At 43.9% G+C, this 53,173-nt stretch overlaps 3 protein-coding genes across 3 annotated transcripts in view; 1 reads left to right on the top strand and 2 right to left on the bottom strand.

Moving 5' to 3' along the window:
* Nucleotides 1,062-7,909, bottom strand: LOC110390411 (scavenger receptor cysteine-rich domain-containing group B protein-like). Its single transcript, XM_021381723.1, has 3 exons — nt 4,852-7,909; nt 3,622-3,648; nt 1,062-1,700 (listed from the first exon to the last, which is right to left on the bottom strand). Exons 1-3 carry the CDS (start codon nt 4,994-4,996, stop codon nt 1,348-1,350), a joined length of 525 nt encoding a protein of 174 aa, XP_021237398.1. The 5' UTR covers nt 4,997-7,909; the 3' UTR covers nt 1,062-1,347.
* Nucleotides 19,270-36,858, bottom strand: LOC110390410 (deleted in malignant brain tumors 1 protein-like). Its single transcript, XM_021381722.1, has 11 exons — nt 36,630-36,858; nt 34,385-34,708; nt 32,438-32,761; nt 30,985-31,308; nt 29,382-29,705; nt 28,414-28,737; nt 26,494-26,817; nt 23,120-23,443; nt 21,249-21,572; nt 20,638-20,961; nt 19,270-19,732 (listed from the first exon to the last, which is right to left on the bottom strand). Exons 1-11 carry the CDS (start codon nt 36,739-36,741, stop codon nt 19,722-19,724), a joined length of 3,039 nt encoding a protein of 1,012 aa, XP_021237397.1. The 5' UTR covers nt 36,742-36,858; the 3' UTR covers nt 19,270-19,721.
* Nucleotides 49,031-53,173, top strand: part of LOC110390395 (butyrophilin subfamily 1 member A1-like) — a 10,073-nt gene continuing 5,930 nt past the window's right edge. Inside the window, exons 1-4 of the mRNA XM_021381670.1 lie at nt 49,031-49,091; nt 49,868-50,161; nt 51,255-51,353; nt 51,990-52,016. Of these exons, the coding sequence (XP_021237345.1) occupies nt 49,031-49,091; nt 49,868-50,161; nt 51,255-51,353; nt 51,990-52,016 (481 nt within the window). The remainder of the gene's footprint in view (nt 49,092-49,867; nt 50,162-51,254; nt 51,354-51,989; nt 52,017-53,173) is intronic.

Below are 53,173 nucleotides of genomic sequence, written 5' to 3'. Positions count from 1 at the left end.
TGTTAAATCCCAGCTGTCATCGCAGACGGTCCCCCACTGCTGCTCGTGAAACACCTCGACTCTCCCAGAGCAGTTACTTGAACCATTCACCAGCTGGACTGGAAGAAGCTCACCAAGTCCTGTAATTGAGATAGAGTGAAGACATGCGTTTTTCTGTGCTTTCCTTTGTATATCCTCTGGGCATTGAGCACACTCGCAGTAAGTTTGCAAATGACTCCATCTTTGGGGGGATTGACAATCTGCCAGGGGTAGGTAGGTCCTACAGAGCGATATGGACTGTCTGGATAGCTTAGCTGAGGCCAGTGGGATGAAGTTCTACGAGAACAAGCGCTGGGTCCTGCACCTGGGCCACCACAACCCCAGGCAACCCTACAGCCTTATGGCGGAATGGCTGCAATTTCCTCTGTGGATTTTCCCCTGTAGAGGAAATGGACCTCTGAGTGTTGGACAGCACTTGGCTGAAAATGAGCCAGCAGTGTGCCCAAGTGGCCAAGAAGGCTTGTGGCATCCTACCTTGTATCAGAAGCAGTGTTGCCAGCAGGAGCAAGAGGTGTTTGTCCCTCTGTGCTCAGCACTGGTGAGGCTGCACCTCAAGTACTGTGTTCAGTGTTGGGCCCCTTACTACAGAAAAGACAGTGAGGCCCCAGAGTGTGTCCAGAGAAGGGCTATGGAGCTGTGAGGGGTCTGGAGGATAGGTCTTACGGGGAGCAGTTGAGAGAGCTGGGATTGTTCAGTCTGGAGAAGAGGAGGCTCAGGGGAGACCTTATCACTCTCTACAAATCCCTGAAAGGTTGTGGTGAGTAGGGGATCAGCCTCTTCTCCCATGTAACTAGTGATAAGAAAAGAGGGAATGGTCTTAAGTTGTGCCTGGAGGGGTTCAGGTTGAATGTTAGGAAAAATTTCTTCTCTGAAAGACTGGTTAGATGCTAGAACAGGCTGCCCGGGGAGGTGGTAGGATCACCATCCCTGGAGGTGTTCCAGAAACGTTTAGATGTTGTACTGAGGGGCATGGTTTAGTGGGAAATATTGGTGGTAGGCGTATAGTTGGACTGGATGATGCTGGAGGTCTTCTCCAACCTCTGTGATTCTATGATTCTATGACTTTATAAATCATGTAGGGAGAACACTGGGCTTATGGTTGTCTTCGAGGACCTGGGAGTCTATAAATAATTCCTGCAACAGCACTGCTCTACCAGTGGCTCATGCAGTAGAAAATTTTTAGTTTAGAGAATGTACAAGACTGTGGCAGTACAAACTACATTCACTTGTGGTTTTCTTGAGTGTTGGTGTTTTCCTTGCTCCAAAGGGAACAGAGCTCGCTACAGCATCTCCAGCATTACCCTAAACTCACTTGCGACATGCAGGGTGAGAGTTACCTGAGCATACAACACCGGCATCTTCTCCATGCCCACAGTCATGTTTCCCCCAAGGTTTTGCAGTACATTCAGACAACGCAGCTTCAGTTCCTTTACATGTAACATCATCAAGCCAAATGGGGTCAGATCCTCTTCCAAAATAAGCTGAGGAAGGAGCAGATAGGGCTGTCCCACAGCCCAGCTGACGGCACACAACTTCAGCATCAATTAGGTCCCAGTTATCATCACAGACTGTTCCCCATTGCTGTCCATAAAGCACCTCCACTCTCCCAGAGCAGTGATTTGTACCATTCACTAATCGCAGTTGAACTATTTTATTATTTCCTGCATTAAAAAAATTAACAAACAACAGGAAAAAAAAATCAGTCAACCACCACCAACAAAAAAACAGGGTCACGGTTTGCACAAGGAAAGAGCCTGTAGGGAATGAAGGAAAAAATAATTCTCCATTTATACTGTCCAGAACTTGAAAAAGCTGGTGAAGAACACATTCTGAATTTTTCTCTGTGGCTTCTGTCTTCCCAGTCAGAGAGATTAATAGAATAGATTTGGAATCCTTTATGAAGCAAGACAGCAATCCACACTGTGATGTTACACTAAGGGTGGCAACTGACAGCAGAGCCACCTATATGTCTTACACACTTGCTGGTGAGTGCTGAAATTCTATGACGTCTGCTCTGAAAGTAATACCTCCTATTTTCTTATGTTGACCCACAACATCAGAGACTCATGGTGGTGGTATGGAACTAGAGGTTGAACCTTCCCCCCAATATTGCATTATATTTTGTTGCTTTATGAGTGCAGAGGGTCAGTATGACAAAATGGCATCAGTCATTGAAGTGTGTACGAAGGGGAGCATTTAAATTCTTCCATGCAGAAAAAAAATTGCACCCATTGACATTCGTCATTGCTGAAAGTATATGAAGAACAGTGGATGTTGGCACAGTGAGGCAGTGGGTGGTGCATTTCAGCCATGATGTCCTTGTAGCAGCTGTGAAACAGTGGGTCATCTCCACTGGTGCAGGTTTTAACATGAGCCAGCAGTGTGCCCTTGCAGCCCGGGAGGCCAATGGTATCGTGGGTTCCATCTGAAGAGGGGTGGCCAGCAGGGTAAGGGAGGTGATCGTCCCCCTCTATTCTGCCCTCATGAGGCCCAAGCTGGAGTACTGCGTCCAGATCTAGGGCCCCCCGTACAGGAAAGATGTAGAGCTTTTGGAGAGGGTCCAGAGGAGGGCCACAAAGGTCCAAGGGCTGGAGCACCTCTCCCGCAAAGACAGGCTGAAGGAACTGGGCTTGTTCAGCCTGGAAAAGAGGGGAGACCTCATCGCAGCCTTCCAGTACATAAAAGGAGTGTATAAACATGAGGGAAATCAACTTTTTATACAGGTATATAGATAGGACATGCAGGAATGATATTAGACTAAAGGAAGGAAATTTAGATTAATGTCATGGTTTTGGGGTTTTTTGTTGTTGGTATTCCACATCATAACATCATGTAAAGCACTGGCAGTTAAAGAGTTAATGCCCTGGTTTCTGCGGACTGCTGTTTTTTGGGTGCTTGGTTCTTGGAGGAGGAGGGGAGGAGCTGCATTCCCCAGGGGTCTTTGGGTCTGGAGGGGGCTGATGAATTGATTCAATTGCCCACAGAGGTCAGCAGCAGCACAGGCAATTCCACAGGTGTGTCTTGGTATTAACATGGAGCTGAATTCAGTTTTAGATCCAACCAGGAAATGTGCATTTGGAAACCTGTTCACTACTGAATGGAGCAGAATCTTTGGGACATAGTAACATGAAAGAGGGCAATGGGCAGCCCATCCACCTCCAAATCACCTCTCAACCATATGCAACCTGTGGGCTGCTTGTTTGTGCTTTATTTCCCCTTTAATCATGATGTAAGCCATCAAGTGTTCCCCATCCAGTTTCTGTTGCTCAGCATTCATCAACACCATGATGTCACATCTAGGTCAGAACTGGCATGGACACAAATCGCCCAGAACGGAAACGCTCATCTCAGTGTCATTTTGGAGAATAAATGTGTCCACCAAGAGTATTGTGAGAAAATACAAATGGAAAGAGGTCAAAAATGCTCAAATTATTGGCCACAGTAACAGGATTTGGACCAAGGTCTCTTGGTTCTGAGTACCACACTTGAATGTCTTTATTATACACGGCATCATTCTGCATGACATTTTATGACAGAAGTGAATACTCACTCACAATTCCACTGACTGATAAAAATACTGACCTGCCAGCAGGACTCCTGCAAGGGAAGCTGAAATAGAAGAAATATAGGATATTAGTCTGAGTCTAATTGGTTCTCAGAGCATGGGGATTCAAGAAAGCAAGACAGAAGGCAATATCTGAGACAGCTAGAGCTCATCATTGTTCTCAGCCTCCAAAATCAAGTCACCAATGGGTTTCCTTGTCTTGGTGCATATGACTTTTGTGATTGAGAGATCAGATAAGGAAAGAAAAAGTGAATGTATCTGTACATAAATAAATATGTGTGCACAGGGAAAAAAAAAATAATTATTTGGGTAAGTAAAGAGGAAATACCATAAGAAAGCAGTCAGGATTGTCCAATGACAGTGAGTTGTTTTCCAGGCTGATTAAATTATATAGACTTCTGCAATAATCAGTGAAATTATGCATATCCCTCCCATCCAAGAGTTGGTGAAATGCAGCATGGACAGCTCTAGGCCTGATCATGGAGTTGTGCAAAGAAGTGCCTTTGAGATGGAAACCAGTGCAAAGTGGCTACTGCTTCATCTGGGGATTGGTTAGATGCTGAAGCAAACCCTGGAAGGGGAAAGCTTGCCAGGATCTATTTGTCCAGGGAAGTCAGGAGAAGGGAACTTTGGACGCAGTGTGGAAGGTCAGCAGCAAAGAAGGGCTCAGTGCAAACAACAATTTCTGCTCCAAAATGTGGCAGTCTGGCAAGGGACCAAGCAATGACTAAAAACCTCAGGCAAGGGCAGCATTGCTGACACCGCAAGCGACACTGGCATTATTGCTCATTTTTTCCACTTGGCTTTCTTTTTGATATTACCAAGATTTCTAGTTCTGCTCCCGTCCCTGACATGTGGAAACCTACAAAGGCTGTGAATCCATGGATTAGAAACAAGGGCAGGGAACCCCAGCATGTGCAGTTTTCTCCTACAGGTTGGGATTCAGTTTCTGAATGAGGCACTTAAGGTGTCCGGAAGGGGCAGAACCCAGCTGTCCATCTGTGGATGTCCGAGATTCCAGAGAGGGGATCTGAGCATCCACACTGAGCTGTCAGATATGGATGATGAATTGGAGGCATTTAACCTAGAGAAGGAGGATTCAGCTCACTGTAGGCACCACCAGTTGCATTTCACTTCCTTGCAAGGTCACATTTGCTTCGTGCTATAGAAAAAAGCAATAATGGAAGAGGAGGACCGCTGGCAAAGGTATGCCAAGCCAAAAGCAAAGAGAAAAGGATTCCACTTACCCCAAAGACATGGCAGGAGAATGAACCTCATGTTGGTCACAGAAAGCACTGCAGGGAGGAAGCAGGAAATGCACCCAAGGGATGGGGTATTTGAGAAGTCCCTGCGGCCCTGGCTCCTCCCCTCCATCCCCAAACCTCCCTCCATGCCCCCTGGCTCAGCAACTAGCAGAAGCCAAACCTCTGCCAGGAATCTTGTGCCATTGGCATCACGTAGGCTGTAGGATTGTGAAATTGGACTGTTTCAGGAGTCTGATGAGCAAACAAGTCCTCTCAGCTGAGCTGGTTCTGGACCATCAATGGCAGCAGTGGAGGCACAGATGGAATTTTGTGCAACCTTCCAGGCAGGAATAGTGTACTAGTGCCAAGGCAGAGCTGGGAAAGTGAAATTCATGCCTTGCCATTCATTCAGAAACAACATTTTCTGGTGGAAAATGCAAAAACTTTTATGAAGAGGTTTTTTTTCTTTTTATTTCCACTTTTTCTCTCATATTTGTCCCAAGAGGAAGGAAACATTTATGAAATTCTGTGCCGCTGTTTGTCTGTGTTCAGTGTTCAGTTCATTCTCCCGGTCTTGGGGATGCTAGAGTGACAAGCAGCAGGTTCCCACAGAATCAAAGAATCATAGAGGTTGGAAGGGGCCTCTGGAGATCATCTTGTCCAACATCCCTGCTTAGGTGGGCACCCTAGAGGAGTTTACACAAGAGAGGACAGACTCTTCAGCAAGGTGTGCTTTGACAGGACAGGGAGAAATGGTTTCAAACTAAAAGAGAGGAGATTCAGATTGGATATAAAGAAGAAGTCTTTTACAGTAAGGGTGGTGAGGCACTGGAACAGGTTGCACAGAGAAGTGGTGGATGCTCCACCCCTGGCTACAGTCAAAATCAGGCTGGCCCAGGCTCTGAGCAACCTGACTGAACTGTAGACGTCCCTGTTCATTGCAGGGGAGTTGGACGAGATGACCTTTAGGGGTCCCTTCCAACTCAAAAGATTCTATTCCATGATTCTGTGGTAATTCCCAGTTTGCCTTGAACTGAGGAGCACAGAACCAGACTCAACATTTGGGATGGGGCCTCCCCAGGGCAGAGTAGAACGGGAGGATCGTCTCCCTCCCCAGCTGGTCATGCTTTTTGTAATGCACCCCAGAATACCATTGACCTTCTTGGCCACAAGGGCTCACTGCTGGCTCATGGCCTCTGGGATGCCCAGGTCCTTCTCCACAGAGCTCTTTTCCAGCAGGACATCCACTAACCTGTACAGATATGTGCAGTTATTCCTCCCCTGGTGTAGGACTCCATCCTTGCCCATGTTGAAAATCATAAGGATCCTCTACCCAGCCTCATAAGGTTCCTCTCCCAGGTCCTCTATGGGGATGGATCACCCATGGCCAGGAAGAGACACGATGCTGCAGGGATATGCTGATGCTGCTCTTATGTGTGGGATCTTCCTCATGCCAACTTTTGCGATTGGAAAATGCATGTAGATACCTTGCATGCTCAGCAGACATCATCAGTCACTCCCCAGAGCTGGATGATTTCAGTTTTTGGACTCAGACACCTGTACTGGAGATATCTGTTCAGAAAGGAAATACTGTTGCAGAAGTTACACAAGGATGTCTTTTACCTGGAATGTGCATTAGATGGAAATAAGTGCATCTATTAATTAATCTAAAACTAATTCCATTAGATGGAATTAGTGCATCTCTGATGTACTCCTCTGCTTAGAGTGTGCAACCCAGGGTCTATTTGCAACACATCATTCATGTTCACATTACGTTTCATAGCAAGTCTGTATACCATCACATCCAGCTCAGAGCAGCTGAGCTGTCTCAGCATTTGAAGACTGCTCACATCTCTTTGCTTAGCTTTAGGGTTTGTCCTTCCATCAGACTGTTAACCTCTCCATCTCTACCCTGTTTCGTATGTTCTGATAGCTGTCGCTGCCTCCCTCATGGTCGGTCTCAAGCAGGCCAACACCTGGACAACAGCTGGACAACACCCTTCTTGAAGGCTGATGCCTACACCCAGCCACTGATATGCAGGAGAGATCTTAGAGCTGTTGAGAAGATGAGAGTCACTCGTTTTACTCACAAATGAGACTTCTTGTTCCAGACATTTCAGGTGAAGTTTGTTTTTTTCGCAATACCCAGATGTTATTGATTCTGTTGTGCTTTGATACTGATCCTAAGCTTCTGTCTGCCTGTGAGAGTTTGGCCAGTAATTCCCACTTTGTATTTGTAGAACTGATTGCTTGCTTGATAGTTAAATTAAACAAACCGATGTTTGCTGGTAACTGGTAGCATATTACCTTCTGGGTGACTACAAACAGAAGCACTGGATTTCTGCTCAGTATTTTCTGGGAATTGAATTTAGACTGAATCTTCTAAAATCAGCCAGAGTTGCCTGCTTTCTTCCCTCCCTCTTTCCCTTTCTTCCATCTTCTCTCGATCATGTTTACTCTTTCTTTCTTATTCATTCATTCATTTATTCATTCATTCATTTCTAAACACACACACTAGATCAAACCAACCAGAACCTGGTACCTCCCCATCTCACAAGCACTGTTAAAGATGACCGTTGCCATTTCCCCAAATATTTAATAGTGATTTTGGAAAGGATTGTGATTTTAAATTCAGATCAAAATATCTGTCTTTCCTAAGTGTGCATTCAGTATTTCAACTTGTCTTCCATGTTTCTCATTCCTAGAAATCATTTCAGTTGTGTCATAATAAGAATTTTAGCAAAAATGAAAGTGGAAAAGATTCAACACTTCAGCTTAGTTTGCACACACTTTCACTAGCTTCCCTTCCTCACTGCATTACTGATAAACTCTTTCCGTACTCTTTCCCATCTTGTAAATGTGGTTTTGCAATGGATTGTTGTTACCTGCTATACTCTCTGCTCTACCTAACTCATTTTGCACCCTTGCCTCTCTAATTTTGACCCAAAATGCCATTCTGTCATACTCTGTCTTAGAACCTTGGCCTGATTTTGTCCTTCTGAAGGATACTTCTTTTTATTTCCTCCATTTTTAGTACTAATGGGTTCTTGGGTATTAAATAGAAATGACGGTTTCTGAGTTTCAGGACCATGATTAAGGGAGCAGTGATTTTCCTTTTGTGGCCTCTGAAACTGTAAGGGTCCTGTTGCATCAGCTCAATGTACCTAAGCCCATGGAACCTGATGAAATTCATCCCAGAGTTCCAAAGGAGTCAGCAGATGATACAAATGGATTTCTCTCAACAATTCACTAAAGGCAAAGTGCAAATGTGGTATGAGGGAAGATCTGGGGAACTACAGACTGCCCAATTAACCTCAGGAAACTACAGAACTGTCCATCCAACCGCAGTCCTCAGAAAAGTAATGGAGAAGACTGTACTGGCTGCTGTTGAAAGGAGCGTAAAGAAGATTGTTTTTGTCAGTCATAACCAGCATGGATTCATCAAGGGAAAGTCCCATCTTACTAACTTGATCTCCTTGTATGATAAGAATTACTGCTTGGTGGATGAAAGGATGAGCTCAGCAGCAACAAAAACACCAGTGTGAAATCAGCTCTATTTTCATCAAAAATCCAAAACAAAGCTCCATACAGGAGTCTATGGAAAAATAGCTAAATGTCTTGATTTTCCTGCAGCCATACATTTCCCCAGTCCGTTCACACCAGGGAAATCAGTGACTTTGGCTGCTTTAGCATCATCGCTATCAGACTGTTCTCAACATGGGACAACAAAGATCTCTCGTTTCTTTAACCAGGTGATCAATTTCTCCAATGATAATCAGAGTCTATGCTGTCTTCTAAGAACATCATCTCTGTCTTCTGAGGATCCAGCTTCAGTATCATTGGCATTCATACTGTAAAAAAATCAGACATTTGTCCTTTCGCCATCAGAACTGGAGGGGAATTGGAATATACTGGGATATACCGAGAAGGGTGTGGCTTTGTGCAGCCAAGGTGGGAAAGGGCTTATACCCAAACTTCTAAGGGTTAGTATCACACAGAGCACCTAGATAGCTATGCTTATTCTTCCCAGTGCTTGTTTTGGAGATACTCTTCACTCTACATCCTTCCAATAGATTTGCTGTGCTTTTCAGATCAAAATATTTGAGATAATGGGATTTTATGAAGCCTATCAAGGCTATTTTCTATGGGATAAAGATTGGATGTGAGAACTGAAACAAGTTATTAAAGAGAAATCTCATTTGGAACCTGACATCTGTACATTATCACAAGGCAAAATTTATAACTGCAGATGGTGGATCTGAGGAGAGAACATGCAAGGGTATAAAATAAATACAAACAATGATCTCCATGTATCCAAGGAGATACATCCTAACACAAGTGAGTCATGCTCTACTTGCATTCTCCCTCTGGAGGCCGCAAAAGCACCTGAGCACAGATTTTAGTTTCTACGTGTTCATGAAGGCCCTGCATTTAGGAGTGAGTTAAGAGGAGAAAGAGCAATCATGAAGCGAACTCTTTTGCTGGAACATATGTATTTGCTGCATTTTCTTTAGGCTCTTCTCCTGCTGGAAAACGAGTTTCAGAGGCTTAAAACTTTGTTTCCTGAAGCCAACAAAGCCTTTCAGTGGTCTTATATTGAATTGAAGGCCTTTCTATGCACCGCAAAGCATTGCACCTGGCCTCTACCTAATGCTTTGATATCTCTAAAGGCAAAGTGGGTGCCATATGTGCACCGAATGATACTGGAGACATCACACAGCACTTAAGACATCTTAATCAGGATATGAATATGGTATGTTGCACCACATGGTGCTTGCTAATCAGTTTGTACAAAGCCCAGCTAAGGCACTGACCCAAACCCGCCATGTTAGCAGAGTGGTGGGAGAGCAATGTCATGCTAGGTGTAGAATGCATCACACATAGCTCAAATGCAAACACACAAATAAGGCAACTGGCACACAAACAGGGTAATTTGGCTGTAGTTTATGTAAGAGGAAACAATTTTGACCATGGTTTTGGAGGCACCTTCTAATGCTGTGCCACATGTCCTTCCTCTCTATGTTTAAGCTCCCACACTGAGGGTCATTAAGGAGAATGTGTTGGGCATGAATGGGTGCACCATAAACACAAGTCAGTCTGCACTGCCAACAGGGTTAGTAGTCTTTCCTTAAGTCAGGTCATCTTCTGGCTATGAGATTTCACAACACAGACATGCCAATACCACCAATATGGAAAGGCACTGCTCTCTGTCCATGGGATGAGTTTCTGTTGCTGGATAGACCAGGTGGTATCTGGCCAAGGCTGGAGTCATGCCCAAGTGCCTCTGAATGAATGTCCAGGAAGCAAAGCTGTGGGTATTTTACAAGCTGTATTTTGACACTTACACAGAGCTGGGTTTCCCCGTAGGCTCTGTGAGCCTTGGGCAAAGGAGGATCATATCTGTTCCTGACTCAATAATATACACCTTAGGCAAGGGTTGCGGAGCACATAGGCTCCCTAGAGCCACTGGAGATTCCCCAGCACATCCAAAGATGCAGCAGTGAGATGGGGGGTTGCATATTTCCATTTGGAGGGTGTGTAGGATGCCCTACCAAGGTCCTCACCCAAGGTCTCATCATTCCAGCATTTCCCAGATGATGGGCAACAGTCCTCCCAGTCTCCCCTTCAGGTGCTGCATGAATATCCACCCCACGATGGCATATATTAGTTGGACTTGTGTTGGATTCTATGATCCCACCTTGGCAGTGGAATCTGGAGAACTTGGGGAAGATGTGCCTGGGGAGGCGGCAGGTCAGCAGGCGAGGCGAGCAGAGGAGGTGAGCTGAGGGCTGCCTCCAGACCCAGGTGGGTTGAGAACCAACCCATGCACAACCACTGTGCTATAAACATATGTGTATATATATATATATCACCCAAAACATTTCTGTTCTTGTCACTAGAGAATATTCACCTTCTGAACAACAGCTGAACTGCTCCCCAAATCCCACAGACCTTCTGCCATAGATCTCCCCACAAAACCTATGCAGAACAACTCTCCCAGCCTCTCTGTCCTCCCTTGGCCATCCCTATGGTGCCAGATTTAGGGTAGGTGATGTTGAAGATGTCATCGTCCCGCACCAGGAACTTGTTGTGGGCAAAACTCAAGCTGTGCATGGAGTTGTAGGCAGGAGAGAACTTAACGCCTTTGTACATCACATAGTGCACTGGCATTGTGCTTGGATGGGAATTGGGTGCTGCAGCTCTGCAGCCCTATAATGGGGAGGGAGAGGGACAGGGCACTGAACTCAAGATAGTAAATTTCTTCATAGAATCATAGAATCCTAGAATGGCTTGGGTTGGAAGGGACCTCAAGGATCATCAAGCTCCAAACCCCCTGCCACAGGCAGTGCCACAAACCTCCATATCTAATACTAGACCAGGCTTCCCAGGGCCCCATCCAACCTGGCCTTGAACACCTCCAGGGACAGGGCATCCACAACCTCTCTGGGCAGCCTGTTCCAGCACCTCACCATTCTCTCGGTAAAAACTTCCCCCTGATATCCAACCTAAATCTTCCCTCCTTCAACTTAAAACCATTTCCCCTGGTCCTGTCATTATCTGCCCTTGTAAAGAGTTGACTCCCCTCCTGTTTGTAGGCCCCCTTTAGATACTGGAAGGCTGCAAGGAGGTCACCTTGCAGCCTTCTCTTGTCCAGGCTGAAAAAGCCCAGCTCCCTTGGCCTGTCTTTGTAGGGGTGGTGCTCCATCCCTCTGATCATCTTTGTGGCCCTCTCCTGGACCCCCTTCCTGCATAAAAAGTCCCAAAGATGAACAGTACCATCTCCCAAAGAGCCGATGATCTCTGTGTTACACGATAACACACTCAGATACTCTCCAATCGTTCCTTATGGAAATTCACATGAAGGTTTATAGGGCAATTAAGGAGCCCTAAGGCTACATCTCTGCTAAGGGGTCAACCTTTCCTCCCCCTCCCTTGCTGCCCCATGTGTTTACCTGCCCTCACAGCTGGGATGGGTGCGTAGCAGCTATCTTAGCAAGATCCTGGACAACCAGGGAGACACGAGCAGCTGGAAACCCCAAACTCCCTGCTTTCTACACAAAATACAGCTTTGCTCTGCTTCCAGAAGCTGGAGGGAGAATAAAAAGGGGAGGAAAACGGTTTCCTTGTTGCGCCATTCTGGAGCAATGATTAACAAGATCCAAAGTCCAACAGCCACCCCTTTCCTGCAAATCAGTGAGCAAAGCTAGTCCCGTGTGTCCTCTGCCCCGAATCCACTACAAGAACCACACTTTTCTTCTATGTCCTTATGTTTTATCATGGAACTCTCCAGTTTCCTTCAAAAACATATACAAAAAAAAACAGTAAAGGCTTCTTCCTGTAGGGTCCGCATTTCTTACCATTTATATTTCCCACAGCTACTCTGAAAAGCACACAAGCACTTGAGCCTTTCTCTTATGTCAAATGAGAAGCCTTTGGAACAGCATTAAAGGGAGAGGAAGAGGGGAAGTTCTTCCCCCAGTGCGGCATTATATGGCCTCTGTAGATCCAAGAACAGGGCTGTTTAAAGCCATTAATTAGAAGCAAGCAAAACCCAAGCAATACTCCTTGTAACAAGGCAGCCACGTGGTCATATGTTAAATTAAAAATATTTTCTATACTGAAGGAATCCAGTAAGATTTTCCTTGGGAAAAAAAAAAAATAGTAGTTAGACAACTTTGTGTACCACAATGCGCTGATTAAGTAGATCAAAAAGTAAATCAAATATGTAGTGCATGTGAAAAATGTTTGAGAAGTACTAAATATTTTCTTTGAGTGCAGAAGACAGATGGTTTTTAAGACAAACAACTAAAACAGCGATTTCCCTTTTGACTGTTTTGTTTTCAACATAAACGGGAGAAAATGGGATTAAGAAATGTTTAAACACTTCAAGGAGGAATGTTAGCCAACCATAGGCACAGTGGGAGTAATAAACGCAATTAACCCCTTTGTTGCTTGGAGTCGAGACAGAAGTTCAATTAAACTAAAAGTTACAAGGAAAGTTGCAAAATATTTTGCGTATATAGTTAGTTAAAAAATAAAGTAATCATGTCTATTCTAGAAATACATGTTTAATCATATTTTAAAGGTATTATAATATTATCAGCAATGTTTAGTGAGTTAAGTGATAGAGAACACTGAAAAAGACAACTGTAAGTTGTATATATTTTGAATTTTTCTTATTAATAAATCATCCATGCTGCTGGAGCAATAGAAACAAAAAGTAAAGAAATGGATATTAGACTGCAGCCAAGTCTTTCTATGTTAAAGGCAAAAACTATAATCATCAGGATTATCAAGTAAAGATATCAGCATGTAGCAATTTGAAATTCTGTTTTTATATCGTAATAGAAATTGAGAAGCATTTAAGTGTTATGAATGATTGAATTCCCGCTAGCCTAAATTACTGCTTAAATTTAAAAATAATTAATTAATTAGTAATAGAGGAGTCAAGGCTCATGGAAGAAAAAGCATTCATGCTGGAAGGAAGTAGAAATCATGCTTCCAAGGAGCCTGTGCAATCACCCCATTGCTTCTTCTCCAAAGAGATAAAGTTGAGTGGAAATTAAAAATAAATAAAGCACCAAAAATGTCAGTATCAGGTTTGGAACTGAAAGGAAAATAAATTTAAATTTAAATTTAAATTAATTAATTAATTAGGTTTTTTTACCATTGATCTCACCTAAAAGTTACACAGTGTGGGGCAATATGAATATGCTGCTGATTTTGACTGCACAGTTACAGCAATTCCAAAAACTTCCTTTAATTGTGAGTATCCTCTCTTTAGCGTTAGCGCTAAGGTTAAGTTTAGGGTTAGGTTTGGGGTTAGAGTTTGAGTTAGGCTTAGGATTTGGTTTAGGGTTAGGATAAGGGTTATGTTTAGGATCGATTAGAGTTAGAGTTAGGTTCAATTAAGGTTAGCATTAGGATCAGTTAGATTTATGGTTATGGTTAGGGTTAGGGTTATGTCCAATTAAGGTTAGGGCTAGGTTTAGGGTTGGGGTTATCATCAATTAGGGTTAGGGTTAGGGTTGAGGTTAGGGTTTTAGGGTTAGGGTTAGGGTTAAGTTTAGGTTAAGATTTAGTGTTAGGGTTTAGTGTTAGGGTTAGGGTTGGAATGAATTATAGTTAGGTTAAGGGTTAGCATTAGAGTTGTAGGCTTGTGGGTATTGGCAAACTTGTCTGGTTTTGGCATGGCTTCTGAAAATCCTCCTGTTTTTGCACTTCCTCCATTCCACTTTCTTTTTTTTCTTTTTTCCTCCTACATTTCCTTTTATTCCCACCTTGGAGCACATTCATATCTTGGTTCTACTTTACGTCTTGGCAAACTCCATGCAAAGAGCTGGATCACCCTTGGAATCACCTGCAAACAAATCAAGCTCACATTTCCCTGCCCTGTTCTTGCACTGAGGAGACTGACACTTTGTATTTGCAAAGATGTCTGTGAGTCTGGTGATTATGCATGTTATTGGTTTATCCTAAATCTTGATGCTTTGGTGTGTGGGTGAAAGGCATGGGAGCATTTCAGAGATTCCTCAGTGTGAATGCAGAAGGAAAGTTTTGGAGAGCGGAGTCATGACATGTTCATGGCACAACCATTAGCAGGCATGTCCAACCCAGCCTGGCCCAGGAGTGCACCCATCGCTCAGCACCAACCCAACAGCGGTGTGCTATTAACACTGTCTGGGCAGAAAACCAGGGCACGGGGAGGTGCTAATAAAACAATTTGAGAACAGGTTTCAAGATCGCCAAAAAAATAGTCTTTTTTTTTTTAGTACACTTGAAACTCCATTTTCTGTTGATATAAATACGTGTATTTTCAAGTGGAATATGCAGAACTGCAATCAGACATTCAATTCAAAAATTGGTCACGTCTCGTTACCTGACTGTAATAAGAGAAAAATGACCCTCGTTTCACAGTCATGCCTTATTCATGCCATCGCTTTTGGCAGTACGCACATTTGTGAGCAGCTATTGTCAAGGATGAAGCACAGAAAGAGTAACAGTTCATCAAAAATCTCTGAGGAGCACCTTGAGAACTCACTGAAAAATGCAGCCACTGCCACCGAACCAGACTGATACTTGAGTGTCACAAACACAAGGTCAAATATCCCACTAGTTTCATGTTTTTGTTGCTCTCTCTGTTACTGGTTTAAAAAAAAATAAAAATTAAAGTTTTGTTACTTATATACATTAACTATATTCTATATTTTATGAGGGCTGCTCCAAAAGAAATGCCTCCTGTTTTAGTACGTTGGCCCATGAAGTCAAAAGCAAATGTTGGTGGGATGGCAGTAGAAGATGAACCTTCCCACCAATACTCCGTTACATGTTGTTGCCATGTCACAGGTGGCAGCAGAGGAACTCTGACAGAATGACATCTGACATGGAAGTGTGTGTGAAGCAAAGGGGTTGAACTGAATTCCTCCATGCGAAAAAAAAAGGCACCCTGACATTCATCAACACTTGCTGAGCATTTATGGAGACCAACTGGTGGATGTGAGCACAGAGAGGTGGTGGTGGTGCATTTCAACAGTGACAACAGTGACAGCAGTCACATCCGCTTGTGCAGATTTTTATGAGCATGCAGGCTCTTGTTCATTGCTAGTGGAAATGCATAATTAATGGTGGTAACTATCTTGAAAAATAGTGACTTTTAGCTGAGAACTTGCCCTACCAAACAGTGTATGAGTTGTCGTTTCCATGGAAATACATAGGAGGCATTACTTTCAGAGCAACCTTTGTGCATTCTTCACTCAGCATTGCCCAGGCATGCCAAAAGTTTGGATACCTATGCATGTAAAGCAAACCATCCTGAATCAAGCACACATTCCCTGTGCAACACCTCAACCTGCACAACTACACATTTCTTCCACTGATTTCCTGCTTTTCATCCCCTCTGAAATGTTTTGGATTCATCCTTTCCTCCAAGCTTCAGGAGCTTCTCCCCCAGCAAATGCAACAGTTGTGCTGCTAGTAAGTACTATCCCTTGCTATCTTGATGTATTTTGGCTCCAACACTGAGGGCTGTGTTATACAGTGGGAGGAAAACTCATTTGCTAGGGAACACAACTCTTCTAGGCAGAGGTGTTGAGTTGTGATTCCAGCAGCCTCTGCAGCGATTGGTCCAAGAATGGAAACCGTTTTCTAACATATTTTCTTTTTCAATGTTTGGCAAATATCCATCCCATCTTACATACAACAGAAATTACCCTTGGGCCTCTGGCTGAATGCTGCAAGCATTGTGCGATGGGCTGTGCAATGAGCTTGTAGAATGGCTGAAATGCTCCCCTGCATGCTGGGCAGTTGTGCTTAATTTTGCTTGGATTTTTTATGGAAATATATATAAAAGTTTTCTAACCGTTTGTTAAGTTTTGTTGTGCATTTCACCCACCTCTCCCTGATGTTTCTTGCAGGGAGCATGGACTTTCTGTCCTCAGCATCAAAAGAAGTCATCCCAAATATGCAGAAAATGCATTTCAATATCCTCCAGCAGCAAGAGCAGAAATCAAGCAGCAAAGGTGCAATAGAAGAGGCTGTGGCTGCCAGGCTCCATCCCTTCCCCTTCCTTTTGCACTATCTGATATCCAAGTGGGAGGTTTCCATTTGAAGTGTGTTTGTGCCCCATCAGTAGACAACTATGGGAAACAGAGTTCTCCTAGCAAGAGCTAAATTGGCACCTATGTTTTCAGGGGAATAGAGAAGGAAAAAGGAAAATATTTAAGTGATCAAAAAAAAAAAAAAAAGGAGTGTAAGAGGCTGTTTGTAAATATATATATATAAAAGGTAAAGTGCTCACATTGAGGCAGTGATAAATGGAGATTTGCAAGGACAAGTGATGGTGTCATGGTTTTATGATTTTTGGTTATCAATATTCCACATCATAACATCATGTAGTGCACTGGGAGTTAAAAAGTTAATGCTCCAGTTCCGTGGATCGTGGATAGTTCTGGGTACCTAGTTCTCAGAAGAGAAGAAGTACATTTCCCAGAGGACTGCTCACTGTTCTGTTACCATTTTACATTCAGAGGGAAAGATAAAAACTGTTCACATATCATGAGACGTCCCCTTTTTGATCTCTTCCCCTTCTGCTTGTCCCGGCAGCATCTCTCTTCCTAGCCATCTCGCTGCCAGAATTAGAGTAAGGCCTACCTTTTTTGGACACTCTCTCTCTCATTTTATTTGTTTTATTAGTTTCAATTCCAATTATATTGTATTATATTGTATTATAGTGTGTTATTTTGTGTTCCGATATCTTATTTAGTAAATTAGTTTGTTTCTTCTCAGATCGTTGCCGCTGTTTTGTTTTTAGGCCCATCTTCCTACCCTTTCCCCTTTGTCTTTTCCCAGGACGTGTGTTGCCCTGCCCTGTTCGTCATGGAACCGGGCCAGACCTGCCTGTAAACCACTGACAGATGGTAACTCAAGCAGCTTCATCAGAGCTGTGCAAACAATGACTCCTTGTTTGAAAGCAAACACAGGGACTGCTTTCCTCATTCACTTCTTGCAGGGAAAGTAGCCAGAAACTACCCTTGGAAACCCAGCCCTCCTTCCTTGAGTGGTTGCAGCTGCTTTGTTCCCCTGCTTTTTCACCACAGAACCTGTACAGGTCTGTTGCCCTAATGCCTTATCTGGCAAGGATGGGGAAGAGAAATGGAAAGAGATGGGCAAGAAAATTTGTCAGCTGAGATAGAGGTTACCAGGTAAAGCCAAAGCTGCATGTGCAAGCAAAGCACAATATGGAATTAGTTCATTCCTTCTCATCAGCAGGCAGATTTTCAGTCATTTCCAGGACTCCATCCTGCATAATGGTTAATGGGGAAGACAAACACCATAATTCCAAATTTTCCTCCCTTCCTCCTTTTCTTCACCCTTTATTGCTGAGCTCATCATATGGTATGGAATATCTCTTTGAACCATTTGGGGTCATCCGTTGTGGTTGTGTTCCCCCTAACTCCTGCAGTATCAGAAGCTGAAGGGACCTTGGCTCTGTGCAAGGACTGCTCTGCAACAACAACATCTGTGTGCTTTCATTTCACTACTTTCATCATAAATCCACACTCTAGAGTGACATCAGCTGCTAGGAAGGAAATTAACTCTGTCCCACCAGAAGCAGTGCAGGGTGCATCTCCCAGCTGGTGCTGTAACTCCTGTTCCACCCTGCCTCCCTGCCCTGGGTGTGATGGGGTGCTCAGTGCAGAGCAGGGCAGACCCAGGAAACTCCAGCTGTAGCCCTGGCACCCCAGGAGACAACAGCTTTCTTCTCCTTCTCTACAAAATTTGGACACACTAGATAAGGGTTCCTCTTTGTCGCCCTGTATCTCCCAGTAGAGATCTAACTTTGATTTATTTGCTTGTTGTTTTCCTCTCCTGCTGACCTCTGCTTTCAGACCCCACTTCCAGACCAAGCCATCTCATTTGGGTAGGAGTTTCTAGCTTTGTCTCCTCCAACCAACCCACTCCAGGCCCTTTTGTTCTTCTGAGATACCCTGCGATATGCCATCCACCAGCACATCCTATGGGATATGATACGGGACTTAGAGGATCCGCCTCCGGACCAAGCTCCTAGGGACATCTCCAGTTAATGGAGGGTTGGATTGTCTCATCTACTTCTCTCACTGCTCCAGTAAGAAATCAGCAAACTGGGTCTCCTTGCTTCTGCTGCCCATCTCAGCTTGTCCCATCTGTTGTGATTTTGAAAGCCTGATGGGACAGCTTGCTTCAGTGGGGCTTGGCTCCATGCTGGTCTCTGCCCAAATGTCTCCACTACAGATGAATAAGACCCCCAGGCCCTATTACACTTCTCCCTCAGGCTTTCCAGTGTCTCTGAGTCTCCTTCCTCTCCATCTTCCAGCATCCTGACCCCATGAAGAAGCGCAGAGACTGGGAGCAGATCCTCCTCAGCACACCCCAATGCCAGCGCATGGGAATTGAGATCACCAACAAGACAGGTGTGACCATCCTCAAACCCAGGTTGGTATGGCAGCCACCAGCCCTTATCTTGAGGAGGTCCCTGAAGAATGGGCATGAATTTGAGAGCAGAATAAGAAGGTGTGCATGGAGTGCTGGTAGGTACAGAGGATCCATAAAAGCTGCAGTGAGCACAAGGAAACAGAATGGAGGTAGAGGAATTCATGGCCTGGGCTGGTGCCATTGGAAAGTAATGCAGCCTTGTTGTGAACGTCTTGCAAAAAAAAAAAAAATAGAAAGAAAAACACAGGGCTGGACAAATGCCCTGGTTCCTCAAGTCTTGTTTACACAAGGAAAAGGAGACTCCATGAGCTCCCACCATGCTTTTTGCTGTAGTGTCTGGGACTACAGAGTTACAGAAGGTTTAAGACTAGAAGGGACCTCAGGAGGTCTTTTTGTTGATGGCAAAGGGGAATGGATTTTAGTAAAAGAAGTGAGATTTTGGTCAGATTCGAGGAGGAAATTCTTTACTCAGAGCGTGATGAGGCACAGAATCAGGCTGTCCAGAGAAGCTGTGGATGCCCCAGTCTTGGAGGTGCAGCCTCACCTTGAGCAGTGTTTGTGCTATTTTGGGCTTTGTGATATAAGGATATAAAATTACAGAGTGCCCAAAGGTAGACTATGAAGGATCCGGAGGGAAAGAAGGACATGAAAGTGCTCATAGGGCATGCCCTGTGCAAGAGCTTGTCCCTCCTCATTAGCAGAAGGGGACCATCATGCTCCTCATTTGGGCACATCAGCTTGGGGCTTACAATTCAGTGAGACAGATCTGAGTGTCATGATTGGCTTCTGTTCTTCATGATCTTGGGCCTGCAAAGATGACTTTTGTTTGGGTTGAAAGAAAGTCATACACATGTTTGACAGCCTTGTCATCTCTCTTCTCGACTCTGGAACATCTGTGATGTTTAGATCCCACCTAGAAAGAAATGCATGCAAACCAGACATGTAAAAGTACCCTGCTTTATCCTGCAAGGCCGCTCCAAGTTAGTAGTATGTATATAATCATGTTATAGAATCACTGAATCATCAAATCGTAGAATCCCAGAATGGCTTGGATTGGAAGGCACCTTAAAGATGATAAGAATCATAGGATGGCATGAGTTGGAAGAGACTATGAAGATCCATCAAATCAATCATAGAAAAATAGGATTGTGGAATCATAGAATCATAGAATCACAGAATGGCTTGGGTTGAAAGGGACCAATCCAGTTCCAGCCCTCTTCCATGGGCAGGGTTGCCACCCATCAGATCGGATTGCCCAGGGCCCCATCCAACCTGGCCTTCAGCATCTCCAGGGATGGGGCATTCACAGATTCTCTGGGCAATACGAGCATGCAATATTCCAGTGATAGTTAAAAAGCATAAAAAGGAAGAATGAGCAGCCATGTGGAGAGATGGGAATTATCCCTCAAAACACAAAGCTCCAACTTCAAACCCTCATCATCATCTCATGGCACTTCTCCGAGACAGAGGTTGGACTGAACAAACTACAACAGCGGAGATTTAGATTGGAGATAAGAAAAAAGGTTTTTATGATGAAGGCAATGAAACACTGGCACAGATTGCCCACAGAGGTGGTGGATGCTCCGTCCTTGGAGACATTTGAAGGTTGTACTGGAGTCTGAGCAACCTGACCTATCTGTAGATGTCCCTGTTTGTTGCAGGGGGGTTGGACTACATGGACTTTAAATATCCATTCCAACTCAAATGATTCTATGGTTCTATGACTGTGAAAGGATGAAGAGCCACCAGCGCCAAAACCCGGATTAGAGGCTTAGTAACTACTAATGCTTTGTAGGGTGGGTCATACACGAAGGTTACCGGAGCATACGACGCCTGCATCTTCTCCATGGTTACAATTATGGACTCCCCAAGGCCTTGCCGCACACTCAGAGAGTGCTAATTCCTTGCTGGAGCATTTCACATCATCCAGCCAGATACGGCCAGAACCTTGCCCAAAATAAGCGGATCCTGGGGCTGACATGGCTTTCCCACAGCCCAGCTGCTGGCACACAACTGCAGCATCACTCAGGTCCCAGCTGTCATCGCACACTGTTCCCCACTGCTGGCTGTGAAGCACCTCGACTCTCCCAGCACAACGACTAGGGCCATCCACCAGCCGGAGAGGAGTTGTTTCTGCAGTGCCTGCACATAAAGCAAGATAAAATGATAAATGTGCACGTAAACACCCTACAACATAAAATGATAAATGGGCACATAAACACTCTGTGGCCCAAAAGGATGAATGCACACATAAATAGCCATAAGCTTATGTATATTACAAGAATGAGTTTATACACCACAGTGTCTGACAGTAACTGACAGCAGACATTAGGAGCAGCCTGAGCTCAGAGAAGACCTTTTACTGAGGCTGAAAATCATTCTTCCATTCTTCCCAACACTTCTGAGACCGAGACATAGGCAAGAGTTACCTGAGCATATCACACCAGCATCTTCTCCATGTTTGCAGTTGTGAGAACCCCAGCTCTGGAACCGGCACTGGGAGAGGGCAGCCTCTGTCCCTACACAACTGACATCATCCAGCCAGATGGGGTCAGACCCTTGTCCAAAGCGAGCTGAGCCCGGGGCTGATAGTGCTGCCCCACAGCCCAGCTGCCTGCACACAACGTTGGCTTCAGCTGTATCCCAGCCATCATCACACACGGTTCCCCACTGATGGTCATGAAACACCTCGACTCTCCCAGCACAGAGATTTGGGCCGTTCACAAGCCGGATGGGAGCTGGTTCTGTAATACCTGGCCCAAAAAAAGACAGCAATCACAGAAACGCAAGAACAAACCCACAAAACACAAGAAATCACAGAAACTTGGACAAGCAACAAGAACCAAGTGATGATCATCAAGGCCAAGTGCAGGGTGTTGTACTTGTGTTGGGGCAATCCCAGATATGCACATAGACTGGGAGAAAAACTCATTGACAGCAGTGCTGCAGAGAAGGACTTGGGGGTTGTGGTGTGTGAAAAGCTTAACATGAGCCAGCCATGTGCTCTTGCAATCCAGAAGGCCAACAGTCCCCTGGTCTGCACCAACAGAGGGGTGGCAGTGGGGAGAGGGGAGAGATTGTCCCCCTCTACTCTGCCCTCCTGAGTCCCCATCTGCAGTACTCCTTTAGGCCTGGGGCCCCCAGAACAAGAAGGATGCAGAGCTTTTGGAGCGGGTCCAGGATGACATGAAGATGCTCATAGGACTGGAGCACCTCTCCTATGGAGACAAGATGAGGGAGTTGGGTTTGTTCAGCCTGGAGAAGAGAAGGCTCTCAAAGTACTCATTGCATCCTTCCAGTACTTAAAGGGAGCTTGCAAGCAGGAAAGGAACCAACTTTTCACATTGTCTGAAGGTGAAAAGACAAGGAGGAATGTCTTTAAACCAAAAGAGAGGAGATTTAGGCCTGATATCAGGAGGAAATTCGGAAGGTGGTGAGGCATTGGAGTAGGTTGCCCAGAGAAGTTGTGGATGCCCCATTGCCAGGGGTGTTCAAGGCAAGGCTGGATGAGGCCCTGGGAAAACTGATCTCACAGGTGGCAATCAGCCAGTGGCAGGGAGATTGGAACTTAATGGCTTTAAGATCCCTTCCATTCTATGATTCTATGAAAACGTCAGGGAGCACTGCGTGGCTCAGTGCTCTGTTGACGTGAAAATAATATTGTGGATCACATCACCCCCCTTTTCTGCAGAGGTCTGGGATAACCGAGGCAGACTGTGTCCTCAGTTTATTTGCCCCATATCATCTTCACAGGAATATTCCCCAGTGACTGTGTCTCTGCCATTATGCTGTACAGTCATGATTTACAGAATGCCCATTCCCTCATAAATCAAAGCCAGGCTGCTGCACATCACCAGCTGACAACACTGCAGCACATGGGTCTACGTGGCTACAAAGGTGATTAAGGCCTGGAGCATTTCACCTATGAGGAAAGTCCTGGAGAAGAGAAGGCTGAGGGGGGGAATCTTATCAACACTTCTAAATATCTAATGAGCAGGTGTCAATGGTTGGAACCAGGCCCTTTTTGGTCATGCTCAGCAACAGGACAAGGCGAAGTGGGCAAAAACTGGAACCCGGGAAGTTCCATCTGAACATGAGTAAGAACTTATTTACTGTGAGTGTGAAAGAGCCCGAGAACAAGCTGCCCAGAGAGGCTGTGGAGTCTCCTTCTCTGGATATATTCAAAACCCTCCTGGATGCTTTCCTGTGCAACCTACTCTAGGAAAACACCACCAGCAGGGGGATCTCCAGAGGTCCCTTCCAACCTCTGCAGATCTGTGATTCTGTGAATAAACAGTACCTGAGCACTCCACTCCAGCATCCTCTCCGTGGTTACAGTTGTGATCTCCCCAAGGCCTTGCCACGCACTCACTGAGGGCAGTTTCAGATCCTGCGCAGTTCACGTCATCCAGCCAAATTTTTCCACTCCCTTCTCCAAACCGAGCAATGTCAGCGGCTGCAGTCGCTGCCCCACAGCCCAGCTGCCTGCAGACCACTTGAGCATCTGTTAAATCCCAGCTGTCATCACAGACAGTCCCCCATTGCTGCTCATGAAACACTTCGACTCTCCCAGAGCAGAAATTCGAGCCATTGACCAGGCGGATTGGGGTTGGTTCTGGAACACCTGAGACGCAAAGGAAAGTGCAAGCAAGTTATTTTGGCAAAGACATTCCTTCTAGGCACATCAGAAAACATTGTGTGCAGTTGCTGGTTTAGTATGACATTCAGGGACAAGCATCAAGAAGGTTCAATGCTATTGCTTTTCCCCACACTTGCCCCAAAGGTCAAGAAATAACACTGCCCAAAACTAAGTAAAATACATGTCCTGTTGGTTCTCACTCCCAAATACGTGGTGCTTAAAGCCTTTTTCTCTCTTTTACCAGGAAGATAGCAGTGCCCAGGCAGCAAATGCAGGCAACTCCACTACCCAAGGGAAAAGACATTAGCCAGGAACATGGTGAGAGATCTGGGGTATGATTCACCTCAGCCAGACTTCAGCTTTCAGTGGCTCATTTACTTTCCTGTGCATTGGTACCTAATGTCATTTGAAATGCCCAGTGAATCCCAGACATCCCAATGAGTCTGGTAGACTTGACATATGCTCTTGGGAGACTGGCATTCTTCAGTAGCTGCAATTAGAGATTGGATGAGACATCCCAGGATGTCTGGGTGATATTGGTGGACAAAGGGAAGGCAACTCATGTCATCTACTTGGTCTTCTGCAAGGCTTTTGACATGGTTCTCCACCACATCCTTATCACTAAATTGCAGAGATACGAATTTGATGGGTGGACTGTTGGGTGGATAGAGAATTGATTGGCTGGTCACAGCCAGAGTGTTGTGATCAATGGCTTTATGTCTGGGTGAAGTCTGGTAACAAGCAGTGTCCCCCAAAGGTCTGTCTTGAGACCAGTACACATTAACATCTTGATCAGTGACATAGGTGATGGGATTGGGTGCACCCTCAGCAAGTTTGCTGATGACACCAAGCTGAGCAGTGTGGTTGATATGGCAGAACGAAGGGATGCCACTCAGAGGGACCTTGATAAACTTGAAAGGTGGGCCCTTGTGAACATAATGAGGTTCAAGGAAGCAAAGTACACACTTATACACATAGGTCCCTTAAGGGTCCTGGCAGATGAGAAACTTAACACGAGCCAGCAGGGTGCACTTGCAGCCTGGAAGGCCAATGGTATCCTGGGCTCCATCAGAAGAGGGGTGGGCAGGAGGGTGAGGGAGGCGATTGTCTCTCTCTACTCTGCCTTCCTGAGTCCCCAGCAGGAGTACTGTGTCCAAGCCTGGGGCCTCCAACACAGGAAAGATGTGGAGCTGTTGGAGAAGGTCCAGAGGAGGGCCATGAAGATGATCCAAGGGCTGGAGCACCTCTCCTATGAAGACAGGCTGAAGGAACTGGGCTTGTTCTGCCTGGAAAAGAGAAGGCTGCAGGGAGACATCAGTGTGGCTTTCCAGTATTTCAAGGGAATTTATAAATGTAAAGGAAAACAATATTTTACATGGGTAGATAGTGATAGGATAAGGAGAAATGGCTTTAAACGGAAGGGGGGAGATTTAGATTAGATGTCAGGGGGAAGTTTTTAACTGAGAGAGTGGTGAGGTGCTGGACCAGGTTGCCCAGACAGGCTGTCGATGTGCTGTCCCTGGAAGTGTTAAAGACCAGATTAAATGGGGCCCTGGACAATCTGATCAAGTACTTGACCTAGTGGTTGGTAAACCTGCCTGTGACAGGGTGGCTGAAACTTGGTGATCCTTGACGTTTCTTCCAACCCAAGCCATTCTATGATTCTGTGAACTCAGATTACACAAAACAAGTTGTTTTGGCAAGGAACTCCCCTTTTACAACTCCACTGAGGACCCTCAATCCCCTTTGTAGTCATCGAAAGGAAATAGACACTACTGGGCTGCACTTTCCTTAATCTGCTTTGGGCACATCATCAGGATGGGGCAAATCCTGCTATGGACTGCGCTATCTTAGTCTTCACTGGCTAAAAAAGGACAATGATGAATTCAGAGAGAGGAATCTGTGCATAGACAGCGAATCCACAGGGTATGCTCCAAATGTGGATGAGTAATTGTAGAGAAACACGTTATCACCAGTAAGGGCAATTCAAAAGTGTACCATTCTGGGAAGATTGAACATAGGATGTAGAAGAATTAATTAAATGACAATTATTAACAAAGCGATATAAAGGATTGAGAGTGACATTCTTAAGTGTCATGCAGTACCAAGAAAGACATGGCTAAGTATAAAAGGGAGTGCTATCTACAAGAAATCCAAACCAAACCTTCGGACAGATTCAGCACTGCCAAAGCCTCAGCTTGATTAAACATTGGAAGAAATATGCCCAACGGCCAGGAAAAAAACAAACAAACAGAGAAGGAGGGAGATAAGAAGATGCCTAAAAACATTTATCAGGAGGGAGATACAAAGGGGCTGAGAAGGGATATAAATTATTATCAAATGTAGATGCCAAGAATAAGTAGCAATGTGCACGACGAAGAAACAAGAGACTGTGCAGTACATTCTAGAAAATGGTAGTCAGGTCAGGATTTCCTTCTCGTGGCTAAGCGCAGTGCAGCAGTTTTGAGGAAACTGCCTCATCCGTACAGGGTTCAGAGAAGACTGGAAAACCTGGGCTGAAAACAGGTCACCTGAAGACGGTTTTACCAAGGAGAGGAGAAGGGCAGGCAGAATAACGAGGTTTTGCAGGACATTTTCATGTTTTTGTCTTGAAGAGGAAAGAGAATAAGTGCAGAGCACGTCTTGATGTTTTGAGTGCGAAACAACAGAGAAACCCGAGTGACTGTGCTGTTCTCAATAACAGGGAGAATCACAGCACTCCTGCAACGCCATCAGATTTATCTGTACCTCACACAGGAAAGAGTCCCAACTTTAAATTCGTGGCAAAGAGTCCCAGAATTAAATCCGTCAGCACTGCAGGTGCTGGACTGCAGCACCACAATACTACGGTGAGATTTGGAACAGGGAGGAGAGGGGAACACAACTGGATTGACACACATCCTGGCCTGGAGCGCTTTCCCTGTTCAGTACTGTGGTTTTAGAGGTATAAGACGGGGAGAGGCACCCTGTGGCATTTCAAGCATCCCTCCACATCCGTTAAGCCTCGATCAGAAAGCGGCATAAATGAGACATACCCGAGCACACGACACCAGCATCTTCTCCATGCTTACAGTTGTGGGCTCCCCACAGGCTGCTCTCACATTTGGAAAGGGCAGTTTCGGCTCCTGTGCAGTTCACATCGTCCAGCCAGATAGGGCCAGACCCTTCTCCAAAAGAAGCCGAAGTTCGAGTGGATAGAGCCCTCCCACAGCCCAGCTGCCGGCAAACAACTTCCGCATCGCTGATATCCCAGTTGTCATCACACACGGTTCCCCACTGATGGCCGTAAAAAACTTCAACTCTCCCACTGCAGCGATTTGGCCCATTTGTTAATCGGAGTGGAGCTTCTCTTGGTATATCTGAAGAAAACAGCGAGAGCAGGGATACGTGTTACAGACTTGCTGCTGGCCTGATTAAAAGTAAGGCCAAGTGCATAATGCCAGTGAGGGTCTAGTGACATCCAGGATGCATTTATTCTGTTGCCTCATGTTGGGATGTCTTCGGCAGTTCAAAACTATGAGCACAACAGTCTGTGTACCATTCTGCAGAAGGTAAGTAAGATGAAATACAGTCTAAGTTAGTATAATTTATCAAAAGTCTGGGAGTCTTGGGAGTTCCCCGATGACTGGAAACTAGGCAATGTTATACCCATCTCTAAGAAGGGGATGAGAGATGAGCCAGGAAATGACAGATCTCACAGTCTAACCCCAGCCCCTGGAAAGGTCATGGAGAAGCTGTTCCTGGGTGCTACTGAAAGGCATTTTAAAGCTTTCGTTGGGCATAGCCTACATAGGTTAATGAAGGGCAAAGTCTTGCCTTAGTAATTTGATATCTTTCTATGATAACGTCGCCTGCTTGGTGGATTAAGGGAATGCAGCAGACATAATCTTTCCAGATTTTAGTAAGGCCTTTGCTGCCATCCCTCACAGCATCCTTCCAGACTAACTGTCCAGCTGTGAGGTAAACAGGTTCCTGCTGCGCTGTGTGACAAACTGCCTCAATGGCAGAGTTCAAAGGGTTGCAGTGATCGGCGCTACATCTGATAGTCACCACCAGTGTTCCCCACCACTCCACCCTACAGGTCAGTCCCAGTCAGCATTTTTATCAGTTACCTCAATGTAGTCATTAACAGTATCCTCAGCAAGTTTGCTGAGGACACTAAACTGGTAGGTGCTATTTACTCTCCAGAGGGATGTAAGGCCTTACAGAAGGATCTAGATCCACTGGAACACTGGGAAATTGGCAGCAGAGTGAAGATTAACAAGGGTAAATGCTGGGTGATGTACCTGGGATGGAGCAATGCTGCATTCATTCACAGCCTGTGAGGTGAGTGGCTGGAGAGCAGCTCAGCAGGAAGGGACCTGGGGATGCTGCTGAAAGCAGGCTCAGTGGAAGGCAGCAGTGTGCCCTGGCAACCACGTTTTGGTGTGCAATACACAGAGCACTGCCAGTCAAAAGAAGTGCCTTTCCTGCTCTATTTAGTGTTTCTGCAGCCTCACCTTAAATACGGTGTACAGTTCTAGGCTCCACAATATAAAAAGGAGGCTATGGTACTGCATGCCCCCAGAGTAGGGCAAAAAATCTCTTAAAAATCTGGAAGGCATGCAAGAAGTGGCTGGGGATGCTGAAGTTACATAGTTCGGAGAAGAGGAAACCAAGACATGATTCCCTTCCTACTCAATACTCCTATTCTATTCTATTCCATTCCATTCCACTCCACTCCACTCCACTTCTAAGTCAAGGACAACTTCTGTGTACAAGAACAACTACACAGTTGCTAGAGAAGGAGAAATTTCAAAGAAATATCCCATATGGTGACAGAGAGCTCACAACATATTCAGGAATGCAGGCCTGTATCATCATCATGATGGAGTTTGCAGCTATGCTGGCACACAAATAACCCCCATGGAAAAAGAAGTCCTTCCCTGTCACACAGAGACATAGGCAGGAGTTACCTGAGCACACCACACCAGCATCTTCTCCATGTTTGCAGTTATGGGATCCCCAGCTCTGGAACCGGCACTGGGAGAGGGCAGCCTCTGTCCCTACACAACTGACATCATCCAGCCAGATGGGGTCAGATCCTTGTCCAAAGCGAGCTGAGCCCGGGGCTGATAGTGCTGCCCCACAGCCCAGCTGCCTGCACACAACGTTGGCCTCAGCTTTATCCCAGTCGTCATCGCACACAGTTCCCCACTGATGGTCATGGAACACCTCCACTCTCCCAGCACAATGACTCGGGCCGTTCGCAAGCCGGATGGGAGCTGCTTCAGCGGCACCTGGACCAAATACAATTGCAAAATATTCCGGATCATTGCATGTCTCAGAGTGCTGTGGACGAGCCCAAAAATCCTCATGGGGTCTAGCAGCCAATGGCACTTGATGCCTTAATGTGTAAAGCTGTAGTAAATGCCTACAGCTTCAGAATTTGATCCCACATCCTTATAGGTAGTTCTTCAATCAATCATTAATCTGAAGAGCGTTTGTAACTGGGAGCCCCTGTTTTTTCCCCAGCAACAAGGCATAGAAATGGCATGGGACCAGACTACTGGGATCACTGAGGACCAACTCATGAGCCTTTTCAAACCCAACCATCAAGATTCCATATCCAAGTCCAAAGCAGTTTAGCCCCTGTGAGAGCCCAAGCTGCTCCCCGGAGCATGGCTCCGTAACTGTCCTGGACACAAGCGGGAAACACAGACCTTCTCCAGGACCCACGTCTCTCAGATATCATCTTGAACCATGGTGCCCGTGTGGAATACAACCTTACCATCCACATTCAGTCCTCCTTATACCTCAGCCTACAACTGCATGATGAACACACACCCTCCTTACCCTGAGGGGACTCCAGATCTACCAGCACCCTCCCACAAACACACTGGCTCCATCATACCGCACATACAAGGGCATTCAGTAGTGGTACCTGAGCACTCCACTCCAGCATCCTCTCCGTGGTTGCAGTTGTGGTCTCCCCAAGGCCTTGCCACGCACTCACTGAGGCCAGCTTCAGATCCTGCGCAGTTCACGTCATCCAACCAAATTTTTCCACTCCCTTGTCCAAACCGAGCAGAGCCAGGGGCTGAGATCGCTGCCCCACAGCCCAGCTGCCTGCAGACCACTTGAGCATCTGTTAAATCCCAGCTGTCATCGCAGACGGTCCCCCACTGCTGCTCGTGAAACACCTCGACTCTCCCAGAGCAGTTACTTGAACCATTCACCAGCTGGACTGGAAGAAGCTCAGCAAATCCTGTAATTGAGATAGAGTGAAGACATGAATTTTCTGTACTTCATATTTTGGTCTGTGCTGATCATGTCTTGACAGCAGTGGTGCGACATGGTCATTGCTCATATTTCCCATAACAGAACAGGAGATCCTTGCAGCAGTTTCTGTTCCATAGAATAGTGGTCTCCAGGGACCTCTCTCATTGGCTAGTCCCACCTCAACATCAGCCAACTGTTTTGGAACCCTTATTTTCTCAGAAGATGACAGTTATGCCTGCAGCCTGTTCTTGTGGTGAAACAGACTAGGGGGAGTCATGTGGGTTGGTGAGCTGAGTGTAGAAGGAACCAGTGAAGTAACTTTGCTGCAGGAGCATTGGCATGTGTACATTAAGGCTGTGTTAGGGACTCCTAGCAGCTGGGATCAGCAATTTCTGTATGGCACTAGTTGTTTGAGGGCTGCTAATAACATATGCTGAAGTTGTAAAGCTCTGCTGATGGTTAGCATCAAGTATTCAGAGCTGGGGGCCTTGCTTGGATGAAGTTCTGCAATAATATTGAGTGCTGAGGAATATTACTCGAACAGCAGTAAGATTCAAGGACAGAATTAGTGTGACATATTATAGATGTTTAAATGCTCAGCAGCATCTCTCTTGGGACAGCTGTGAGACAAGACGGATGCATTTCACCAGAAGTTTTTATTTCCTTCACAGATGTCAAGTCAGTCCACATTTTTAGATTTCATATCTGCATTTTTTTGTGTGTCTGATGTCTGAAAGATAATTTCCTCCTCCTCAAACTAAGCAGCCACCGATGGGAACTGCTCAGGAGTGGCTGGGCAGAGCTGTGGACTCGAAGACCTACAGCCATCCTTAATGGGAACGTTATTGAGAATGTCTGAAGGAAGAGAATCAGGAGAAAGAAGAACGGTAGAACTTGAGAACTTGGTCAGTTGGGGCTGTGGCTGACTTATGCAGTAATACTCATAGTTCACATGCTCTGCTCTGTTACACTATAAGAAGCATAACCGAGTTATTGGGTTGAAGAGCAGCTGATATGGGAACACACCTCACAATGAGATGTGTTTTGTCTGTGCCACTATCAGTGGTAGCAAACTGGCCCCTAGAAGCATCTCATTAAAAAGACCTACATAAAGAAAGAAAGGTTGTAATTATCTAGGGATAACGCCACAACTTTTTGAAGCACTCTGTGCTGCTTTCTTTGGAAGACCAATTCGTGCTGAAGGACCTGGGCCCCAGGGTGACCCAAGACAGGTTACTCCTTAATGCTTATTGAATTGAGGGTACCTGCACACACCACGCCAGCATCTTCTCCGTGCTCACAGTTATGGCTTCCCCAGGGACTGGCTTTGCATTTGGAGAGAGCAGCTTCAGTCCCTGTGCAGCTGACATCGTCAAGCCAGATGGGGTCAGATCCCTGTCCAAAGTAAGCCCCATGGGGAGCTGACAAGGCCTTCCCGCAGCCCAGCTGCCTGCACACAACTTCTGCATCGGCCAAGTCCCAGCCATCGTCACACACAGTTCCCCAGCGCTGGCCATAGAACACCTCGATTCTCCCTGAGCAGTGGGTTGATCCACCCACTAATCGGAGTGGGGCTGGTTTTGCAAAACCTACAGGAAGGAAAAAAAAAAAACAGTCAGGGAAGTATCTGGTGCAGAATCTGTCTTGTCTTTTCTCCATTTATCAATGAACATAGTGACTCTCACTTTCGTTTTTCATTCTGTGGATTGTGACACGGGAAAATAATGCACATGGGAGCAGCACAAGCACTTCTTTCATCATCACAGCATGAGATGCTCAGCAGTGTCACTACTGGGGCTCCCAAAGGGCTCCATTTTGGGGACAGCTCTCTTCAGTGCTTTCATAAATGATCTGGATGCAGGACTCGAATGCATATCAAATCTGCAGATGGTACTAAACTAAGAGGAGATGTTGACTCACAGAAATACTGACAGAGAGATCCTGAAAAATTAGAGGGCAGTCACCAACCTCATGGAGTTTAACAAGAACAAGTGTGAGACACCCATTCTCAGGAGATTCTCAACTCTGGAGATACGCAAAAAAAACTGTGGGATGAGAAGCTGAAGAGCCTCTGCATGTGGCTACAAAGTTGATACTCTAATTAGTGCATCATTACAGGAAAGGCTGTGGGAAATAGATTCTTCTCCCTCCAGTGCTGTCTGAGCAATCACCATATTGGTAATAACTGACCCACTAGCAAATTTCTAAAGGTAAACAAGTTGTGGAATATGCTGTCTCTGCTTGGGCAGACAGCTGGAGAAATGGGATGCAGTGGGTGGCTCTGGGAATCATGAAGGTGGAGCCTTGGGCTTTTGGTTGTCTTTGTGGACCTGATACTAAAATACTTGGAGAGACAACATGGGCCACGGGTAGCACCTCACTTAATGCAACAGTTTAGGGGGAACTTAGGAAGGAACTAAATCCACTGATAGGACAGCGAGATGATGGGACCACTGAAGACAGTGAGGAAATATTCTTTACAAAAGCATCACTGTCCATGTGATGTAGTGTGGGAGTCTATAAATAATTCCTGCACCAGCACTGCTCTACCAGTGTTTCTGCCGGTGATAAAATTTTAGGGTAAAATGTGGTTTGTACTGTGGTTCTCTTCAGTGTTGGGGTTTTCTTTGCTCCAAAGGGAACAGAGCTCGCTACAGCATCTCCAGCATATCTCCAGATCCCACAAAACTCACTTGTGTCATGCAGGATGAGAGTTACCTGAGCATACAACACCGGCATCTTCTCCATGCCCACAGTCATGTTTTCCCCAAGGTTTTGCAGTGCATTTGGACAGAGCAGCTTCGGTTCCTTTACATGTAACATCATCAAGCCAAATGGGGTCAGATCCTCTTCCAAAATAAGCTGAGGGAGGAGCAGATAGGGCTGTCCCACAGCCCAGCTGACGGCACACAACTTCAGCATCAATTAGGTCCCAGTTATCATCACAGACCGTTCCCCATTGCTGTCCATAAAGCACCTCCACTCTCCCAGAGCAGTGATTTGTACCATTCACTAATCGCAGTTGAACTATTTTATTATTTCCTGCATTAAAAAAATTAACAAACAACAAGAAAAAAAAATCAGTCAACCACCACCACCACCAAACAGGATCAGGGTTTGCACAAGGAAAGAGCCTGCAGGGAATGAAGGAAAAGATAATTCTCCATTAATACTGTCCAGAACTTGAAAAGGCTGATGAGGAACATGTTCTGGATTATTCTTTGTGGCTTCAGACTTCTCAATCAGAGAGATGAATAGAGTGGTTTTGTAATCCTTTATGAAGCAGGACAGCAATCCACACTGCGATGCTACACCAAGTGTGGCAATTGACAACATATCAAGACATGCATATGTCTTACATGCTTGTTGGGTTCTCCTTGAGAGATGGGTGCTGATATTTTATGACATTTGCTCCGAAAATAATGCCTCCTGTTTTATTATGTTGACCTACAACATCATTTTGCGGTTGGACTTGATGATCTTGAAGGTAATTTCCAACCTGAGCAACTCTATGATTCTATGATCAGAGGTCGATGTTGGTAGTATGGAAGTAGAAGCTGAATCTTCCCACCAATATTGCATTACATTTTGTTGCTTTATGAGTGCAGAGGGTACGTCTGACAAGATGGCATCTGTCACGGAAGTGCGTATGAAGCAAAGGTGAACAACTGAATTCTTCCATGCAGAAAAAAATTGCACCCATTGACATTCATCATTGCTGAAAACTTATGGAGACCAAACAGTGGATGTGAGCACAGTGAGGTGGTGAGTGGTGTGTTTCAGTCATTATGCCATCATAGCAGCTGTGAAACAGTGGGTCGTCTCCACTGGTGCTCTCTAGTTAGTTGATGGCATCTCATTTGGTTTGATTCAGTTGCCCACATAGCAACATCAGCATCAGCAGCGCTGGCAATTCCACAGGTGTGTCTAGGTCTTAATATGGAGCTGAATCCCATTTTAAATCCACCTGGGAAATGTGCATATGGAAGCCTCATTTGTTGTTCACTGCTGAATGGAACAGAGTCTTTGGGACACAATGTCGTGAAAGAGGGCAATAGGCAGCCTGTCCACCTCCAAATCACCTCTCAATCTCCTGCAACCCATGGGCCACTTGATTATGCTTTATTTCCCAGTTAACTATGAAATTAACCATCAAGCCTTCCATGGGGAAGCCACACCATTCTGCCACAGCCAGGTCAGAACTGGCACAGAGACTAATGGCCCACAGCTGAATTTCTCATCTCAGTGCCATTTTGGAGAATAAATGTGTCTACTGGTAGTACTGTCACAAAATACAAATGGAAAGAGGTCACAAATGCTCAAATCTCATGACTTACTTTATCCATAAAATACATGCATGGAAAACTTGTGCATCCAGATGAAGTTTGTTTCAGTTTCCTTCCTCATTTACTCTATGGTGATGGAAGAAGAAGCAGAGCAGAGTACAGTAGGAACAGAACAGCACCACTACCATCACTCAATTTAACTGCCAAAAGCACTGAGATGGATAATGCTGCTTTTGGCATGGCTCAGGTCAGTTCTGAAACAGCCATCTATATATAATCTGAATCCTTAGAGTGGCACTGAAAAATAAAATTTTGCAAACAGGATTTAAAACCTCTTTCTACGCAGCACTCTAGAGGGAGTGGTGGAAACACAACTTACCTGTGCACACAACACTTGCATCTTCTCCATGATTGCAGTTATGCTCCCCCCAAGGTCTGGTCCTGCATGCAGAAAGGTCAACTTCTGTACCATTGCATTTCATGTCATCCAGCCAGATAGGACCAGTTCCTTGACCAAAATGAGCTGAGCCAGGAGCAGACAGTGCTTTTCCACAGTCCAGCTGCCTGCATACAACTGTGGCATCAGGTAGATTCCAGCTATCATCACACACTGTTCCCCACTGCTGTTTCCAAAGCACCTCAAGCCGCCCCGCACAACGATTGGGGCCATCCACGAGTCTGATGGGAGCTGAGTTGGCAGCACCTGAACCAGAAAAAAGTCAAGGTAGAAAATGAACACAAAACAGGTTTTGGCTGATAGTGGAGAATGTCTTGCTCTTGTAGGAATAACACCATTTTAGATTTGGCTCGGGATAGATTACTGACATGCTAATCATTGGTGCTTTCAGCAGGAATGTGGAAAGAAATGTTTGCTGGCTAATTTGTGGTGCAAATATCTTGCACAAATGTCGCTAGGATGTCTAATGAATCTCTGCTTCTCTACAAGAAGCTGCTAGCTTTTCTTGTCACCCAGGACAGTCCTGATCATGGGATTCCTAGTAACTTGTCCTTCTCAGACAATTTTCCAGCTATGGAACAGTCCCCGCACACATCCTGACATGATGTGACAGCTCCACACCACAGAAACTGTAGGCTGTATTATTTGCCATGAGAAGAAAATCTCTGGATATGGTCCCTAAAGAGATGGAAGTCTCAGTGTGTCCCTGTAACCTGAGCTACTGTGGATTCATCCCTGTCCACCATCTTTGTGCAGCAGGGAGCTCCATGCACAAGACGATGAATGCTTCTCTTAAGCTACATCAGTCCTTGCGTTGTGCAAGTTATTGAAGGAAGCTTTTAGTTCACTTATGTGAGTACAAGTTAGGATTTCAACATCAAATGAAAAATATTTAAGATTTCTGTCAAAAACACTTGCCAGAACTGTCCTAAACAGTCTTCATGAGTGTAAGAAAACTCCAGACTACTAGGGAGATCCAAGCCTTGCAGGGAGTGCCCAAGTTCCCCCCTTATGCAGAAAGACACATTTTGGTGCTTTAATTGTGTCAGCATCTTTGGTCATTGGTGCTGCTTTACATAGAATTATACACTTACACCATAGGGTTTATGACAAGGTCTGCTACATAAAGGCTTGCCAGGTCCACTCATCTACTCTGCTAGGAAGGACAGATATTTTCCTTACAAGCTTTAAATTGCCAAATTATTTTCCTTGATCATTTACAGTTCTGACCTCACCCTTTCTTCATCCTAGTCTGTAAAGCAGCTTTAACTTGTGCCAGGCTTTGTCAAAAAAAAAAAAAAAACAAAGCTACTGTCTCCAGATAATCCTTATCCAATTATTTTACTACTTTTTGTTTAAGGATTTGACCGTGTTGGTTTGTAGGATATAAATGCAGCTGCACGAAGCACTGACACTGACAGAGAGGCATGCTATGCTTATTTATTCTTAGGTCCTGGCTCAAATCCTGTCTATGAGTGTCGAAGAGAGGCAAAGAAAACAGGATTACATTCTGGATTACAGAAATCTACCAATGGAAGCTCTGTCCTCATGCTTGCATTCAGTTATTCTCAGGTTTTGTGTCTGAATGTTTGCATTCATAATGCCTCTAAATCTCCTGGTGAGCTTTGGAAGCCAAATGATGTTGTCTAATGCTGTCTTTTCTTGCCTCAGAAAGGTCATGCCCTTTTCCTGCACCAGAAATTTATCATACAATGGCTTGTCTTGGAAGGACCTTAAAGACCATTTCGTTCCAACCCCCTGCTGTTGGGCAAGGACATCTCCCACAGGATCACATTACTCAAAACCCCATCCAACCTGGCCTTGAATAGTTCCAGGAATGGAGCACTCTCAGCTTCTCTAAGCAGCCTGTTCCGGTGTCTCACGACCCTTATAGCATAGAGTTTCTTCCTTATATCAAACACAAATCTGCTCTCTCTTAATTTAAAATTGCTACCCTTTGTCCTGCCACTACATGTCCTTGTAAAAAATCTCTCTACATTTCATAAGTCTCCTCTGAGAATTGAAAGGTGGCAACAAATTCCAGATCCTTGTCTTCTCCAGACTAAAAAATACCAATGATAATATGAGAGGGGCCAATCCATCATGAGCACTATTTATCAGACCACATTTGGAACTCCATTCTCCAGGAGCAAAGGAGGAAACTTACCCCAAAGCCATACCAGGAAGAAAAGCACTGTTTCCATTCTGGTTCCAGCAAAGGCAGACAGACTGCTGATATGGGCATGCCTAGATGGGAAAATATTTCCTGGTGGTCCCATGGTAGCAGCAGAGACCTTGTACAGTCTGATTCCTGCAGAGCTGGATGGGCAACGTAGAGCAGAAATGTTGTCCTTGGAGGAAAGATAAAGAGCTCAGAGTTGGTGACTGGCTGGGTGGGCAGGAGAAAATACAGTAGGGACCAAGAAAGAGGTAAATGACAAATATTCCTTGCTCTGACTCCTCCCCTTAATTGGCCTCTCCCTCTTCACCTGTCAGAGCACTAGCCACCTCTGTTTCCTTGCATCTCCCTATACTGCTTCTCTCCTCCCATGCTTTTCCATTCATCAACATATTGAGGAAAAAACCATGCTAGAAAGAACCTAATCTTTTGTCCTCTGTCAGTGTTTTTAGCAAAAATCAAATTGTTTCTTGCACTTCTCTGAAACCATCATTCTACTTGCAGGACTTACTTGTGAACAAGCAGTGCCCAGGGAAGACTTAGAATCATAGAATGGCTTGGGTTGGAAAGGAACTTAAAGCCCATTCAGTTCCAACCCCCTGCCATTGACTGGTTGTCATTCACTACATCAGGCTGTTCAGGGTCCCATCCAACCTGGCCTTGAATGCCTTGAGGGATGGGACATTCGCAGCTTCTCTGGGCATTCTGCTCCTGTGTCTCACCACTTTGAGTAAAAAATTTCCTCCTGATATTTAATCTAAATCTCACTTCTTTTAGTGTAAAACCATTCTCCCTTGTCTTATCACTATCAGACCACACAAAAAGCCTCCCTCTTGTTTATAAACTCCCTTTAAGTACTTCTTAGAGAAGACAGGAATGACACTTGTGTCTGCCTCTTTGTTCAGTTCTTAAGTACTGTCTAGGAGTCAAGGAATGGGGAGCATATGGAAAACAAGAAAACACTTTTTTTTTTTTTTTTAACTGTGAGAGAGGTCAAACACAAGAACAGGCTTTCACAGATATTGTAGAGTATCCATCCTCAGAGATATCCAAAATCCAACTTGACATGGTCTTTGACATCTACTGTAGGGGATTCTGCTTGAGCAGGAGGTTTGACTTCAGAAAATGTCCAAGATGAACCTTTGAATATTTAAGTTGCAATGAAAGCTGTGGGAGTTGCTTCATAGCTTGAGACAAACTTAGGCATTCTGAGTTTAAACAGCACAACTAGAGGCTACAGGGATTGCTAGTTTTGGGTGTGGTTTAATGGTTTAATAGTTACAGAGATGTTGATTAGAAAGTACTAGGGCAGGTTTCTAATAAAAACACTGATCAAAGCACTGCTGCTGCTTAATCTAAGTCAGATTCACTGTGGCTTTCTCCATCTGCATCTTGAAAAAATCTCACAGCCTCTCTGGTGAGAGCTTGAGGACTGTACCAACATTCATCAGTGTTTTTCTAAATTCCAGCCTCAAGCTGCAGTTTGTTACTGCCCCTTGTTATATTGCCTGCTCTTGTCAAGAAGCTTTTGGCCCTGTCATCTTTATTGCTGACTTTCAAGTGATTCTATGATGCTATTTCATTATCCTTTGCTTTTTCTTCCCCAGAAGAAGTAAACCTGTGTCTTTCAACCTCATCTTACTGATTGCGTGCTCCTTGCCCCGCTCTGTTCCAAGCTCTCCTTCAAGCAGCCAGCTCATCTGTTCAATTTTCTTTATGGCTTGTGACTTAGTAAGGTCCACTTCTTGACAATTTTATGTGCAAATTACTTCTTCCATTTAGTAGTTCTCCAAACTCCCATATACAGATAGCAGAAAAATGAGAAAGACCAAATAAGTTGAACCTCCTGAATAGCTGCATGATCCAAAGGGTTTCTGTATTCAGTTTTGGTCTGTTTCATGGTTAGTTTTGAAAGTAAGACCTACCAAAACGGAAAGGGACCATACTGAAGAAACCATGAGCCAAGATGGAAAATCCCACAACATATCAAAACAACAATGTACAAACTTTTTCTGCTCTGGATGAAATGTCAGCAATACCTTACACGTCTCTGAAGAGAGCCACTAAGTCCTCATGCCCAGATTTTTTTTTTGTTAGAGGGGCCAATTAATCTCCCTACTCTATTATTTCACATTTTCAATCAAGCTGTCTTTTTCAAGCAGCTATTGTTCCTTCAGCTTGTGTTCTGAGCCTTCTGTTTACTATTTACTTCAACTTCAATTGGCTTTGTAGTTCCTTGTTTACTCTTCAGTCCTATTCGTTTTGACCTTTAATATAATCCTATATATCTTCTTTGTCCTCACTGAAACCAGTTGGCCATTGGCCAAATTGTGGAGCAGTTCTGCATGCCTTTGCTCCTACATCTCTCTCTGCTTTTGGAAATATCCTGACAGGTTTTATCTTCCCTCCGCATATTTGGAGGATTGGAGTCTGTTGCATCCTCTCCTAAACTCTTCCGAGGAACATATGACATAATCTGTTGAAACGAAGTGCTGCAGCACTGAGCCACATTTTCACTATGAACAGCTTGGGAAGGAAAGGCACCTAGTGTTAGACATAGCATGAGATACATTTGGCTTGAATGCAATATGCAAACATTTGAAGTGTGTGATACAAGTAAAGGCATCTGATTGTAGTGCATAAGAACAGAACATTGCTCAAGATCTCAGTGTGGATGAGCTAATTCAACCAATATGGAAGGCAGTGCTCACTGTTCATAGAACAACTATTCCTGAGTGGATATACCAGGTAGAATTGTTTGAGCAGGGAGGGACCTTTAAAGGTCATCTAGTGCAACACATCTGCAATGAACAGGGACATCTACAGCTGAATCAGGCTGCTCAGGGCCCCATCCAGCCTGACCTTGAATGTCTGCAGGGATGGAGCAGATACGGTAGCATCTGGCCAAACCTAGAGCCTTGCCAAGATGTCTCAGTCTGGATGACCTTGGAAATAAGGCTGTGGTTTTTTTAACAAGCTGTATTTTGGCACATGGAAAGAGCTACGTTTCCCTATGGGCTCTGTGGAGACTTGGGGAAACACAAATCCCAGAACCATCTCTAAGCCAAGATCTGTAAAGGTCTTCCCATTTCTTTGATTCCCCCAAAGTCTTTCTGTGGAGTTTGATGTTAAAATGTCTATAAAAGTCTATCTGTGAAGCTCCTGGCCAGGTTAGATGGGGCTTTTAGTAACCTGGTGCGGTGGAAGGTGTTCCTACCCGTGGAAGAGGGTTGGAGTGAGATGGTCTTTGAGGTCTCTTCCAACTCAAGCCATGCTGTGTCCAGTTATCTTTAGGAGAACAGAGTCCACACCACCCTACAGGCAATTCAGGTAACCCTAAACTTCAGGGCTGCATTCTTTAGCATTGCTGATAAAACAGAAATCACTCATTTTGGGGTTTGCTACAATTTGATTTCAGAGAAGAAAACTATACTGGGGATACAGAGTGTGGACACCATACAAATGTTGTTTCAGGGTAAACATAGTTCCTAGGGTTATGCTGCATATCAGTGAACTTGTCTTTGTAGATATTTCCATTCTCATTGCTGCAGATGCTGAAGTTCTTGCAGAGCCCTGTGGCACTCATGTGAGCCAGCGATTAGGTATGATGAAGCCTGACCCTAAAGCTGTCCATTAAATCAGCAAAAGCCACAAAGAGGCTGAATTAATGCAAACAAAATGTATTTCAGGGAAAGGTCAGGGTGGCCTCATCATAAGACAGGCAGGAAAAGCCAAGCCCTAGCAGCCACCTCACCTGGAATTTCTAGTGATATGTGTTTCTTAGTCTACTTGGAAACTCTGTTACTGAGACCTCATGAGTTTAAGCAATTTCACTCTGACAGATCATTTGCCTCTTTTTTCTTGTACTTTTCTACACGGTACGTTTCTCATGGTTTTCCTAATTTCATTCCTTCCTAAATTCATCCTTTTCCTCATTCTCCTCTTCCATGGAGGACAAGCTCAGGCAGATGACTTCATACAGAGGATCTAACATCAAGGATGCGTGTGCATGTGTATACACATATATACTGTTGTAGGGGAACTGCTGAGTCAGGGCCTGAACCACTGATTGAGCACCTGGAGGAAAGACCCAGTCAGCCCTGGGAGAACAGGTGGAGGCAATTCACTGTGTGAGTGGAAGAGCTGGAGCCTGGCTGCACCTCCCTTAGATCTCTTTTAAGGGCTGAGTGCCACTGATTGCTTTTCCTGGGTGTTAACAGTTTACGGGCATTTGGCCCGGTTCCGTGATGAATGGGACGGGGGACCCACAGACCCACACCCTGGGAAAGGGAAAAAAGGGTAGGGAGATGGGCCTGAGAGCAAAAACAGCAGCAACAATCTGAGGAGAAACAAACTAATTGATTAAATACGATATCAGAATGCAAAGTAACACACTATAATACAATATAATTACAATTTAAGCTCATAAATCCAATACAGAGAGAGAGAATGTCCAAAAATCAAGGTAGGCCTTACTCTAAAACTGATGATAAGAGGGCTGGGGAGTGAGATGCTGCCGGGATGAGAGACGGGAGGAAAGACAACAAGGACTTGTGATCTGCAAGTTTTTATCTTTCCCTCTGACCGGAAACGGTAACAGAGGAGCAAGTCCTCTGGGGAATGTAGTAGTCCTTCTCTTCTGAGAACCAGGAACATACACTACGTGATGTTATGATGTGGAATACCAATAACCGAAAGTCATAAAACCATGATACCTGGGATCCCAGAATCTTCTGATATGGGTGAGCAATCTACTTCCCTTCCTTTGTAGCCCCTTGCTATTATGCTGGTCCTTCCACCTCTTTCGTAACACCTTTTCCATTGCATTGATCTTCCTGATTGCTACAACTGTATTTATACTAATATATGTAGGTAGATACAAACATGCATACAGAGCATGCAGCCAAGGCTGCATAACTAGAACTGAGTGCACATTTAAAAAAAAAAAAAAAAAAAAAAGGAAAGTGTAGTTTGTATACCTTTCCACCATGGTGAAGAATGGATTTTCCTTTGCTATGGTCATATTCACCTGGTGCTACCTTAAATGAAAAACCTGAGTGCAGCTCCTCTAGAACAATCAGAATCTGAGAGCTTGGAGAGAGAGTGTGGAGTCCGGGTCAGTCCAACTCAGCTTTAGCAGGTAAAAATGGATAAATAAATAATCCAAACTTTTTGCTGAACCATAACACCTTCTGGTGCTCTTACAGATATCAGCAGCAGTGTAGATACTGATGTTTTATTCTTCCCTTTTTTTTTTAATCCAGCACCAGTTTTGCTGTTCTCCCTTACCTTTGAGGTCTGAGCATTTACTGCCAAGGTTCAACATGGGCAGGCATCCTGTCCCATCTTGTTGGTATCTTCTCTGTTTTGTGGATCAAAGCCACCGAATCAACCAACAATTTAATGTTGTATAGATGGTGTTTTTTTGAGTTATCCAGCTGAGATATTTGTACATGGTAGTGTTGTAGTTCTAGGAGGTACGGACCAGTAAAATTGTCACAGCTTTTGTGATAATGCACCAATGCAGACTACAAGATTAGCAATATGACAAATAGGTACAACAATTTCTTATAGATATGACAATGATTTTAAAATGCTTGCATGACTTAAACATGGTGGAATTCAAATAAGCTAAGCTATAAATCAGCCATGATTTTTCAAATATGATGGAGAGTGGCTTGGCAACCACATCAGCCATCTCTCTCGGAACCCTGGAATGGATCTCATCCAGCCCCATGGATTTCCATACATTAAGTTTCATGAGGAGGTCTTGGACTTGTTCCACTGTTCCAATGGGACGGAATCTGCTCCTCTCACCCACACCTCGAGGTTCAGAGTCCTGGCAGACATGGGGAGTCTGACCACCAGTGAAGGCCGAGGCAGAGCACTTATTGAGCACCTCAGCTTTTTCCATGTCTGAGGAAGCCACCTCTCCATCCTCATTTATCAGAGGGGGAACACTCTCCTTGACCTGTCTCCTCCTGCCTATGCACCTGTGGAACCCCTTCTTGTTATTTTTCACATCCCTAGCCAAGTTCAGCTCTATCTCTACACATGTGGACAAGAGCCCTGTATTCCTCCCAGGCTACACAACCCTGCTTCCACTTTCTGTACATTTCTCTCTTTTCCCTCAGTTTAAGCTGCAGGTCCTTGCTCAGCCATGCTGGTTGCCCACCTCCTCTGCTCGATTTCTTTTACTGGGGGATGGAGAGCTCTTGCACTCTCAGAAGAGTGTCCTTAAAGAGCTACCAGCTCTGTTCTGTTCCTGTGCCCTTAAGGACCGTTTCCCAGGAGATCCTATCAAGCAGTTCCTTGAGCAGCTGGAATTTTGCTCTCCTGAAGCTCAGGGTCCTGACTCTGCTTTTTGCCAGGCCTACATTCCTCCAGAGCCCAAACTCCACCAGGGCATGATCACTACAGCCCAGGCTGCCTCCAATCTTAACCCCTCTAATGCTCTTCTCCACATTGGTGAGCACCAGGTCCAGTAAGGTTTCACCTCGAGTTGGTCCACATAATACCTGGATCAAGAAGTTATCCTCAACAGACTGTAGGAATCTTCTGGATTGTCTGCTTCCTGCTGTGCCACAATCCCAGCAGATATCCGTGTGGTTGAAATCCCCCATCAGGACAAGAGCCCATGAGCGTGACACCACCCGCAGTTGAAGCAAGAAGGCCTCGTCAACAGGCTCCCCCTGGCCAAGTGGCCTGTAACAGACCCCAACCACTAGATGTCCTTTACTGGACTGATCCTTGATTTTTAACCCATAAGCTCTCAACCAGGTCATGGCTGTTACTCAGACAAAGCTCTTTGAAATCTATCCGCTTTCTAACATAGAGGGCAACTCCCCCTCCCTTCCTGCCCTGTCTATCCCTTCTGAAGAGGCTGTAGCCCTCAATCAGAGTATTTCAGTTGTGGGATTCATCCCATCATGTTTCCGTGATAGTAACCAGATCATAATTTTCCAAGCACATCATGGTTTTCAACTCCTCCTGCTTATTTCCCATGCTGCGTGCATTAGTGTAAAGGCCACTTCATCTGGGCTTTCTGGCACACTACCTTTCTATGGGGGCCCTCCCTCAAAATTCCAGAAGAAATCTGAAGTTTTCCCCCACTGCTTCCTAGAGGGACACGAGAAGGTTTTGGACAGGGTGTCGGCAACATTACGTCCTCTGAGGAGTTCCTAGCAGATCCTACAGGACAGGTCGGAGGTTTTTCCCCACAATCTCCTACAATGACAACACCCCCAAGCCCTTGTCTCACTGACCTCCACCCTCTTCCCCCCATCACATCTAGTTGAAATTTCTGAAGTACTTGCTCCACCCTAGTGAGCGTCGTTTTATCCCCATCCCCCTTCATACCTAGTTTAAAGCTCTCTCAGTGAGCCCTGCCATCTCCTGTGCTAGGATCCGCTTTCCCCTTGGAGACAGGTGAGGCCCATCTGCAGCCATCAGGCCAGGTGCTGAGCAAACCACCTCATGGTCAAGGAACCCAATGTTCCTGTGGCAGCACCAGCCTTTCAGCCACTTATTCAAAGTGCGCTCCATATCCCTCCCCACGCCAGAAGGGAGAGAGGAAAATACCAGTTGTGCTCCCACTCCCTCAACCATTCGCCCTAAACCCCTGAAATCTCTTTTGAGAGCTTGCAGGCTTCCCTGAGCGATTTCATGATTGCCTGCCTGGACAATCAATAATGGGTAGTAATCAGAGGAGCAAACCAGACCTGGGAGTTTTTTGGTGATGTCCCTGATACAGGCCCCAGGGAGGCAGCACACCTCCCTGTGGGTCAAGTCAGGTCTGCATATCGGGCCCTAAGTTCCCCTGAGAAGGGAGTTGCACCACAATGACCCTTCTGTCTTTTCTGGAAGAGGCAGTCTCAAGGCGTGGGGATGACCGCCTTGCCCTAGACTCCTTCCTAGGCAGATCCTTCCTTGCCTCCCTGCTCATCTCCCCTTCAATTTTCAGCACCCCAAACCTATTGCTTAGGGGGACCTGGAGGAGTGGGGGAAGCAGGCAGAGGGTGTGCCTGAAAAAGCTGAATGAAAAGCTAATTGTAACCCCAGAGAAAAAAGACGGATTCTAGGATTTTTTTGTATATCATTTGTAAGTTTTATTTTTCCTTGTAGCAACTCGGTAATCATGGCTCTAACTGTTTATATTATTGTGATTTAGCCAATACTTATATTTTCAGTGAACTATTAAAATCTGTACTAAACTACTAGTGAATTCCTGGCTCCACATAGAAGGTGTGCTCCCCTTGTTTGCCTATGACAAAGAAGGCAATTAAATGCAATAACAGTTCACAAAAATCTTGCAAAGATTGTGTTCATAGCTGCCTACATTTTAAAGTAACTGAAATTATCTACTTTTTACCTAAGAATGGTGCATAGTGTAATACAGCACCAAATCCTCCTGAAATAATTATTATTTCTTTAACAACTTTCAAGGAATATGTTTGAAAGTGAGTTAGGGAGTTAATGAGATACACCATGAAGTACTCACCTTGTCTGCTGTGCCTTGTTGAAGATGTGCACAAGGACATGTTCAGCTTCCCCATCAAATATTCCCATCTCAACAATTTTTACCTGTTTGCTTTCACTCTTCTCTTTTCTGCAGCTCTGGCAATATGAGGCACTAATGGAGTGCATGAATAAGTTGAAGTTCTATACTATAACTGCAAGAATAACTTTAGATATTAATTTGTTTAAAATACTTTGCGTACAAGGAAGTTGTTTGATTAGTACACGATGGTTGAACCTTCATGTTAAAACATCATGCTCTAATGCATATACATTTTTGTTTGACATCAGTCATTGCAGAGGCTATATCCCTTAGACAATGTACCTGAGGAAAGTATGAACTCTACAAACATCATACGTTTGGGAAGGTGATGAAAGGCACAGGAACTGATCACTACCACTTTTGACATAGTTATGCATTTGTTAACAACTACATTTTGGTGAGACTGTCTAGTTTGTGTCTGAGATAAGGCACCAGCACAACTTTGCCAAGAGTTAACAAAGACCCAATTCTTATGGCTTGTGTAAATTCTGCATCAGTGGTTACAACTTTCTTCTGTTTCTTTTTAGGGCTATACAGTTCATTTGCCTTTTCAGTTGTAAACATTTGTTGAGCAGCTTTTCAGCCAGGTTTTGATGACTGACATCTTTCTTCTAAGTTCAGGTGCCATTTTATTCAACAGCTGTTCTTTTGTAAAAGATAATATAGAGAAACTACTATGTGGGCAAATAGTATCATCTAAATATTTGATTTTCTCTTCCACTTGAGGAAGTTACCTGATAGCTCATTTAACAGATAGCTCATTTAAAAGAAAAACAGAAAAAAACCTAGTATAAGTTATTTCATTTGTTGCATGTAATTCTTATTTCAAATGTATGATTTGTGATTTTTTTCAACAGTTAACTTTATTTCCTGAAGTACAAATACATCTTAGTGTGTTCCTCTGCTTGAGACATTTTCCCACTACTTCTGCTATTTAATTTGTTTCATATGCATACACCCCATTTACATTCCCTTCAAAGAAATACATTTACCCAAAAGCTAATCAGTGCTTTCTTTTGGAGTAGCTGGCTCTCTTACTGATGTGATTGAGGTATCTCTCTGCTACCTTAGGCTCTTGAGAATAGAACAGCATTGGATAGGGTCATTTCAGGTACTCAAAGAAATAAATGTTTTCTTTGTCACATCACATTCTTATCTCTAAATAAGAGAGAGATGGATTTGAAGAGTGGACTGTCCAGTGGATAAGGAATAAATTGGATGGTTGTGGTCAATAACTCTATGTTCATGTGGGGGCTGGTAAGGAGTGGAGTCCCTCAGGGGTCCATCCTGGGACTGGTGCTCTTTAATGTCTTTATTTATGACCTAAACAATGGAATGTGGTGTACCCTCAGCAAGTTGCTGATGACAACAAGTTGAGTGGAGCAGCTGATACAATAAAAGGAAGGGACAACATCCAGAGGGACCAGAACAAGCTTAAAAAGTTGGCACAAGATAAAATAATGAGGTTTAACAAGTTCAAGTGCAGGCTGTTTTTACAGTGAGAGTGGTGAGGCACTGGAACAGGTTGCCTAGAGATGCTATTGATGCCTCGTCCCTGGAGACTTTCAAGGTGAAGCTGGATCAAGTCCTGGGCAACCTGATTTAGGTGTGCGTGTCCCTATTCATTGCAGGGGAGTTGGGCTAGATGACCTTTAAAGATCCTTTCCAACTCTAAGGATTCTATGATTCTGTGTTGCACTTGATTTGGGGAAATCCCAGATATGGGTACAAACTGGTAGAAAAACTCATAGAGGGCAGTGCTGTGGAGAAGGACTTGAGGGTTCTGATGGGTGAAAAGCAGGACATGAGCCAGCAGTGTGCACTTGCAGCCCAGAATGCCAACAGTATCCTGTTGTATCTGTCAAAAATTCATTGGTTAACTCTATTTATTGGGGCTAATTTTCCACAACGTTTTAGAAACCTTTCTTTCTGAAGTTTTCACTTTATACTTCTTTTTACCTCCCAGAGTATTTGGCTACAAATAGTGCAAATTCCCTGCCACTCCTATAATTTTTATTCCCACCTTCTTTTTACTGCATTGCAAAGGTTAATAGGTAACCTTTGGAAATAAAAGTTTTATTTTTATGATCGGGAAGACTGTGATTGGTAGAGTCCAAAGGTGCCAGAATCCTTCTGAGCATTGCCGACAGATGTAAGAACCTGCCTGTGGATTTCTGTAGGGTTCAGCTGCGTTTGTGGAAATATAAAGCAGTACTATTGAGATGCAGGTCTGTATTTCTCTTTGACGGAATTGGTAGTTATTGAGATGCTTCTGTAGGTAAGAGCTCTGAATATTTTCCCTGTCTCCTGCAGTTGTGTTGTATTGACTTCTGTTGATTGGCAGATATTTCAGATGTTATCTTGAAAAATACCTGGGAGCTGCTGAACAATGTTTTGTGGGTGTTTCTATATGGTGAGCTGTTCCTTTGGAAGGCACAGTAAAAACCTCAAACATACCTTCTTGACTATCTGTCTTGAAGACGTGCTTTCTTTTTGAGTTTGCTCTGGACTCAAAATCAAGTTTAGCAGAAGGAAACCCACAATCATCAAGTGGGATGTGGATGTACAGTCCCTTTGGTAAAACTCAGATGCAACTGACAGCATGAAATGGGAATGGATCCCTTAATCCTCTCCTCCTTTTTGTCATCTTTCTTTGCTGTGAGGCATTACTTTCATTTCTGATGTTCGTCCTCCTCTTTGCCCCTGCTGGTAGCTGGTGCACTCCAGGATTTTCACTGCTGTCCTTTCAATGACAGTGCCACAGCAAGGGCAGTCAAAAGGGACGAGATGGTCGGCACTTTAATCCCTGTTTTTTATTTTCATTGCTTTTTTGCTATATGCTTTTTTTTCTTTCCCTNCCCAATATATTATACTGTTTCCTTTCCTGTTTCCTCCCAGGCGTCTCACTTCTTGTGTTTCTATTAGACTGATAAATATGATAGGTAGATATAATATAAAAAAAATACACAGAGTAGATATGATGCAAAAAAAGAAGAGTGAAAAAATACCTCCAGTTAACTTGACAACAGAGAAAGTCCTAAGACCTTGAAATGGTGTGTGGACATTCAAAGGAAAGAAAAAAGACCAATTTAATAAAACCAGTCAAACATGTGTCAAACTTTCACATTCTTTATGGCTTTAGGAATGAACTTATATTTCCCTTCAAAAAGTGTAAAAAGTAGGACACATATCATATATCGTTAGATAGCTAAATGTTAGGATTCTAAGCTACTTTGGTTTTCTGGTCTCCCTTTACAGCCAGTGAAGAAAAAGAGTTACCTCTGGTTTTAGGGAATTCTTCTGCTATAGAAGTGACCTTACAGCATGTTGAAAAAGTGTTGGTTGTCATAGTTATTGTGACCAGGGGAAACTCTAAAAAAATTCCTCAGGGGAGTTTGGATGGGCCAGAACTAATGAGAGGTCCCATTTTATGTTTGAGACAACCAAAGAAAAGTTGAAGAAAATACCAATAGCAATGTGTCTTTATTTAAGATCATCATTATTTTTTTTTTAGATTATCTTTTTTTAGGGTTATTTATGGAATTCCATGGCTAGAGTTGGCCTCTCAGAACAAGAAATGTTTCTGGGTTTACAATTTTGTTGTCTTGAAATAATATGTATTCCAGTTTCAAGAAATAAAGATTTAAGAGACTTTTCAGTGTCCATACCATAGCTTTATATTTCTAAATATGGCAGATTTTATGTTCTGCTTTAAATCAATATCATCTTTGCCATTAGATCCAAAGAGCTATTCCAAATCTCTCAGCTGTGTAGACCCCTGCATCCTTTATTCTTCCTTTAGACATAGAGTTTTTTCTATTGTACAGGTATGGAGCTGACAGCAGCCATCTTCATCTTGGTGTTGGTGTCTACACACCAGCCTACTGCAGGTAATTTTACTCTGTAATGGATTAATTTCCCTCTGTGCTGAATTATTTTATGGGACTACAAGTACGTAGGATGACCCCCACAACTCTTTTCCTCTCCAGAATGTCCAGTTTTAGATGATTTCAATTTCAGGCAACACAGATGCATGTTCTGGGATTTGGTGTGCTCAACTGTGGGTATTAAAACTGAACATCTGAGTGTTCAGTTGTATCTAACCTACCTGTGTTGGTGACAGATGAAGACAGGCATAACGTAATTCATTTATCCTCTAGTACTCTTCCAAAGGAATTAATCACTCTGTAGGGAGTGCAGTTTCTCCCCATTTTCTCTACAAGATGATTGCCTCAGTGAAATACTTATACTTTATATGGCCAAAATTTGATGAGATGAATATGCTCAGCTAACCTGGGTAGTTGAACTCTAACCCTAAAGCCTAACTCGAACCCCATCCTAAACCGTAATTCTAAACCCTAAATCACAACCTTAATACTAACTGTTTCTTAACCGTAGCTGTGGCAGTTGTGCAGCAGTACTTGATTCTGGTCATTGATACAGGGGATAGCTTTTAATGACTCCTGTTTCAAATGCATTCATGATCTTTTGTTTAATTCTCAAACTTGTCCTCTGCAGTCTGGCTGATCAGAGCTGTGGGAGTACATGCTAATGTTATATGATAAGGGTTCAGCTTCAGTGGGTAAAGTGCTGATAGGATTTTGTAAATGCAAAACTTTTCAAAGAATCGTCTTTAAAATCACCTGTTTATTGATCTCCTCTATAGGTGTTGGCCATGATCCATTGCTGGTTGTGGATGATTATGAGGATGGTGGTATTCGACTCAAATGTTTATCTGAAAGGTTGTTTTCTGAAGCTCAACTGTTGTGGACGGACAGTAGAGGAGAAAACATCACGGGAACTCCTCTCTCTGCTGACACCACCACTGCCAGCGTCAGCAGCTCCATCATTCTCAAAGCAGGATCTGGAAACTCTGTGTCCTGCAAAATTATAGATAAACTACAGAAAACATCAACAGAATCTTCAGTTGTCATTGCAGATAAGTATGAGCTTCCAGCCTGTAGTGAGCTAATGCATACAGACCAAATTGTCCCAGGAACACGTATTTATAGGGGTACAGAGTAAACAGTTTTCTTCTTTAATTTTTTTTACTTGTTGGTTGGTTCAATTTTCTGCTGCTGTTATTTTTTGTTTTTCTTTTCCTCTGAACAGCCATTAGCTTCCTTGTGTGACAAACTGTAAAAACGCAAATAAAGAAAGCACAAAAATATCCTTCCTTGGGTGTGATGCTGCCTGGGGGAAATCAACTCCTGTTATCAGATGGTGCCTATTCTCATTTTCAGGGATGGGGAAGGCTACTGCTCCACTTCTCTCTCTTTCCCTCTCATTTTCTTCCACTTCTTTTTCTATTGCTATAATACCTGATGTTGCAGTTTAGAAAAACCTCTGATGACACATTAACTCAGGGATACAAAAGTCCTGGTGGGCTGCTCCTACAGGTGTCTGTGAATGGAACTTAGATTCAAATTAATTTTGTTTCACTTTAGACATACAAACAAAGTATAAAGGTGTTTTTTTTTGTTGTTGTTTTTTTTTTTTTTTAACATCCAATGGAGTTCAACAGACTTCTCCACATTCTACACTCTGAATCACTTTTGAAGTTACAGTGGTTAATTAGCTGTTGTTGACAGAGATGGCTAGTTTATTTGGAACATGGCTAACCTTATTATTAATTGTATTATTATTACTAGTAGTAGTAGCAGCAGCAGTGGTATTTATTAATATTTATTATTTTATTCTCTGCTTCCCAGTAAAATAAATTGTGATTACAACATATTGCTATGTACATACAACGTACTACACAGACCACACTTTTAGCACAAGCACTTACCAACTCAGCTGTATCTTTAGCCTTGTTAAAAGCCTTTATAAGAGCCTGAGAATATAACTTTGAGATCTCACCAAGTAGAGCCATGAACATATCTTGTTCTGGATTCTGATACACTCAAGGTTGCTTCCAGGCTTATGCTGATGTTATGCCGTGTTGAAAATGGCCACTAGACTATTGAAACCAGGCATCAATGATGAACAGGAGGTATGTCAACAGTTGTTCTGCCTGAAAAATGATAATTGATCTCCTGAATAATTTCCAGATGCCTTCTTTCCTTCCACCTCCCCTTGGCTGGCGGCTTTTGTTGTGATTCTGCTCCTGAGCATATTCCTGGTCCTTGCTGCAATTTATAAAATCAGAAGTAAGTTCTGCTCATAATGCCAAATGCGATCTAGTTGAAAAACATTGCCATCATATTCATAATTATTTGGGGAATGTGCAAGGTTATGAGAAATCACACCTGAGATTTTTCAGCCTTGACTCTTCACAGTATTTCTACATACATTGTATTTTCTTTTTTAACCAACAGTTAACTAGTCCAGCATCTTAGAGTATAAACCCATACCTTACTGCAGTGAAATCATTACTTCAACTTAATCTCATGATTGAAATAAAACAGTCCTTGCAAATATCTGAAACATGTTACTGTATCCAAAGGTATCCATTGGTTCCATTTATTTGCTAGCTATTTTACTGCTCTATATGCTAGTTCCTAAGACAGTTCAACAACACAAATCTGCTGCCAAGGAAGTGCGCTAAGCCTGATGCTTTTCCTTCAGCATCACTAATTTTATTCATTAAGTTATGCGTGATTTCTTGTAATTTTAATGGAAAGTATATATAAACCAAAATATTTTGAAAATAAATTTTCTTTACCAAACAGTATACATGACCATTATAGAATATCAAAGGTTTCATATGAAACCCTACAAGTAAACAAGGAAGAAGGTTGGATAACATTTTCTTTCTCCCTCTCTACCCCATTTCTCTCTCTCAGAAAACAATAAGGAAATCACTCGTGCACGTAAGTAATACTGATACCACTTTTCATCATAAACACTTTGATAGAGACAGCAGTATAAACATAGTTAGCCAGTGGTATAAACAATGGGGCTAATTGGTTGTATTCCTAAAGCAGTTTAATGAAAGCTTTCTAAAGACCTGGGATTTTGGTTTGGCCAATCTATCTACTGCTGTCAGTGATGAAAGAAGCAGTTAAATTCGTTTTGTTGTGCATCATCCTGCGTGCATCACCTTGGCAGGCTTTCTTATTGTGACCAACAATCTATCTAGGAGTTTTCCACTTCGAGAAAAATGATTTTTTGACCATTTCCCTAGCTGTCGTGTCCAGGCTCTTTAAAGCAGTAGAATATTTTCAGTGCAGAAATGTGTTTCATGTGGAAATTGGATACTTATTAAATGTTTGTAGTTTTAATGCTCATTTAAAAAAAGTCAGTCCAAAAAAAAAGAAAACTATATTATTTACTTTAGGCAGTTGCATCTTTCTCACCAGTAATGATGGAGATGAGGATGCAGTTCAGAGCAGGAACCAAGCTCATTCTTCTCAGTTGTACTGGGGGAAATCTTTATTATCTATTGACTACAGGAACAGTAAAAGTGGACTAAGGTTCTTGGACTAAAGGTAGTTGTAAATTCTGAACAATGCAAACACTCATAACGCTGGGCAATTTGTTTTATTGTTTCTGTTTTCTGTTGTTTTGGGTCAATTTTTGTTTCTTTGTTTTAAGAATAAGAACCCGATGGTTTGGATGAATACTTTCATCAATTACTGAACAGTTTTAATGTTTAACATGAGGGGTTTTTTAGGACTTCTGACTTACAGAAGAGATAAAGAATAAATCCAGTGTCTGCTAATGATAAGTCTAATGACCATTCTATATAAAAGAAAATATTTCTGTCATACTCGAGGGATTGAACTGGTACCCAGAAACCAAACTTAGAAATTTGCTTACAAACATCAGTGTTTTGGATATGTAAAATCAGGAGTTAACCCACTGAAATTTTTCTTAAAATTTGTATCCAGTCATAGGTGGAAAGTTTTTCATCAGTTTTCACAGAATCATAGAGATTGGAAGGACCTCTGGAGTTCATCAGCTGAGAAAACAAGGCTTGATGTCAAATTGGTTGTTGTGCTTGATATCTGCTGCTTTTGTTTCAAAC

This window comes from Numida meleagris, linkage group LGE64 (genome assembly GCF_002078875.1).
Source record: "Numida meleagris isolate 19003 breed g44 Domestic line linkage group LGE64, NumMel1.0, whole genome shotgun sequence".
NCBI lineage: Eukaryota > Metazoa > Chordata > Aves > Galliformes > Numididae > Numida > Numida meleagris.
The sequence above is the reverse complement of the archived record's forward strand: the minus strand, read 5'-3'. Positions and strand labels throughout refer to the sequence as shown.

Coding starts and splice junctions, on each gene's coding strand:
- LOC110390411 (XM_021381723.1), bottom strand. CDS start 4,996: ATGGAGGGAGGTTTGGGGATGGAGGGGAGGAGCCAGGGCCGCAGGGAC. Junction 3,649..4,851: donor TCTCCTGCCATGTCTTTGGG/GTAAGTGGAATC, acceptor CTTCTATTTCAG/CTTCCCTTGCAGGAGTCCTG. Junction 1,701..3,621: donor TGCAGGAGTCCTGCTGGCAG/GTCAGTATTTTT, acceptor TTTTTAATGCAG/GAAATAATAAAATAGTTCAA.
- LOC110390410 (XM_021381722.1), bottom strand. CDS start 36,741: ATGGGACCACCAGGAAATATTTTCCCATCTAGGCATGCCCATATCAGC. Junction 32,762..34,384: donor TGCAAGTGTTGTGTGCACAG/GTAAGTTGTGTT, acceptor TTTTTAATGCAG/GAAATAATAAAATAGTTCAA. Junction 31,309..32,437: donor TGCCGGTGTTGTATGCTCAG/GTAACTCTCATC, acceptor TCCTTCCTGTAG/GTTTTGCAAAACCAGCCCCA.